The sequence below is a fragment of the Crinia signifera genome, chromosome 11, assembly GCF_055691185.1.
Source record: "Crinia signifera chromosome 11, ASM5569118v1, whole genome shotgun sequence".
Classification (NCBI taxonomy): Eukaryota; Metazoa; Chordata; class Amphibia; order Anura; family Myobatrachidae; genus Crinia; species Crinia signifera.
In genome coordinates, this window is record NC_139227.1 from 98320078 (window position 1) to 98392166 (window position 72089).

Consider the following 72089-nt stretch of genomic DNA (forward strand, 5'->3'; position numbering starts at 1 on the left):
TAACTCATGTATTACCCATTGATACAGTGAGATGCCGCCCCCCTGCAGATAACTCATGTATTACCCATTGGTACAGTCAGCTGCCGCCCCCCTGCAGATAACTCATGTATTACCCATTGGTACAGTCAGCTGCCGCCCCCTGCAGATAACTCATGTATTACCCATTGATACAGTGAGATGCTGCCCCCCAGCAGATAACTCACGTATTACCCATTGATACAGTGAGATGCCGCCCCCCTGCAGATAACTCACAGATTACCCATTGATACAGTGAGATGCCGCCCCCTGCAGATAACTCATGTATTATCCATTGATACAGTGAGATGCCGCCCCCCTGCAGATAACTCACAGATTACCCATTGGTACAGTGAGATGCCTCCCCCTGCAGATAACTCACGTATTACCCATTGGTACAGTCTACTGATATTGGCTGTAAATGACACATACGTGTAGCAGTATCATTAATTTAAAAAAATGCAAGTCCATTTATCGCAGCTATAAATCCTGGTGTAACGGACCAGAGCCACAGACTGTAGCATGGAGCATGTTGTAGCAGTGATACTGCCATGGGAGGGATGGTACCTGCTTGTGGGAGCTTACAGTCAGTGGGTGTGAGGGGTATAATTGGGAGAAGAGGTGAGGAGGTGGAGCTGAGGGTCAGGAGGGTGCATGAGCTGTAGTGCGGGGAGGCAGTCTGATAGGACAGGGAGTGAGTTCCAGATGAAGTGAGCAGCATGGGAGAAGTACCAGATGCAGCATTGAGGGGGGTTATTTGTGTTTGAAATGTTACCACATGTGTACTGGATTCTGGTGGGGAAGGAGAGCCAATTAAAGAGTGGGAGCGAATGCGCCTGCAGTGGAGAGGGAGGGAATGTGACTGCAGTGGAGAGAGAGGGAATGCGACTGCAGTGGAGAGGGAGGGAATGCGCCTGCAGTGGAAAGGGAGGGAATGCCTCTGTAGCAGAGAGGGAGGGAATGCGTCTGCAGTGGGGGTAGAACAATGCATCTGCGGTACAGTAGGGAGGTAGGGCCTGATTCTGGTTCACTTGCAAAAGCAAATTCTCTCTCTAATGGACAATACCATGCTGCACTGCAGGTGGGGCAGAAGTAACAGGTGCAAAGATAGTTTGATTTGGGTGAGTTAATTTGCTTCTGTGCAGAGTAAATTATGGCTGCTTTATTTATACACTGCAATATAGATTTCAGTTTTAAGTACAAACCTCACCCAAATGTAACTCTCTCTGCCCCACCTGCAGTTTTGTCCATTAGAGAGAATGGTACTTGTTTCCTAGCACGGCGCCCATCGCATGGCATTGCGTACCGTTATTAGTGCTGTGCGATGAGATCTCCATGTTAAATGCACAGGAGTGCTTGTACAATGAAATATCGCATAGGATCGCATGCCAGAAAATGGCATGCGATGCGGAAAATGGCATGCGATGCGATATTTCATTGTGCAAGCACCTATGCCATAAGATGTTATGGGTGCTTACAATGAGATGTAACCCCCAGTATCCACGCCATCCCGAAGCGTTGCGAGCGGCGGCGGTACACGTCCTCCGACCTTTTCATGCCCCCACTATCCATGTCGGTGTGGAGTTGATTTTAGATAGTGTGGCGAGCGCGGCGAGCCCGAAGCGCGGTGAGCGCAGTGAACCCCGCGAGGGGACGCGGAATACAAGCCCGAAGCGTGGCCAGTAATCTGTGTCGCTGCGCTCGCCACGCTTCGGGCATGTATTCAGCGTCCCCTCGTGGGGCTCTCTGCCCTCACCACGCGTCGGGCTCGCCACACTATCTAAAATCAACTCCACGCCGACGTGGATAGTGGGGGTATGAAAAGGTCGGAGGACGCGTACTGCAGCGCTCGCCACACTTCGGGTTGGCGTTGATAGTGGGGGTGGCGTGGGAGGGAATGCATTTATTTATATACAGTTTTTTAAATAGCGTAGAATATTCCATTGTGCTTTACAATTGGAATCAACAGTGATAGAACAAACTGGGTGACAGGCAGACACAAGTATACAATCTATAGAAATACAATATACAGTATTGGGAATGCATCTGCAGTGGAGTGGGAGGTAATGCATCTGCAGCGGAGCGGGAGGTAATGCATCTGCAGCGGAGTGGGAGGTAATGCATCTGCAGCGGAGCGGGAGGTAATGCATCTGCAGCGGAGCGGGAGGTAATGCATCTGCAGCGGAGCGGGAGGTAAGGCATCTGCAGCGGAGTGGGAGGTAATGCATCTGCAGTGGAGTGGGAGATAATGCATCTGCAGTGGAATGAGAGGTAATGCATTTACAGTGGAGTCTGTGCATAGATCTCTACCACGTATATCTGTATATGTACCAAAGGCTTAGTATAATTTTTATTATTATTATAATTTAGAGGTTTTATATAGAGCAGCAAATTCCGCTGCAATTTCCAATTGAAAACAGTGATAGAACAAACTGGGTAGTACAGACAGTCATAGCAGTAGGAGGGCCCTGCTCACAAGCTTACACTCTATAGGCGAGCTTAGTATATATACACCAGACTACAATAGCTGAAGCGTTACTTGGTTGCCGCGTGGCTGTTGCCGTGTGCGTGTCACTGACTACCCCGAGAAGCTGCTGCAGCCCTGCTGGCATCACCCCTGCACAACACACAGACGTGAATCTAAATAAAAACACTTCCCCATTGGAAATGAGTCAGGAGCCGCAGCATGAGAGGGGCACTAGCTGGGCACTGTCTGCGCACCTGACAACCTGCATCAGGGGGGGCCGCTAAGCATGGCACAAGCCGTGTGCTAATTACATGATATGAACTCAATATGGTGCGACTCTCGCTAGCGGTCTCTGCCTCGCTAATTACATGTAATCTGTTTTAGCAGCTTCATTTCGTAACACTGGCTGTGAATTGTGCGTCTTTATTCCTGTCATCTGTAAACAAGACTCCATCGGGATGTGTAACGCCGGCCTCAGGCCTGCTCGGCGCTCTCCTCCTCCCACCGTCCCCTCGCTTTCAGGAACTTCATCTCAGAAAATTTCGGGGTCAGAGTCACACAGTCGTAGTCAAAGCTTTGGTCCAGAGAGAAGGGCCGGACCTCATCGCCCAGGTGCTGTGAAGGGGAGATGTGAGACGTGAGGCGGGAGAAGATGGTTAGATGTGTAATAGTAATACAGTGTCAGAGGATTCTTCATTCTATCACAAGCAGTCTCCTGCCGCAGAAGTGATCCGATCTCACTCCTAGATCGCAGCATCCAATCCGTCACCACCGGGTGGCTCGCGGCACATATGGGGCCTTATTTTGGTTCATTCTTTCTGACAAAATCCTTCTTAGATGGACAAAACCATGTGCACTGCAGGGGGGGCAGATGTAACATGTGCAGAGAGAATTAGATTTGGGTGAGTAATTTTGTTTCTGTGCAGGGAAAATACTGACTGCTTTATTTTACACTGCAATATAGATCTCACTTTGAAGTAAAACCCCACCCAAATCTAATTCTCTCTGCACAAGTAACACCTGCCCCACCTGCAGTGCACATGGTTTTGCCCATCTAAGAAGGATTTTGTCAGAAAGAATGAACCAAAATAAGGCCCATGGTGCCCTGCAAACCGGACTTCCCAGAGGGCAGGAAGTCTCTGTTCATCGGCAGAGATCCCTGGCTTCTTCCCACCCCCTAAACGGCAATGACATACCTCCATTTTAACAAATGGAGGACATCACAAGTCTGAGACTGACGCCGGGTCACTTGCTACAATGCAAGGCCCATTCACACATGAGCGGAACACGTTTGGCGCATGTGCAAATGACTGATAATTGGTACTTTGTGCATCCTACAGCAAAGGCTATGGGATCTGAATAATATAGATGCACTCATAGATGCGCCATGACTGGGAGCTGAACGCCACGATGCAGTGATGCCAACTACTGTACTATGCCAACCATGCTGCCCAATGATTGCTTTACGCTCAGAAATATAGACCACTGTCTAGGAAGTAATTACGTGGTAACACAACATCACAACGTGGTAACACAACACAACTACACAGTAACACAACATCAGTACAGCTGCAAACACTGATACCTGCTGAAGATCAATATGCCCATCCCTTTTCAGCTCCAGCAGACTGAGGAACACACACCTGCCACTGCACCCCTCTCAGCACATATCCACCCCCCTCTCTGCACCTGCCACTGGCCCCCTCTCAGCACATATCTGCTCCTCGCTCCGCACCTGCCACTGCCCCCCTCTCAGCACAGATACACCCCCCTCTCCACACCTGCCACCGCCTCCCTCTCAGCACAGGTCCACCCCCCCCCCCCCTCTCCGCACCTGCCACCGTCCGCCTCTCAGCACAGATCCACCCCCTCTCAGCACAGATACACCCCCCTCTTCGTGCCTGCCACCGCCTCCCTCTCAGCACAGATCCACCCCCCTCTCCACACCTGCCACCATCCCCCTCTCAGCACAGATCCACCCCCTCTCTGCACCTGCCACTGCCCCCTCTCAGCACAGATATGCCCCCACTCAGCACCTGCCACTGGCCCCCTCTCAGCACATATCTGCCCCCCTCTCCGCAACTGCCACAGCCTCCCTCTCAGCACAGATCCACCCCCCCTCTCCACACCCCTCTCAGCACATATCCACCCCCTCTCTGCACCTGCCACTGCCCCCTCTCAGCACAGATCCACCCCCGCTCCGCACCTGCCACTGCCCCCTCTCAGCACATATCTGCCCCCCTCTCCGCAACTGCCACAGCCTCCCTCTCAGCACAGATCCACCCCCCCTCTCCACACCCCTCTCAGCACATATCCACCCCCTCTCCGCACCTGCCACTGCCCCCTCTCAGCACAGATCCACCCCCTCTCCGCACCTGCCACTGCCCCCTCTCAGCACAGATACGCCCCCACTCAGCACCTGCCACTGGCCCCCTCTCAGCACAGATCCACCCCCTCTCTGCACCTGCCACTGCCCCCTCTCAGCACAGATACGCCCCCACTCAGCACCTTCCACTGGCCCCCTCTCAGCACATACCTGCCCCTCGCTCCCCACCTGCCACTGCCCCCCTCTCAGCACAGATCCACCCCCCTCTCCTCAATTGCCACAGCCTCCCTCTCAGCACAGATCAATCCCCCCTCTCGGCACATATCCACCCCCTCTCCGCACCTGCCACTGGCCCCCTCTCAGCACATATCTGCCCCTCGCTCCGCACCTGTCACTGTCCCCCTCTCAGCACAGATCCACCCCTATCTCCGCAACTGCCACAGCCTCCTTCTCAGCACAGATCCACCCCCCTCTCCGCACCTGCCACCGCCACCCTCTCAGCACAGACCCACCCCCCCTCCGCATCTGTACCGCCCCCCTCTCAGCACAGATCCACCTCCTCTCCACACCTGCCACTGGCCCCCTCTCAGCACAGATATGCCCCCCTTTCCACATCTGCCACCGCCCCCTCTCAGCACAGATCCACCCCCCACTCAGCACCTGCCACTGCCCCTCTCAGTGTAGATCCGGCACCTCTACAGAATTACACTATTTTGAGGTTTTGTTAACATTTAAAATAAAGACACTGAGAACAATTTAATTTCCAGCGGCTGATACGGAGTAACGAGTTGCTTGAAAGACTTCAATAATTCCCCACAAATGACAGTTTAATATGTTCTGCTGTGTTCAGCCGCTGCTCATATAATATGTTTACATTCCCCACTGAAATGTTAAACCAGTGACAGACATTACAATGTGACTATTGGGGGGGGGGGGGGGGGGGGGGGGATGTGAACTTGCAAGAATCTAATGATATCAGTATAAAGTGTGCCGGTCTGTAAATTGTGCATTATCTGCATCACTGCATGCATTATGCTAACTGAACTACAAGTGTAGGAACCTCTTGGCTTGGCTTGTTGGAACACTCCATCTGTCTGAAAGATGAAGCCGTGAGCCGAGGCAGACGATATAACGGATTAAGTTTGTGTGACAGGAGAGGTTGCTCTGCCGTGAATACTGGGGTTCCGGGGCATTCAGCATGGCACAAAGGTCCCAGAGCATTCAGCTGGACAGGAGGGTCCCAGAGAATTCAGCAGAACAAGAGGGTTCCCGAGCATTCAGCAGAGCTGGGGGGGGTTCCAAAGCGTTCAGCAAGGATGGACAGTTCTAGAGTATTCAACAGGGGAGTAGCGTCCGAGATTATTCAGTAGGGAAGGAAAGTTCTAGAGCATTCAGCAGGACAGGAGGGTCCCAGAGCAATTATTAGATGGGTTCTAGAGCATTTCGCAGGACAGGAGGGTTTCAAAACATTCAGTAGGGTGGAGGGGACCAGAGTATTCAGCGAGCAGGAGGGTCAGTGAGCATACAGGATAGGAGGGTTCCAAATAAAATGTAAGACGATGGTCCCAGAGCATGTGAGACATGAGTGATAAAGAGCACATGGGTACCAGGGAAGGCTGGGCAGGAGAGTTCCAGAGCACTCAGGATAGAAGGGTTTAAGGGTATACTGGAGTGTAGGGTACCAGGGAAGGCTGGGCAGGAGAGTTCCAGAGCACACCAGGATAGAAGGGTTTTAGGGTATACTGGAGTGTAGGGTACCAGGGAAGGCTGGGCAGGAGAGATCCAGAGCACTCCGGACAGGAGGGTTTCAGTGTATACTGGAGTGTAGGGTAGCAGGGAAGGCTGGGCATGGAAGTTACAGAGTACTCAGGATAGAAGGGTTTCAGGGTATACTGGGCAGGAGAGTTCCAGAGCACTCAGGATAGAAGGGTTTCAGTGTATACTGGAGTGTAGGGTACCAGGGAAGGCTGGGCAGGAGAGTTCCAGAGCACTCAGGATAGAAGGGTTTTAGGGTATACTGGAGTGTAGGGTAGCAGGGAAGGCTGGGCAGGAAAGTTACAGAGTACTCAGGATAGAAGGGTTTCAGGGTATACTGGGCAGGAGAGTTCCAGAGCACTCAGGATAGAAGGGTTTCAGGGTATACTGGAGTGTAGGGTACCAGGGAAGGGTGGGCAGGAGAGTTCCAAAACACTCAGGACAATATGGCATCAGGGCATGCAGGTTAGGGCACCAAAGAAGGCTGGGCAGGATATTTTACCAGGCATGCAAGACAGGAGGGTTGCAGAGACGGATGGAAGAAATCTCCACAGACTTTTGGGGTCCCGCGTGGGGTTCTACAACACAGGACCTGAAATACAGATGGCCGGGGCTACTGTGCAAATATATGGCATCCAGCCAGCTTCAGTGATCTGCAGGTGCGTTTGAGGATGCAGCATCACGATCTTCAGCGCCCTATGCATGTACGCCTGAGTCGCTACGTGCGCAGTCACCGTTTTCTTCTACCATGCACCAGACGTTTGCTTAAACCCACAAGACGCATCTGACTCCGGTACCGCCCTATACAGACCGCTTGTGTTTACGCTGAATTAATGGCACCATAATAGGCAGCGGCAAGAACGTCTACAGTACCTCATCTGACGCGGTCTCCGGCGTAGGCGCAGCGCGGGTCTCTAAGCACGTGCTTCTTATGATGGGCGTGTTACCATCAGTCACTGCAGCATCGGCCTCTCCCGGATATAAAACTGATGAGGATAAAAAAACATATTGAAAGGGAAATTGCATATTCGGAAATACAACCTGTATAGATAAACTGTGGTTTATCTATAAAGTTCTGTCACCTAATAAGCTTATACAAAAATGATTCCCTGCCGCAGCTAGCAACAGCGCAGCTGCCTCTACTACTACTTACAGGTATAGCAACGCCACCACTTGGTGGCTACTGTACAAACACCCTTCTTCCCCAGACCGGTAACTGTAAGTGCCGATCCGACCCAATGAGTAGGTAAGGAGCTACTGCCTGTTTACCCTTCAGACATTATCTCATTCTGGCACTCTACATTCACCCGGTGGTAGCGCCAACCCTGAAGTGATTTTGCAAAAATAAAGACCATTGATGTTGAATTGCCAGGTAATGTTTAGAACAGGGATGGGGAACCTTTGGCCCTTCAGCTGTTGTTGAACTATAGATCCCAGCATGCCCTGCTCTAGTTTTGCTCTTTGGCCATGCTAAAACTGCAGCCTGGGATATGTAGTTCAACAGCTGGAGGTTCCGATCCCTGGTTTAGATCAATCTATGAACCAATGCATCTGTTTTTACTGTGCCAGATACAGTTCTATTTGGAGGTGCTCCCTTATTAACGCGGGGGCACCTCAGGGGAAGCGTATTCCAGAAGAGGTAACATTCTAAAACAAAAGACACAAAAACATGTTTACTGCACACTGGCAGAACATCCAGTGCTGCACTAATAATACTCCACCTGTCCTGGATTGATCCCGCAGTGGCTTCAGCGCTGAAACCGGACTGATCCACCAAGATGAGCGACCAAGGGGCTTCCACCACAGAACCAACGGGGGCTATTTTGAAAGTGGAATTAAGCAACGCAGACATGTGCGCGATCATCCCCGAGTCACAGCCACAGGAGCGGAGCAATCAGCGTCTGTTTACCGGGGGATCTGTCAGGGAGAGAGCTCTAAATATAGCCCGTGTGACAGAATGAATGCGTCTGTCTGATGGCAATGGGTAATCAAGCAGCTACTTCACAAGCAGAACATATCTGACAGCAAAAATCAGGAGGGGGAGAAGATGCCCCCCCTGGGGGGACGAGACTAAGGGCAGGGCGGCCGCGGGTCTCAGTGTCCAGGCTGCGGAAGAGTCCGGGGCCAGGGTTGCAGATGCAGAATTACCACCAACAATATGTGTCGATACGGCGTCAGTCAGTGCTTCTCGCTAGTATAAAGGGACTGAGAGGCAGATGCACTAAGCTTGCAAAGTGATAAAGTACCAGCCAATCAGCTCATTGTAAAGGTGGCCATATACCAGCAGTGTATTGGGGCAATCCCTTGTCAGAGAATATGAAGGATAACTCACAAACTTTTCGTTCACTCATGGTTAGTGGTTGGGTGAAGCCATTTATTGTCAAACAACTGTGTTTACTCTTTTTAAATCATAATGACAATAGACCCTGATCACAAGCTTACATACCCTGGAGATTTTGGCCTGATAACATGCACACAAGTTGACACAAACGGGTTTGAATGGCTACTAAAGGTAACCATCCTCACCTGTGATCTGTTTGCTTGTAATCAGTGTGTGTGAGTATAAAAGGTCAGTGAGTTTCTGGTCTCCTGAAAGACCCTTGCATCTTTCATCCAGTGCTGCACTGATGTGTCTGGATTCTGAGTCATGGAGAAAGCAAAAGAATTGTCAAAGGATCTTCGGGAAAAGGTAACTGAACTGTATAAAACAGGAAAGGGATATAAAAAGATATCCAAGCAATTGAAAGTGAGGGAAGTGGGAGTGTGTATTGTGGAGAGTGGTGGAAAGGGGGGGCTGCATAACAGTGAGGGAAGAGGGGGCTGTGTACTGGGGAGAGTGAGGGAAGAGGGGGCTGTGTATTGGAGACAGTGGGGGAAGGGGGTGCTGTGTATTGGGGACAGTGCGGAAAGAGGGGGTTGTGTATTGGGGAGAGTGAGGGAAGGGGGTGCTGTGTATTGGGGACAGTGAGGGAAGAGGGGGTTTTGTATTGGGGACAGTGAGGGAAGAGGGAGCAGTGTATTGGGGACAATGAGTGAGCATGGAGCTGTGTATTGGGGACAGTGAGGGAAGAGGGAGCTGTGTATTGGGGACAGTGAGAGAAGAGGTGGCTGTGTATTGGGGACAGTGAGAGAAGAGGTGGCTGTGTATTGGGGACAGTGAGAGAAGAGGTGGCTGTGTATTGGGGACAGTGAGAGAAGAGGTGGCTGTGTATTGGGGACAGTGGGAGAAGAGGGGGCTGTGTATTAGGGAGAGTGAGGGAACAGGGAGCAGTATATTGGGGACAGTGAGTGAGCAGGGGAGTTGTGTACTGGGGACAGTGAGGGAAGAGGGGGCTGTGTACTGGGGACAGTGAGGAAAGTTGGGGCTGTGTATTGGGGACAATGAGTGAGCATGGAGCTGTGTATTGGGGACAGTGAGGGAAGAGGGAGCTGTGTATTGGGGACAGTGAGAGAAGAGGTGGCTGTGTATTGGGGACAGTGAGAGAAGAGGTGGCTGTGTATTGGGGACAGTGAGAGAAGAGGGGGCTGTGTATTGGGGACAGTGAGAGAAGAGGTGGCTGTGTATTGGGGACAGTGAGAGAAGAGGTGGCTGTGTATTGGGGACAGTGGGAGAAGAGGGGGCTGTGTATTAGGGAGAGTGAGGGAACAGGGAGCAGTATATTGGGGACAGTGAGTGAGCAGGGGAGTTGTGTACTGGGGACAGTGAGGGAAGAGGGGGCTGTGTACTGGGGACAGTGAGGAAAGTTGGGGCTGTGTATTGGGGAGAGTGAGGGAAGAGGGAGCAGTATATTGGGGACAGTGAGTGAGCAGAGGAGCTGTGTACTGGGGCAGTGAGGGAAAAGAGGGCTGTGTACTGGGGACAGTGAGGGAAGAGGGGGCTGTGTACTGGGAACAGTGGGCCTATTCTGGTTAGGTCGGTGAAACGTACGTACAGCCCTTTTTACCGTACGTTTCCAGTACGCGGACGGTGAGCGTAAGTCCGCCCACAGAACAGCCGCATATGGACGGTCACAAACACCGACAATGGGGAGTGGCGTACACTTGAGCGTACGCCACCATATACGGACGGGTCTCCTATTAGACACCGTTAACTGGCGTACAACAGAGCGTACGCCATCATATACGGACGGGTCTCCTATTAGACACCGTTAACTGGCGTACAACAGAGCGTACGCCATCGTATACGGACGGGTCTTGTCCGTTTTCACACCGACATCTTCCGTATATCTGAGTGTACACCACAGTGCACGGACGGGTCTCGCCTTTTTTCAATGGAAAAACTCAGTCTGTCTAACCGATCGTGAGAGTGAGCGTACGTCCGTGCACAGTGGCATACCCTTCACATATATGGCACTGCAAATCTTGCCTTTCAATTATAATTAAGACAATTAATTAATTATTCTAACTGTTATTCAATAATTGTTTTCTATTAACTCAATTGTCTACCTTAATAAACACCCTAATAAAAACAACTTTTTAACCCTCATTACATGTATATTTATTATGTTCTAATGTTGGATTTTAATCACTATCTATGTGTCCCCACATTGGTTTAACTTTTAAATTAAGTTATGTTGGTGTTACAGTGAAAAAGTTGACACATGTCGACTTCTGTGAATTGAGTGTCCTGCTTTTTAAAGTATACAAAAACACTTAATGAATGGGTGTAGATGGTTATAAAATAACTACCTTGACATATATAAGCAGGTCTTAGAATGAATCTTACCTAAAATGAAACCAACCTTTACATGTTGAGAAGTGTAGAAAGATAAGCTTCCAATGTGTTTGAGGGCTGTGTGTGGGTTGCAGGTAGTGAAATAATGGTTTTGACTTAATAGGCTGCAGCATTGCTTATTACATTCAGGTGTAGTAATCAGTGTTAATTAGCAGACTCAGGCGTCCGCTCTCATGCGGTATCTCTAGGGGTGGTCTGGAGCTATCTTTGGCGTCCGCCTGTTTTTGGTGCACACCCCCGTGTACGCCCATGTTTACGCCCAGTTTTCCTCATTATTCCGGCCACTCCCCTAAAAACGCCCCCATGGCGCCTGCAATGACCGTACGTACTCTTGCGGACAGGTTTTTTCGCACGGAGATACCCGTCCGTGAGCGGTGTGAGGTCGCCGCACCTGCGCATTGCGAAAACTACGCATTAGCAGATGAAAAAAAAAAAACAATCCGCCCGTATACGGTCCCACCGTACCAAGCAGACTAAGGCCCTGTGAGTGAGGAGGGAGCTCTGTATTGAGCACAGTGAGTGAGCAGGGGAGCTATGTACTGAGGGAAGAGGGGGCTGTGTACTGGGGAGAGTGAGGGAAGAGGGGGCTGTGTATTGGAGACAGTGGGGGAAGGGGGTGCTGTGTATTGGGGACAGTGCGGAAAGAGGGGGTTGTGTATTGGGGAGAGTGAGGGAAGGGGGTGCTGTGTATTGGGGACAGTGAGGGAAGAGGGGGTTTTGTATTGGGGACAGTGAGGGAAGAGGGAGCAGTGTATTGGGGACAATGAGTGAGCATGGAGCTGTGTATTGGGGACAGTGAGGGAAGAGGGAGCTGTGTATTGGGGACAGTGAGAGAAGAGGTGGCTGTGTATTGGGGACAGTGAGAGAAGAGGTGGCTGTGTATTGGGGACAGTGAGAGAAGAGGTGGCTGTGTATTGGGGACAGTGAGAGAAGAGGTGGCTGTGTATTGGGGACAGTGGGAGAAGAGGGGGCTGTGTATTAGGGAGAGTGAGGGAACAGGGAGCAGTATATTGGGGACAGTGAGTGAGCAGGGGAGTTGTGTACTGGGGACAGTGAGGGAAGAGGGGGCTGTGTACTGGGGACAGTGAGGAAAGTTGGGGCTGTGTATTGGGGACAATGAGTGAGCATGGAGCTGTGTATTGGGGACAGTGAGGGAAGAGGGAGCTGTGTATTGGGGACAGTGAGAGAAGAGGTGGCTGTGTATTGGGGACAGTGAGAGAAGAGGTGGCTGTGTATTGGGGACAGTGAGAGAAGAGGGGGCTGTGTATTGGGGACAGTGAGAGAAGAGGTGGCTGTGTATTGGGGACAGTGAGAGAAGAGGTGGCTGTGTATTGGGGACAGTGGGAGAAGAGGGGGCTGTGTATTAGGGAGAGTGAGGGAACAGGGAGCAGTATATTGGGGACAGTGAGTGAGCAGGGGAGTTGTGTACTGGGGACAGTGAGGGAAGAGGGGGCTGTGTACTGGGGACAGTGAGGAAAGTTGGGGCTGTGTATTGGGGAGAGTGAGGGAAGAGGGAGCAGTATATTGGGGACAGTGAGTGAGCAGAGGAGCTGTGTACTGGGGCAGTGAGGGAAAAGAGGGCTGTGTACTGGGGACAGTGAGGGAAGAGGGGGCTGTGTACTGGGAACAGTGGGCCTATTCTGGTTAGGTCGGTGAAACGTACGTACAGCCCTTTTTACCGTACGTTTCCAGTACGCGGACGGTGAGCGTAAGTCCGCCCACAGAACAGCCGCATATGGACGGTCACAAACACCGACAATGGGGAGTGGCGTACACTTGAGCGTACGCCACCATATACGGACGGGTCTCCTATTAGACACCGTTAACTGGCGTACAACAGAGCGTACGCCATCATATACGGACGGGTCTCCTATTAGACACCGTTAACTGGCGTACAACAGAGCGTACGCCATCGTATACGGACGGGTCTTGTCCGTTTTCACACCGACATCTTCCGTATATCTGAGTGTACACCACAGTGCACGGACGGGTCTCGCCTTTTTTCAATGGAAAAACTCAGTCTGTCTAACCGATCGTGAGAGTGAGCGTACGTCCGTGCACAGTGGCATACCCTTCACATATATGGCACTGCAAATCTTGCCTTTCAATTATAATTAAGACAATTAATTAATTATTCTAACTGTTATTCAATAATTGTTTTCTATTAACTCAATTGTCTACCTTAATAAACACCCTAATAAAAACAACTTTTTAACCCTCATTACATGTATATTTATTATGTTCTAATGTTGGATTTTAATCACTATCTATGTGTCCCCACATTGGTTTAACTTTTAAATTAAGTTATGTTGGTGTTACAGTGAAAAAGTTGACACATGTCGACTTCTGTGAATTGAGTGTCCTGCTTTTTAAAGTATACAAAAACACTTAATGAATGGGTGTAGATGGTTATAAAATAACTACCTTGACATATATAAGCAGGTCTTAGAATGAATCTTACCTAAAATGAAACCAACCTTTACATGTTGAGAAGTGTAGAAAGATAAGCTTCCAATGTGTTTGAGGGCTGTGTGTGGGTTGCAGGTAGTGAAATAATGGTTTTGACTTAATAGGCTGCAGCATTGCTTATTACATTCAGGTGTAGTAATCAGTGTTAATTAGCAGACTCAGGCGTCCGCTCTCATGCGGTATCTCTAGGGGTGGTCTGGAGCTATCTTTGGCGTCCGCCTGTTTTTGGTGCACACCCCCGTGTACGCCCATGTTTACGCCCAGTTTTCCTCATTATTCCGGCCACTCCCCTAAAAACGCCCCCATGGCGCCTGCAATGACCGTACGTACTCTTGCGGACAGGTTTTTTCGCACGGAGATACCCGTCCGTGAGCGGTGTGAGGTCGCCGCACCTGCGCATTGCGAAAACTACGCATTAGCAGATGAAAAAAAAAAAACAATCCGCCCGTATACGGTCCCACCGTACCAAGCAGACTAAGGCCCTGTGAGTGAGGAGGGAGCTCTGTATTGAGCACAGTGAGTGAGCAGGGGAGCTATGTACTGAGGGAAGAGGGGGCTGTGTACTGGGGACAGTGAGCAGGGAGCTGTGTATTGGGGACAGTGAGGGAACAGGGAGCTGTGTATTGGGGACAGTGAGCGAGCAGGGAGCTGTGTATTGGGGACAGTGAGCGAGCAGGGAGCTGTGTATTGGGGACAGTGAGCGAGCAGGGAGCTGTGTATTGGGGACATTGAGCGAGCAGGGAGCTGTGTATTGGGGACAGTGAGCGAGCAGGGAGCTGTGTACTGGGGACAGTGAGTGAGCAGGGAGCTGTGTATTGGGGACAGTGAGCGAGCAGGGAGCTGTGTATTGGGGACAGTGAGCGAGCAGGGAGCTGTGTATTGGGGACAGTGAGCGAGCAGGGAGCTGTGTATTGGGCACAGGGAGCGTTGTACTGGTGACAGTGAGTGAGCAGGGAGCTGTGTATTGGGGACAGTGAGGGAAGCGTGGGCTGTGTACTGGGGACGGTGAGTGAGTAGGGGAGCGGTGTACTGGGGACAGTGAGCGAGCAGGGAGCTGTGTATTGGGTACAGTGAGCGAGCAGGGAGCTGTGTATTGGGGACAGTGAGCGAGCAGGGAGCTGTGTATTGGGGACAGTGAGGGAACAGGGAGCTGTGTACTGGGGACAGTGAGGGAACAGGGAGCTGTGTACTGGGGACAGTGAGTGAGCAGGGAGCTGTGTATTGGGTACAGTGAGCGAGCAGGGAGCTGTGTATTGGGGACAGTGAGCGAGCAGGGAGCTGTGTATTGGGGACAGTGAGCGAGCAGGGAGCTGTGTATTGGGGACAGTGAGCAAGCAGGGAGCTGTGTATTGGGGACAGTGAGGGAAGCGTGGGCTGTGTACTGGGGACAGTGAGTGAGCAGGGGAGCTGTGTACTGGGGACAGTGAGTGAACAGGGAGCTGTGTATTGCGGACAGTGAGGGAAGAGGGGGCTGTGTACTGGGAACAGTGAGTGAACAGGGGAGCTGAACCCTGCCCAGATCATGGGTACGATGCGATGTGACAATGGGCACCTGACCTCCTATCTGAACAACATACACATATAGGTTGTGCTGCTGTTACAGGTCAGGCTGCGAGCACCAGATGTCCCTGTATCACAGACACATGATACGCGTCCATGTATATATCAGCCTCTAGTCACATTGATTACAATCACTTCCTATGGTTTGGCACGGCCACCAATTCTTCCAGCCACATCTACAGTACCTGCTACAGCCCTGATTAATGAACACGTGTTGATTATTTATTGTCTAATACAGAGAGTTTGCTGTGGGTGGATGAGAACCCTACATACTCCAAGCACTTTGTGCATATCGCAGTAAGCAGAGCTTAGAAGTGTGCGGCAGAGGCTCTCTCTTACTGAGATAGTATACAGTACAGCGCACGTATAATGCTGCTTTTACAGTCTCAGCGTCCTTCTCCTAGGAGGCCGGACACTTTACCTGTCACCGGCAACTGGTTACATGCCAGTTAATCATGCAGATGCTAACTAAATTAATTGCTGCTTATTAATTATGCAGCCCAATCACTGTGTGTCAAATAGCTGAAGTTCTACTTAACTCTCCCCAGTCCTCCGATGCCCCCGGCTATTGCAGCCTCTGTGATTAGAACACACGCAGACACCTCTCCTGTCCTGACCTGAATATTTTCCCAGTTACTCCCTTATCCCCCCTGGGAGGCTGCTGCAGTGGGGAGCTTGGCGGGAGGTGGGGGCTTGTTGGCGTTTCAGGGGGACAGGCTCATGGTGATCCTAATTAAGCTGCTAATTACATTCTCGGCAGAGGTGATTAATGTGCACCAGGAGAGCTGTGCCAATGGCGAAAACGAGAGTGCAAGTTAATTGAGTAAATATCGACATCTGATGCTAGAGACAGTCTCCAGACTATGTTACAAGTTCCCTGATTCGGAAGTCTGAGTAGCATTAATGACTAAGAAGGCAAGCTGCTGCAGAACTACAGGTCCCAGCATGCACTGAATGGAACTTGATTTTCCACAGGACTAGAAGAATCCTAAAAAGGCTGCACACAAAGGATCTAATTCAGCATGGATCGCTACTTAATAGATTTACAAATCAAGCGATTATCGGATGACTGCGCAGGTGTTCTGCACACATCGCGCAAGCGCAAGGGGGAATAGTGACAGAACATTCATATGGAAAGTAAAAGCAAAGCTTGACTGACAGGAAGCCGGCGTATGGGGGTGGTAATAGGCCATTTTCTGGGTGTGTCAGAAAAATGCAGATGTGCCCAGGTGTGGGAGGGTCTGTGACATCACCCTGTGACATCAGGCCCGACCTCCAGTCTCCGTCACAGATAAGTGGACTGGTCAGAGCTACATTAGCACAAACTGGTTCTGGAATTGTGTATGGACTTGCAAGTGGATTGCGCTTAGCGATCCATTTGCAGATTTGCGCGAGGCGATTTCTCTTTCTGTGTGGGTGGCGTCTATCTACTCACAGTTAACCAGAAAAGGGCAACACATATGTCAACATCCCCCCCACGTACTGCAGCAAAACATGAAAAAGTCCCAAAAATGGGGGGGGGGGGGGTTGTAAAAAAAACTCATGTCAACCTTTTCATATTTCTATAGATTGTAAAAGTTTGTGAGCAGGGCCCTCCTAGTTTTTTGACCTTTTGACTTAACTGTAACTACACAGTTTGTTTTATCAATGCTTCCAGTTGTATATTCTACATAAGAAACTGTTAATATATTATAACTATTATAATAATAATAATACAAATAATGTTTCGACCACTTCCATGTTTACATCTTGCTTGTGCCAACCATTTGTCAACGTCTGTCTACCTAAACACTGTAAAGCTACAGTATCATCCGGATAGTAGGTCAACCAACTGTCTGAGTGATTGTAGTGTTATGTGTACAGTAAGTGGGTGATTGGCCAGGCTTATGGCCCATATAACAGCATGTATCGGTCAGTAATACTACAGCATTGCTGTAAGTCCTGCAATGGGAGGGATCATCATTGTAACCATGGACTGAAAAGCCCCCTCCACCTGCTGCCGCCACAGATTGAGGGGTGACGCTGGCAGCGGAGATAGGAGATCGATTAGTGAAAGGAAAATGACGGCTAAAGAAATGAGCGATTATAGAGCAAATATTGAGCAAGTGTTGATGTAACACAACAAGAAAATGTTTCTTAAACACAGGTTACGCTGAATCCCTTAATAACAAAATACTAAAAAGCTCTTGTCGGATTCGGATCAATGTTTTCAGAAAAGCGGTAAAATACAATAGCGAGGACGTACCGACGCCTGGGTCCGGCGCCTCTTTGTCTGAAGCTGGGTCAATATCTGAGGCACTGAAAAAATGATCAACCTGGGAAAAAGAAGATTTGATGTAAAAATCGATATTTTAGGAACATAACAACATAGAGCAGAACAAAATATTCTGGATGTTCTGGGAAAAGCCTCTTTCTTATGTTACAAGGTATCGCAATGCTGGGAGATGTGTGCAGCATAAGATTATACAGGTAGATTTCTGGTCGTGGGTTCAAATAATCCATTAGCGGAACACACGGGCGCTCATTTATAGATTTTTAAATCATTCTCATAAACATAAAGGAGCCGATTCTGAGGTTGGGGCAAATAAAAAAAAGTTACGTTAAAGTTTCCACCTGGATAATACAATGCTATGCTGCAGGTTGGGCAGATGTAACCTGTGCACCTGGCTAACACCATGCTGCTCTGCAGGGAGGCAGATGTAACCTGTGCACCTGGGTAACACCATGCTGCACTGCAGGGGGGCAGTGTAACCTGTGCACCTGGGTAACACCATGCTGCACTGCAGGGGGGCAGTGTAACCTGTGTACCAGGTAAACACCATGCTGCTCCGCATGTGGGGCAGATATTCGCCTGGGTTACACCATGCTGGACTGCAAGTGGAGAACATGTAATCTGTGCACCTGGGTAACCTAGGGGGAGGGGCCGTAAACACCATGGTGTTTGGGGCCCCTCTGGTGCTCTGCAGGTGGGGTGGATGTAACGTGCAAGGAGATTAGATTTGGGAGGTGCATGATGAAACTTACACCTAAATTGCAAAGTAAAAACAAAGCTGTCTAACATTTGTGGGCTATGCATGCATAATAATCCAGTATTTACCCTGCACAGATAGAAGTATAAGTGTATTTGCCCCCTTCGCATTTGCACATGGTTACTCCAGGTGCAGGTACCGGCTTTCTCTGTTTTATGTTCATCTCAGAGTCAGCGTCTAAGTGTAGTTACTAAAAACCTTTACTAACAGACCATTATTTAATAACACCACAATAAGCCCCTTTTACTCCGGAGAACAGACCTGCATATTAGCCCGGAGGTTAATTCTGAGAATGGTTTGTACTTACACAAGAGCCACCTAGAGGCAGCCTGTTTTGCCAGGTTTGGATCATTAAGTCACCAGCATGGTCGACAGTCATTAGGTCGACATGAGCCTAGGCCGACATGCAGGAAGATCAACATGAGTCGAGGTCGACAGTCAACAGGTTGACATGGGGTTTTTCACAATTTTTTACCAGAATGTCGACACAGTCGACATGGACACTGAAACGTAGCGCTGCGCTCGCCATGCTACGCTTGGCACACTATTTTATAATCCCACCACACCCTAGTGGATGGTAGGGCATGAAATACCGCCTGTCGGCACATGTCGGCTCAAAAAAAATATGAAAAACCCCATGTCGATCTTTTGACAGTCGACCTAACCCATGTCGACCCAATGACCCTGTCAACCTAATGACCCTGTTGACCTAGACTCATGTCGACCTAAATGACTGTCGACCCAATGACCGTATACCGTTTGCCCCTGTTAGGACTCCTCAGGGCAGAATGTTATTTTGGTCAGTATGCACACATCCTAATTGTTTCAGTGTAACCAGGAGAAACCAGTACAAGTAAACCGTAACCCACAGCAACCAACTGGTATTGGCATTCCTGATGCTGCAGCACAAATCTGTTACTGGGGCCTATATACCATCATTAATAGGTGCGATATACATGCCCTGGGCCCCTTCATTATTCAGGCTACCCGTCCCCCAGTGATGAATAAGCCCCACCGTCTCACAGTGATCAAATAGAAATGTCAGCAACTGCTTCATTACATCTGTATCCCCCTCCCCAAACATGTGACAGAGACTCACCTGGACCCTCCCGGTACATGTATGGCGGTGACAGCGGCCTACTGAGACTCCTTCACCAAACGACAACTACAAGATGATAACATAGAGATTAACATAGAGACCATCCAAAATAATGTCAGAGAGCGGAGCTGGGAATATCTCCTGTGTCTGACATCACTAGCTCAGAGGCACGAGGCACAAAGTACATTGATTGGTTGGATTTATATGGACATTGGTTCACCTGACAGCTGCTTACAAGGGTAGGGGGTATCTGATTCATAGGTCGGCACCGACAAAATGTTGACATGCACAAATTTGACTTTGAAAAAAAGATCGACACGAGGAAAGGGTCAATGTGGCAATGATCAATGCACTCAAAACATAATTTTTTGAGAAGTTTTAAAATACTCAATTCTGGTTTGGGATTGCTTCAACCAACACTAACTGGAAAATGGGTACTTGTGTAATATCTGGGCGCCCGATTTTTTTCATTGTATTGCATCGCATCGCATGCAATATAGTGGCATACAATTCATGCAATGCGATTTTTCATTGTAAAGACCCGATTTATATTTGTATAGTCACCCATGGGTGATTTCATACCCCCACTATCCAACTACGCATGGAGTTGACTTTGTATAGTGTGGCGAGCGCAGCGAGCCACCGAGCCCGAAGCGTGGTGAGCACAGCGAGCCCCGCGAGGGGACGCAGAATACATAACCGCGTCCCCTCGTGGGGCTCACCACGCTTCAGGCTCGGTGGCTCGCCACACTATATAAAATCAACTCCATGCGTAGATGGATAGTGGGGGTATGAAATCACCCATGGGTGACTATACAATTAAAAATCGGGTCTTTACAATGAATGGGTCCGATGGTCCCAGTACATTGTAAGCTCATGGCCCCTTTACCGTACTGTAAGAGTGAGAATAACCTACAAGCAATGGACTTAATGGAAAATAAAGAAAATGCAAGGTCCAGTGCAGTACTGCTAATATCAGGGGCCTTTATGCTTGCCGAAAATGCATCCTAATCAATACAAATAAATCACACAAGCAGACTGCGCTGAGTAATGTGATACGTGACACTCATATCTGTGTGTGCGACTGAGTCTGTGTGCGGGCAGAACAAAAGTTGCGTTGGAAAAAAAACTACGGCTGCTACATTGTACAGATCAGAGACTCAGCTGCACAGACAAATGCGGGTGGCATATATCATTACTCAGTGCAGTCCCCTTGTGCGTCTTTGTTGCTGTCTCACCAAACAGCTCCTCATGGCGCGCCTGGTCACGCAAGTATCTATCAGCATTGGAAAATCTTTGCTTTTTTTCCTGAAAATGCATCTGAGTTGAAATGCAGACTCAGAGACTCAGACGTCTCTGAGTCTGCATTTCAACTCAGACGCATTTTCAGGAAAAAAAGAAAAGATTTTCCAATGCTGATAGATACTTGCGTGACCAGGCGCGCCATGAGGAGCTGTTTGGTCAGACAGCAACAAAGATGTATGACCGCGCATCTGTACAAATGTCACATATCACATGAATCACCACAGTCTCCTGGTGCCTCACACTGAGTGCATTTTTTAACAAGATGCAAAAAAAAAATGCAGACAATAAGAGGGGCTGTTTAGTGTGACTCTGGCGACACTGTGCAGTATGAGGACACGTCTGTATGCTGTCCACAAAAGTCACCTTCCCTGTATAGAGCAGATGTCCAGGGCAGGAGACTGTAGAACACATGTGTCAGAGGGGACAGTGCAGTAATCCCAAGTGCTTTACCTGTTCGGGCTGATCCAGTTCCTGCGCTCGCTCTGCGATTCCCATCTCCGGGGACGTGGCACGCTGGTCATCTGGGACCTGGCCTCCTGGTCCATCTGTCATGATATTAGGGCCAGTACAGTAATGCTTTATATAGTACACAGTCACACAATGCAGAGACTTGTCATAGGTATAACATGTACAGGTGACAAGAATATTCCTCATACAGCTGAAATATACCTTCCCATAACTCCAGCGAGCAATAACGCTCGGACGCAGGACACATGCCGAGCGCCATCCCTACGGTGGTTTATCTAAAACAAGGCACACGTTTCGCTTTTATGCTCATGTTCAGTGAAGTGCTTGATCAAAAGTCCTCTGGAATTAAACAGCGGAGGGATGATGCCAGACAGGGCACAAAAAGGAATGATAAATGTTTTATACTCCTGTAAGATTCATCTGCCCCCCAATCCCTATTCCTAGCCCCCCCACCACCACCACCACCACCACACACACTTCCCTCGCTGCTTGTAACCAATGCTAAACCCCTCATGAAAGTTTAATCTTTGCTCAAGTTTCTATCCGTCAAGACAAAGAGACATCTGTTTCGAGCCGGCCCTTTCCAGCCGGATGTATCTCAGGTATGAAAATAATATTCCTCTGAAGATTATGGGGGGGGGGGGGGATAAAAAAAAAACCTGCAGACTTTTAAATTTAGCTTCACATCAAACATTAAAGTGAATCCTTCATTCAAATGAGGTGGTGATGATTCCAAGCTTACTGCCCATGTCGCAGGGCCCCATGCCAACATCAATGACTAATCACCGCCTGGGCTCATTACGGCGTTGGCTTCGTGTGATCTGACGCTTCTGTATTACTGGGTGCCCTTCTCACCTGTCTTTCATGCACAGCCTGCTCCGGTTCTAAGTGCACAAAGAGGGATACAATACCTTTCGGTAATCTCCCTATGTGGCGTTCCAGAGGGGCGAAGAAAGAAGAACCCCGGGGACAAGCTGATCCTTAAAACAAAAGGTTTGTTAAGGATCTTACGATAGACATTTTATTCCACAATGAAAGAAATCTTGTTCCTTTTAATAATATTTCTATATTTCTTTCTAGCCGCCATGGGGTCTTTGTAACAAAAAATATCTTCACGTTGGCAGCAAAAAAAAAGTTAAGACAGAAAAAAAAATAATCGTTTCCCGAGCCCGCTGTGAATGAGACAGCATCACGGATCTCAGGACCTGGCGGTTGTGGAAGGTTTGCCGGGGCCCAGCGGGAAAGGTGAATATTTAACTCTTACCTGGTTGATGGATAAAGAAAAAGATAGAGCAAAGTAGGATAAAAGTTCTGTGAAGGTTTCCCCCGGGTGCATCAATAACCATAGATGTCATGGCTGGGGATGCAGTTAAAATCCCGGCGGTCGGGATCCCGGCGTTCAGAATCCCGACCGCCGAAATCCCAACACTTTCTCCCTCCGTGGGTGTCCACGACACCCCTGGAGGGAGAATAAATTAGCGTGGCGAGCGTAGCGAGGCACCGGGCCCGCTGCGTGGCGAGCGCAGCGAGCCCGCAAGGGGGGGGCGATCCACGTCCCCCCCTTGTCGGGATTTCGGCGGTCGGGATTCCGGCGTCGGGATTTTGAACGCCGGGATCCCGACCACCGGGATTTCATACTGAGTCCCATGGCTGAGCAACCTGCAGCCTAAATGAGGATGGTGAGGATGCGCCTGAGCTGTGGCCTCAATATCTCCTAGATCTTCTGGAGTATAAACTATTATTTTTTACCTGATAACATTCTAGTTCTTTGCTCTTCAGCTGAACAAACCTGCACTCGCCTATATCTTGTCTCTGAATATTTCCCCTCCAAGTCGGTGACTTTCTAGGAACCTGTGTCAAACTGCCCAATATCTACTTGCTCAACCTGAGCTGCTGCCCCCATGTTGCCTTTGGGCCTTCGGGACGCAGTCTACTGAGCTTATCCCAAAAAAAATTTTTTAGTGTGTATGCACCTGAACATTGTCATTGCATGCAACTCGGACTAAGGCCCCAATCTGCTGGGTATCAAAGTCGATAGTTTCCCCACACACCTATCGATGTCTCCATATACACCAATCCGCAAGAAGCCTCAATAAGCCATGTTTGGTGCACCACAGAATTTTGCAACTAACGGTAAACCAAATATAATGTCTTAGTTTCAATAGTAATCTGCTAAAAGTACGATGCACACTGGACACTGCATACAGCGACGGTGCGCAACTCGGATGCCATGCGAAGGCATCTGTGGATGTAGAAACACTGGGAGCGGCAGCAACCCCGTTGTGTGTGACTACGCAGCACCGGCCTGTTAGGGACCATAAAGCACAAATTGTATAAATATAAGAAAGCGGATAAAAAAAATCATTTTAATCCCATTAACATTTTGGAGATTTTGTTGAAAAATTTTGCAGCAATTGAAAGATTTGCTTTGACCCTCGCTCAGCGCTGCTTATTACAGAGCACGTGCTGGATCTCATGCTTGATTCAAATAGGTTTAATAATAATTAATAATAATTTTAGTAGAATTCTTTTAATTATAACAACATCAAATATCCAAATAGATGTATTGCCATTAGAGAGGTAGGACGGGCGAGTTTAAAAAAAAAAAATTATTGTATGGAGTCGATCCGATTACACCCGAAGGGTGCGGATGTGCCTGGTGTTCGAGAATGATCACGACACCGGGCCGAATTCGCTGAAAAGTGCTCACACGTCCACAGGGGTGCGAATTCGGCCCAGCAAAGGGTGCGAGTTAGTATTAATTTGAGAACGGCAACTCGCACCCTTCGGGGTTAATAAGATTGACCCCTTTACTTCCATGGGGTCAATTCAATTAACCCCGAAGGCTGTGAGTTGCCGTTCGGGTGCCATTTTAACGCTTAAACCGGCACTCTATCCCTATCTCGCACCCTTCGCGGGTGGGAGCACTTTCCAGTGAACTCGAACCGCGAATCGACCTCGCAACTCGCGAATCATCCGTACACTTCGGGGTTAATAGGACCGACCCCCCCATGCTGGAAACAGGGAATTGAAGAATGAACTATATTATTGCTGAGGTTTAGGACACTACTATAATCATCATTGCTATCTTATTGTTGTAGAAATGAGATGTATTTTCAATAACAGAAGGAAGTTCCGTTATACGGATGTGTTTGCTCCCGGATTAGTGGCGACACGCTCCCTGGTATAGATCTGTAGTGTGGTCCCTGCACGGGCGTTAGGCGGACACTTGTGAAGATGTTTTCATACTTTGGGCAGCGCAGGTTCCAGTTATGTTCTGCCTCGTTAACAGAACAATAATACCACAAACACACGAGGAGCAGATGTTGCCAAGTAGGCTGTGAACTAAAAACAACTTTAAATATCCACAGGGGACTCTGCAAGTGCAGGTAGCAAAACCACAAACTTCCCACCCACCCTCTCTACAGGAGGAATCGTTCTTAGAAGACGTGCCCCAGAGAGTACACACGGGGAATGGGATATAGTAAGAAATCAATGTAGACAGTTATATTGATATTTTCAAAATGTCGACTGGCAATATTAGGAATAAATTGAGAACTGGAGGGATAGCATTAGGCAGCAGGGATGGGGGAGGTTAGGCAGCAGGGATGGGGGAGGTTAGGGTTATGCTGTGGGCAGGAGGGTAAAGCTGGGTACACATATATACAATCGTAGGGCCGTTCTTCCGTTCTGGGTCGGACGGCCGTTTAATTGTATAGGTGTGTACGCTGTCCCGACTCCCTCTGTACGATCAATGAACGGCCAAAAACGGTCTTTTCCGTCCATACTCAGTCGGTCGAAGGTTCTTTGCGGTTTAAATTTCATCCGACAGGACGGGCCCATATCGGAACAAAAGTGCAGTGTGTACGCACGTTCGATCGATATGCTGGTCGTTCTTGCGACTATACTGGCAAAGCTGGAACGCCCATGTGGGCGTTCCATAGCTGCATGATCTCTCCTGCAGCACAAGAAGCGTTCACCTCTCCCCATGTATATTTAAAGAAATAATAATAATAATATACATGCACCCCAAGACGGGGGAAAGCATTCTACAGTCAGCCGGCAAACTGACTGTAGACGCTTTCTCCCGTCTTTATAGCAGTTTGTATATCTGTCCATAGTCACCCTGCTATAAAGACGGGGGAAAGTGTCTACAGTCAGTTTGCGGTATCTGTCCATATTCACCCTGCTGGCTGACTGTCGAATGCTTTACCCCGTCTTTATAGCAGTTTGCCGTATCTGTCCATAGTCACCCTGCCAGGTGCGTACCCTGACTTTTGTTTAGGTTCTGTACTCACGCCTCTTTGTTTTGGTATGCCCTTAACCTAGCCCATTATGATCATTTTGTTTATATATATATTGTGTCAATATCCCAAATCGAGAGAATGTGTACGGTGGTACAATCTTTTTCTTGCGACTGTTTGGACGGGAGTACATCGGACGTCGCAAGTAAAATTGTACAGGTGTGTACGCGTTATCGGCTGTTGTTTGTGGATGGTCCGTCGCGTCTATGGTCAGTCAAACGGTCGCAAGAAAACAGGGAATGTATATATGTGTACCCAGCTTTAGGCTGCATGTGTGGGGGAGGTTAGGCAGCAGGGATGGGGGATGTTAGGGTTAGGCAGCAGGGATGGGGGAGGTTATAGTTAGGCAGCAGGGATGGGGGAGGTTAGGCAGCAGGGATGGGGAAGGTTAGGGTTAGGCAGCAGGGATGGGGGAGGTTATAGTTAGGCAGCAAGGATGGGGGAGGTTATAGTTAGGCAGCAAGGATGGGGGAGGTTATAATTAGGCAGCAGGGATGGGGGAGGTTATAGTTAGGCAGCAGGGATGGGGGAGGTTATAGTTAGGCAGCAGGGATGGGGGAGGTTAGTCAGCAGGGATGGGGGAGGTTAGTCAGCAGGGATGGGGGAGGTTAGAGTTATGCTGTGGGCAGGAGGGTTAGGCAGCAGGGATGGGGGAGGTTAGGGTTAGGCAGCAGGGATTGGGGAGGTTATAGTTAGGCAGCAAGGATGGGGGAGGTTATAATTAGGCAGCAAGGATGGGGGAGGTTATAATTAGGCAGCAGGGATAGGGGAGGTTATAGTTAGGCAGCAGGGATGGGGGTGGTTATAGTTAGGCAGCAGGGATAGGGGAGGTTAGGCAGCAGGGATGGGGGAGGTTAGTCAGCAGGGATGGGGGAGGTTAGAGTTATGCTGTGGGCAGGAGGGTTAGGCAGCAGGGATGTGGGAGGTTATAGTTAGGCAGCAGGGATGGGGGATGTTAGGGTTAGGCAGCAGGGATGGGGGGGTTAGGGTAAGGTGATTGACTGCAGGGATGGCTGTGGGCCGGAGAGATAGGCAGCAGGAATGGGGGGGGGGGCTAGGGATGTGGGCTTGACGGTTATGCAGCAGGGATGGGGGAGGTTAGGGTTAGGCAGCAGAGATGGGGGAGGTCAGGGTGAGCCTGTGGGGTTGAGGGTTAGGCAGCAGGCATTGCAGGGAGGTTAAGGTTAGGCAGCAGTGATGGGGAGGATTAGGGCTAAACTGTGAGCTCGAGGGTCAGGGTTGTGTGAGCTCAAGGGTCAGGGTTGAGTGAGCTTGAGGGTCAGGGTTGTGTGAGCTCAAGGGTCAGGGTTGTGTGAGCTCGAGGGTCAGGGTTGAGTGAGCTTGAGGGTCAGGGTTGTGTGAGCTCAAGGGTCAGGGTTGTGTGAGCTTGAGGGTCAGGGTTGAGCAGCAACACTGGCGCCATATTTTCTGCATGCATGATCACAACTGTAGGTAGATACTCGCCCCCAAATCATTGGGACATCCCCCCGGATTGCACGGTTCGCCTGTCCCTAACAATGTCTCCGACTATAGGATGATAATATGTAATAATAACTGTATATGAATCTCTATCTACACAAGTAGATGGAGATTCATATACTGAACAGTACCGCCACCTGGCCAATAGTAGCCGCCAGATAACCAGACTTACCGCGTGGAAGACCGGTGAACATAGATAGGAATTCCTCATACGTCTGTTCTGGGATGCTGATGAAGTCATGTAATACGCTGCTAGCCGCCTCTTCTGCCTCACCGGTAGAGCCCCCCGAAGACCCCGGCATGATGCTGGCTCCGGCCTGGAGAAGAGATTATAGGTAGTTTGAAACACATTCTTATTGACAGTGTCTTATATAGCGCAGCAGGTTCTGTTCCGCTTTTACAATAGGAGACACATCACAATAGGTATTTACAGACAAAAGGTATGAGCGACCTGCTGTGTACATGCACCTGTATAACTATTGGGGTAATTCAGACCAGATCGTACAGTCAGCGTTCAGTTAAGCTGCCCCCCGCTAGAGTGAAATGTCACCTTGCGTAGTAATGTGACCTCTGTATGAATGGATGCGTACAGCTACATCTATTCGCAGACGAACCAATATGTCTAAAGCCACCGTAACAGGCGCAGCAAACGATATTTACACTGGACACTGGCCGCATAGCTCTGGACTTACTCCAGATGAATACCGGCACATCCGACCAGAAGCTGACCTCACACACCCTCCCCTAAAACACTTGGTCACACCTAGCGGTTTCGCCGGACACTCCCAGCCGTTTCCCCGGACACTCCCAGCCGTTTCCCCGGACACTCCCAGCCGTTTCCCCGGACACTCCCAGCCGTTTCCCCGGACACTCCCAGCCGTGTCCCCGGACACTCCCAGCCGTGTCCCCGGACACTCCCAGCCGTTTCCCCGGACACTCCCAGCCGTTTCCCCGGACACTCCCAGCCGTTTCCCCGGACACTCCCAGCCGTTTCCCCGGACACTCCCAGCCTTTTCCCCGGACACTCCCAGCCGTTTCCCCGGACACTCCCAGCCTTTTCCCCGGACACTCCCAGCCGTTTCCCCGGACACTCCCAGCCGTTTCCCCGGACACTCCCAGCCGTTTCCCCGGACACTCCCAGCGTTTCTTTCTGGCTCGTCTGCATTTTTCTTAGCACTCCCACTAAATAGTGGGTTACCACCCCCAGACACCTACTTCCTTTCAAACACCTTGCTAATGGCGTGCATATAGAAATAGCAGCAGGATTTCATTGCAGGATGGCTTCCCGCATGACTACTGCGAGCCATACGCATGCGCGATGTATCGATAATCAGGCACGTGCAAGGCCGCAGCCATGCAAACCGGTCTGAATTGCCCCCCCTATAGTAGGAAAGTGAGCACATGCACCCCAAACCCTTACTCTACATCGCGGAAGAGTAACATCGGTCTTCTGGACATTCTCATTCCAATGACACCAAACGAGGCCCGGAAGCTTATCATATCTTTTGCAAAATACATGTAACTAAGATCTCTGAATTACCTTCTATTATGTTGTTACTAATGCCCTTTTGCTGTGCTGGGGGTTAAATCCCCTCCCTTGTAGCACCTGAGGGGCATTACTAGTTTCATTGAGCAGCTCCACATTGTTTTGATACCAAACATTACCCGAAAACCAAGAAACAAGGCAAATTTACTAAAGCTTCTACAAATGTAAAATGGTGTTGTTGCCTATAGCAACCAATCAGATTCTCTTTGCTATGGGAAATAAATGTACTCCACTATATCAGAAAACTTTCACTTTATCTTGCAAAAAGACCCCCCACAAAACGAAACACTAAAATGCTTGGAAAACTTCTCCAGGGTCTCCTTAGATGTCAGAGAGTCGCCACTTGCTCCTTAGGTTTGGCGGAGAGCCATGCCAGGCTTACCCCCACCCCAGGGGGCACACAGACTGCTCTAACCACTCTCTCACTGGTTTCTATGCAAATTGTGGTTTCCTTAGGAAGGAAATAAGGTTTTTATTGTCCTCTTGTTTTCCAGCCTTCGTGTCGCGGCGGTTTGTATGTGACCTCGCGGCGCAGACAAATATTATGCAGTATTTGTCTGTGTGGAAAGTTTGTGATAAACATCTCATTGATTTCCAGGATTACTATGAAACATACGGGCAAATTCAACAAGCCCTGCAGAAATGCAAAAATCGGTATCAGGCGATATTACGCAGGGCACAGGCATGAAGGTCAAACTACAGTTGCACCCCCACAAGGTTGCAATCACATTATCGGGGGTGATTCTAGTTGACTCACTAAAGTGTGTGTGTGTGGGGCGGGGGGGGGGGGGGGACAGGAACCCAGTTCTGATATATCTGGCCAGCAGAACTTGTTGACACAATGGACCTTATTCTGTTTCGTTCGCAGCGGACGTTTGTTCCGGTACCGATGTTTGGCGTATGCGCATCCGCATTTCTGCGCATGTGCATATGCCAGGTGCGTGTGGTCAAGACTGCGGGCAGGGGGCGTAGGGCAGCGGCACCTAATCGCACCCATGGGAACACCCAGAGTTTCAATGAGCGGCTGGACGTTCCCATGAAAATCGCCGGGTGACGTGGGCACCGGGGGGCTGGCAGCTGACATCGCCGGATGTAAACGCTGGGCGTTCCCATGGAGATAGCCAGGTGATGTGGGTGCCGAGGGCGGGCAGCCGACATCACCGGATGTAAACGCTGGGCATTCACATGGAAATAGCCGGGTGATGTGGGTGCCGAGGGCGGGCAGCTGGCATCACTGGATGTACACGCTGGGCGTTCCCATGGAGATAGCCAGGTGACATGGGTGCCAAAGGCGGGCAGCCGACATCACTGGATGTACAGGCTGGGCATTCCCATGGAAATAGCCAGGTGATGTGGGTGCCGGGGGCGGGCAGCTGACATCACCGGATGTACACGCTGGGCGTTCCCATGGAGATAGCCAGGTGATGTGGGTGCCGGCAGCTGACATCACCAGACGTCAGCTGCCTGTCCATTTCCTCCCGAATGTGCACACATATATAAGAGACCTGAAAGTCACTTTATATATGCGTGCACGCACCACATCTTTCAATGGTTGTCGACCATCGAAAAATATGGGAGGTTCCCCCTGGCGAGCGAATGGATGTTTATGTGAAACATCCATTTGCAGCCCGTGCGAACGTATGCGGCGTTCGAGGGTGGCGGGCGTACCGCCATTCGCAGGGCAGGTTCTGGTTGATTCGCAAGGGTGCAAATTCGCATCCGAGCGAATGAACCAGAATAACTCCCAATATATGTCTGAACAACGTGGCTCACAGATATATCGGATGTACACACCAGCCAATGGTCCAGCCGATATATCGTTCCTCAGCTGTACAAATGATGTATCGGCAAGTATGTACCCAGCTAAAGTCTCCCTACAAAAACATGGCCGTGTGAGATGCCTGTGGGCCTGATTCAGACCGGTGGGCTGGCTGCGTATGTTCGCAGCCTAGCGATCAGGTAAACGCTGCCTGCCGCCAGGTCGAACACCCCTCTCCCCCACTCCCTAACATGCGAGGGGATGGGTTCGCTAACAAATCAGCCATACAAAAGTATATAGGGAAGATGTTTGTCTGAAGAGCTTACACTCTATTTAGAAACTCTGGGAACGGACATATAAGTAAAAGCCCAATTTCTGGTAGAACGTCTGTAATATAACAATCTCTGGAGCATGAAGGGTTAATGGAGCCTCTGAGGGCAAGCGGCAGGAACAGCCGTCACAGACGGTTACCCACATTGGGGTTAGTGGCACATCTGCATTGTGTGGCTGTGGCTGCTGCAGTATTACACCAGCAGTACAGTGCCGGGACACAATACAGGCAGGAGCCCCGACCAGCCAGGTAAGTCCCATCTGCTTTATCTATGGTATTCATACTAGAATCCTAGGCACTGAAATGTAGGAAGCCACCGGCAGCCATCAGGTGTATGTAGCTGATCCCCTGCAGGCGAGACCACCAGAGGTACTCCCAGCGATGATAGCCAGAAAGGTGACTAATATGGTTATGGTATGTTAGATCTACAATGTATAGGTCGACAGTCAAAAAGGTCGACCTTCAAAAGGTCAATATGAGTTTCTCGTGTGTCTATGTTGACACAGGTCGGTATGGACACCGTCTAAGTGTACCGCGTTCCCTCGCATGGCTCACTACGCTTGCCATGCTTCGGGCACGGTGCCTCGATGCACTTGGCACACTATAAGATTCTCCCTCCACGCCGTAATGGATGGTAGAGCATGAATACCGCCTGTCGGCACATGTCGGCTCAAAATGTAAAAAAAATTTAAAAAACTCATGTTGACCTTTTCCATGCCAACCTTTTGACCAATAGTGGTCGACTTTATGACTGTCGACCTAGAGTCACACATAGCAGCAAATTACCGGTATTAAAACCGGTCAACCTGGCAATTTGCTGAAAACACGTGTAATTTGTGTAGTGTGAAAGGGTCACAAATCCCAGGTCACAAATCCCGGGTAAAAAGCAGGGTCAGTGACCCGAGATGACCCTTTCACACTACACAAATTGCCGGGTAGAACTGCTTCACCCAGTAATTTGCAGTTATGTCTGAAAGGGGTATTAATGGATCACTGAGGGACCTGCTATTATTCAGCCAGACCTATCTAATACACACTTACCAATCATCCGCCCTGACGTCAGAAATGGTCCGGGCATATAAATGTGCCCGCCCCTTTTGTGATGTTAGTCACCGACTGTCCCTACAAAATGTCTATGAACGAGGTCATTCAAGGACATATCGGGGTATACACACATCGATATATTGGCCGTTCAATCCAATAATACCGTGTTCTCACTGCCAGTGAGAAATACACGGCTTTACCCCCGTTCTTACTGCAAGGCAAATTCTTGAGTGAAGAAGTTCTACCTGGTAATTTGATTTTTGTCATTTTAACACAGGTTTTTATGCAGTGAGAACGGGTCAACCCGTGTCTGCATACCCGGATCTCCAACACAGGTAAAAAGAAGGGTTTTACCCGTGTATGAGATCCGGGTATACGACCCGTTCACACTGCAAAATAACCTGTGTTAAATGGCAAATTTCCGGGTCGACATGCAAGACCCGGGAATGTACCTGCAGTGAGAACGGGGTATAAATGAGAATAGAAATTTCAGAGATCTTAGTTGCATATATTTGCATAGATATGGTTAGGTCACTTCCCAGAAATTCCCTGCCACATTCCCAGTATAGATGAAAGGGACCGCATTACCCTAGGACCTAAAGCACCAACGCTATGAGTCTTTAGCAGCAGAGAGCTCAGAAAAGAGACACTTACCTACCAGGTGTAGGATCCGCCTGACCTCTCTGCTGTATTTTCATTACAACGTAGCATTTATTTCACTAGTAAATTGGGCTGATAAATTATTCATCACTTAACATTTCACACAAAGCATTCGCTCTGCTGTTTACGGTCTGCTTAATGCGCGGCTATTCCAGGCCACGAGCAGAGATGGCGCAAACATGTCATTAGCAAGAAATACATCAAATTAGCCGGTATAATGCGCCTCTAGTCGGTTCGGTAAATAGCTATTTTACAGATTTAACGATCACCTGTAACGTTTTTAACAAGGTCAGCGCTGGTTGAAACATTCGTGTGATAATTTGAGTACATGGGGAAAGAGATGTTACATTTGCAGGAGAGTATAATGGCAATCAGCACTAAGCGATTTATGCACCTACAGTATGTATTCTGGGGGGAATTCTGTAGTTCTGCAGCAGAACGGCCGGCGAGGTGCAGAGCTCTGGTGAGTTGGAGTGTGAAGTCTGTGTATAACCAGGGTCGGGGTCTCTGTATCACACGGTGGCTGGCGGCAGTCAGAGTCTCTGTATAACCAGGTGGCTGACGGCAGTCGGGGTCTCTGTATAACATGGTGGCTGGCGGCAGTCAGGGTTTCTGTATAACCAGATGGCTGGCGGCAGTCAGGGTTTCTGTATAACCAGGTGGCTGGTGGCAGTCCGGGTCTCTGTATGACACAGTGGCTGGAGGCAGTCGGGGTCTCTGTATAACCATGTGGCTGGCGGCAGTCAGGGTTTATGTATAACACAGTGGCTGGCGGCAGTCAGGGTCTCTGTATAACACAGTCGCTGGGAGAAGTCCGGGTCTCTGTATAACACAGTGGCTGGGAGCAGTCCGGGTCTCTGTATAACCAGGTGGCTGGCGGCAGTTGGGGTCTCTGTATAACCAGGTGGCTGGCAGCAGTTGGGGTCTCTGTATAACACAGTGCGTGGCGCCAGTCGGGGTCTCTGTATAACACAGTACGTGGCACCAGTCGGGGTCTCTGTATAACATGTGGCTGGTGACAGTCAGGATCCTGTATAACACGGTGGCTGGCAGCAGTCGGGGTCCCTGTATAACACGGTGGCTGGCGGCAGTCCAGGTCTCTGTATGACAGGGTGGCTGGAGGCAGTCGGGGTCTTTGTATAACCAGGTGGCTGGCGGCAGTCGGGGTCTCTGTATAACACGGTGGCTGGCGGCAGTCGGGGTCTCTGTATAACACGGTGGCTGACGGCAGTCGGGGTCTCTGTATAACACGGTGGCTGGCGGCAGTCGGGGTCTCTGTATAACACAGTATGTGGCACCAGTCGGGGTCTCTGTATAAAATGTGGCTGGTGACAGTCAGGGTCCCTTTATAACACGGTGGCTTGCGGCAGTCAGGGTCCCTGTATAACACGGTGGCTGGCGGCAGTCCAGGTCTCTGTATGACAAGGTGGCTGGAGGCAGTCGGGGTCTCTGTATAACACGGTGGCTGGCGGCAGTCGGGGTCTCTGTATAACACAGTATGTGGCACCAGTCGGGGTCTCTGTATAAAATGTGGCTGGTGACAGTCAGGGTCCCTTTATAACACGGTGGCTTGCGGCAGTCAGGGTCCCTGTATAACACGGTGGCTGGCGGCAGTCCAGGTCTCTGTATGACAAGGTGGCTGGAGGCAGTCGGGGTCTCTGTATAACACGGTGGCTGGAGGCAGTCGGGGTCTCTGTATAACATGGGGGCTGGAGGCAGTCGGGGTCTCTGTATAACACGGTGGCTGGCGGCAGTCCAGGTCTCTGTATGACAGGGTGGCTGGAGGCAGTCGGGGTCTTTGTATAACCAGGTGGCTGGCGGCAGTCGGGGTCTCTGTATAACACGGTGGCTGGCGGCAGTCGGGGTCTCTGTATAACACGGTGGCTGACGGCAGTCGGGGTCTCTGTATAACACGGTGGCTGGCGGCAGTCGGGGTCTCTGTATAACACAGTATGTGGCACCAGTCGGGGTCTCTGTATAAAATGTGGCTGGTGACAGTCAGGGTCCCTTTATAACACGGTGGCTTGCGGCAGTCAGGGTCCCTGTATAACACGGTGGCTGGCGGCAGTCCAGGTCTCTGTATGACAAGGTGGCTGGAGGCAGTCGGGGTCTCTGTATAACACGGTGGCTGGCGGCAGTCGGGGTCTCTGTATAACACAGTACGTGGCACCAGTCGGGGTCTCTGTATAACATGTGGCTGGTGACAGTCAGGATCCTGTATAACACGGTGGCTGGCAGCAGTCGGGGTCCCTGTATAACACGGTGGCTGGCGGCAGTCCAGGTCTCTGTATGACAGGGTGGCTGGAGGCAGTCGGGGTCTTTGTATAACCAGGTGGCTGGCGGCAGTCGGGGTCTCTGTATAACACGGTGGCTGGCGGCAGTCGGGGTCTCTGTATAACACGGTGGCTGACGGCAGTCGGGGTCTCTGTATAACACGGTGGCTGGCGGCAGTCGGGGTCTCTGTATAACACAGTGTGTGGCACCAGTCGGGGTCTCTGTATAAAATGTGGCTGGTGACAGTCAGGGTCCCTTTATAACACGGTGGCTTGCGGCAGTCGGGGTCCCTGTATAACACGGTGGCTGGCGGCAGTCCAGGTCTCTGTATGACAGGGTGGCTGGCGGCAGTCGGGTCTCTGTATAACACAGTACGTGGCACCAGTCGGGGTCTCTGTATAACATGTGGCTGGTGACAGTCAGGATCCTGTATAACACGGTGGCTGGCAGCAGTCGGGGTCCCTGTATAACACGGTGGCTGGCGGCAGTCCAGGTCTCTGTATGACAGGGTGGCTGGAGGCAGTCGGGGTCTCTGTATAACACGGTGGCTGGCGGCAGTCGGGGTCTCTGTATAACACGGTGGCTGGCGGGAGTCGGGGTCTTTGTATAACACGGTGGCTGGCGGGAGTCGGGGTCTCTGTATAACACGGTGTCTGGCGGCAGTCAGGGTCTCTCTTTAACACGGTGTCTGGTGGCAGTCGGGGGTCTCTGTATAACACGGTGGCTGGCGGCAGTCGGGGTCTCTGTATAACACGGTGGCTGGCGGCAGTTGGGGTCTCTGTATAACATGGTGGCTGGCAGCAGTCGGGGTCTCTGTGTAACCAGGTGGCTGGCGCCAGTCGGGGTCCCTGTATAACACTTGGCTGGCAGCAGTCGGGGTCTCGGTATGACACAATGGCTGGAGGCAGTCGGGGTTTCTGTATAACATGGGGGCTGGAGGCAGACGGGGTCTCTGTATAACACGGTGGCTGGAGGCAGTGGGTCTCTGTGTAACCAGGTGGCTGGAGGCAGTCGGGGTCTCTGTATAACATGGGGGCTGGAGGCAGTCGGGGTCTCTGTATAACACGGTGGCTGGAGGCAGTCGGAGTCTCTGTATAACACGGTGGCTGGAGGCAGTGGGTCTCTGTGTAACCAGGTGGCTGGAGGCAGTCGGGGTCTCTGTATAACATGGGGGCTGGAGGCAGTGGGAGTCTCTGTATAACACGGTGGCTGGAGGCAGTGGGTCTCTGTGTAACCAGGGGGCTGGAGGCAGTCGGGGTCTCTGTATAACACGGTGGCTGGAGGCAGTCGGAGTCTCTGTATAACACGGTGGCTGGAGGCAGTCGGGGTCTCTGTATAACACTTGGCTGGCAGCAGTCGGGGTCTCGGTATGACACGATGGCTGGAGGCAGTCGGGGTTTCTGTATAACATGGGGGCTGGAGGCAGTCGGGGTCTCTGTATAACACGGTGGCTGCAGGCAGTCGGGGTCTCTGTATAACACGGTGGCTGGCGGCAGTCGGGGTCTCTGTATAACACGGTGGCTGGCGGCAGTCGGGGTCTCTGTATAACACGGTGGCTGGCGGCAGTCGGGGTCTCTGTATAACATGGTGGCTGGCGGCAGTCGGGGTCTCTGTGTAACCAGGTGGCTGGCGCCAGTCGGGGTCCCTGTATAACACTTGGCTGGCAGCAGTCGGGGTCTCGGTATGACACGATGTCTGGAGGCAGTCAGGGTTTCTGTATAACATGGGGGCTGGAGGCAGTCGGTCTCTGTATAACACGGTGGCTGGAGGCAGTCGGGGTCTCTGTATAACACGGTGGCTGGAGGCAGTTCGGGGTCTCTGTATAACACGGTTGCTGGAGGCAGTTCGGGGTCTCTGTATAACACGGTGGCTGGAGGCAGTCGGGGTCTCTGTATGACATGAGCCTGGTGCTTTAGACCCTATAAATGAGGTTGCCTGTTTGGGACTGTATATAATGTATATGTGTGACCCAGCCCATGCACTGCACCATGCACGCAGGTATCTCTGTGAACTAACGGGCTACACCAAATTCTGATCACATGGTGCAATGTATAACACTAGTCTAGTGTGTCCTATTGCAATCCTGTGATGCAGTATGTGCCGGGTTGCAATGAGGTCTATCTACTAAGCGTTGGAGAGATAAAGGTGAGAAAGTACAAGCCAACCAGCTCCTGACATTTTTCAATCACAGCCTGTTAACTGATTGGCTGATACATTGGGGGAAATTTACTAAAGAAAATTTGTAAAAAATAGGTGTATTTGTATCCAGAAATACACTTATTTTTGACATTTACAATTCCAAAAATACGGCAATTCGTATTCGTATTGATAGCACATCAATACGAATACGAATTGCCGTATTTTCGGGATAGTAAATGTCAAAAATAAGTGTATTTCTGGATACAAATACACCTATTTTTTTACAAATTTTCTTTAGTAAATTTCCCCCATTATCTCTCTCCACTTTAACACTCTCCAAGGCTTAGTACATAGACCCCGCATTAAGCACAACCTCACCATACTGTGCCCCTGGAGTAGACTATGCATGGACATGGAGTAATCTTGGTTACACAGGACCCTGCAGCAGATATGCACTATTATATCACAGCTAGGTATCCTGTGCTCTAGCAGCCTCTGCAGCACTACAAGTCCCAGCATGATATAGGCGGCCACGAGCTGCCTGTACTCTTCATAGGGATGCACAATGAACACAGACAATCTGTACCTGAACTTCCTCCTCTCCCGGGCACAGCAGAAGAGCACACAGCAAGGAAACTGCTGGGAAATATAGTCCTTTCTTTAATGGAATGTTGGACTGGGGCGGTAAAAGGAACTACATTTCCCGAGAGGCACTGCGCGCAGAGCAGCCGCTTTGCATTGTCTTAGCAACCGTTACTAAGCAAAGCTCAGCCTTAACCCTGTGTGTGCTCCCCTCAGTGTGTGTGCAGGTGTGCAGAGATGCGATTGGGTTATTGCTCTGGCGGCGCATAGCCACACATAAGGCATGGCCATTTACCATTGATGATTTAAAACCATCGATGCTTTATGACCGATGTTTAATAATTTTGCCATCGATGGTGAGAACCAGACGGTTTCCCTCCATCAATGGCAAAGCATAACTGAAATGTTTTTCTTAATCAAGTGGCAGGGACAGGGAGCAAAACTCCTCCCCCGACACCCGTAAAGCACCCGCCTCTAGGTTTTGATTGGGCCACAGGCTTGTCAGTTAAATAAAAAGAATGGCCATCGATAGTTAAATCCTTTTGCACTATCAATGGCAACCATCGATGATGATTGCATCAATGGCCATCTCTACCACACATTGAAGCAGATCTCTTTGCATCGGGCCACAAATAACAAGGTTTAACTCAATAAGAAGGCGCAAATTTATGTATTTATGTCACTAGGTTTGGCCTCACACAGTGCGCTAAATGCATCCCATGCACACCCAAAAAGGGTCACGGACACGGACTCAGCTCTGTGAGCTGCTGGCCATGCCCCCAGACCCCCTGTCTCCAGGAATAGACGCTGTGTGCATTAGCGCACAACGTCTATTCATCGCTGCTCTGCCCAGGGCCAGGCAGGGGGCACTCCCCACTTCTCCCCCCACCGCGGGATACTGCCGGCCCGTAACAAAAAAAGGGACAATTGGGTGGTATGCCAGGGCCCACTGCTGCCCATGTCAACCTCTACCTCTCACCCACTGTTTTTCCCTGTCTCCCTCTGCCCACACTTGCCAACTTTTATTGTTGCCTCTCCGGGAGAAGCCAGAAGAGGAAACGTTGGGGGAGGGGGGGTGCTGACGAGGCTGACGTCACCAAGCCTCACCCCCATGCCTCACAACGCTGTGATTTGCGGTTCAAGATGAGGTGACAGGGCTTAATGATGCAAAATTACACTATTTGCAACATTTTAGCCCCGCACCCTCTCCGTGGACCCACAAATTCGGTGAAGGGGGATGCAGGGGCAAGCGGAAGACTTGCCTACCTTCCCGAGGGGCCGGGAGGGGGACCTGATTTTTGCACTTAGGCCCCCAATCCACAAGTTCGGCCACTGTGCACAGTGCTGCCGGCTCCAGCTTACTGACTGGGATCCATGTACTGCCCCATAACATTATCCTGCGGCATTCATTCCAGGTTTATTGTAATATTGGTCTCACCCCCTTGGCAGAAAGGCAGAGGATCCATGAGCAGCCTCTGCCTGAGCCCCTTCTTTTGTAGCCGGCAGCACAGTTGTTGTCAGCAATAGTAGACACTAGCACTGTGCTAGTAGACTCTGTTGCGCATGCCTAGGATTTTGGGAGAGACTGGGGCCATGCCAGCACCCCTTACCCCAGAGCAGTCACACTCCTGCACCCGGCTCTTCCGCATCTCTCCCGCTTCCCTGATGAGTGTCGATAACACCCACAGTCTTGATGATGCCTGACCGACAGATGTGCTGAATTGAACAGGGGGAATTGGCCAAATCACTCACAGGGGTGATTCCTGCTAGGCCGATGCACCTGTCCAGAGAAGGGACAGGAATGGATGTTATCTGGGGATGTAACAATTCCTGGGGTGTTTCTAGGCTCCACTGGGTGGCGATCAAACAACGCAATTCGCGGATCCGCGAATTGAGGGAGGGGCTATAATTATGACATTTGCGTCATTTTAGTCCCGCCCCTCGCCGATGGACCTGCGAAAACTGCATTTTGTGCAGCATGGAAGGGGGTAGTGGGGGGGCTTCCTGGCCAATGCGGGAGGATTGCCCACCTTCCCGGGATGCCGGGAGGTGGACCCAATTTTTGGGAGCCTCCCGGCAATTCCGGGAGGGTAGGCAAGCCTGGTATTATGGGATATGTGGATTTTTGCGGTTTGTCACAGCAGCTTTAAGAACTGGGGGCCACAAACAAGTGTAGTGATGTATTAATCCCGCCTATTTTGTGTTGGTTCCGCCTACATTTGATTTGGTGCCCCCGATATGGGTGACGGTCACTAGGTCGACTCCATTAAGGTCAACATACATTGAGTCGACCACTGAAGGTCAACAGGCTTTAGGTCGACACAGACAAAAGGTCGACATGCCTAAGGTCAACAAAGTCAAAAGGTCAACACAAGCATTAGGTCGATATTGGGAAGGTCCACAGTCAAAAACGTTGACATGGGTTGTTCACGTTTTTTTATAGCGACCAGGGGCGTAACTAAAGCACCGCAGCCCCCGCCACCGCGGGGGGGCGCTGTGCATGTGGGGGCGCCGGGGGCTGCGGTGCTATAGTTACCCCCCCAATCCCCCGCAGACTTACGTATCTTGCTGGTCCCGGCGGCTCCGTTCTTCTGATGAGGATCACAACAAAATGGCCGCCCCCATATAGCAAACAGTTCTCTGAAACTGTCTACTGTATGGGGGCGGCCATTTTGTGGTGGTCCTCAGCAGAAGAACGGAGCCACCGGGACCAGCGCGATAGGTAAGACTGTGGGGGAGGGGGTTAGCATAGGCGACGGGGCGACCAGGGGGGGTGCTTGATGGGGCGGCGGCGGGGGGTGGGTATGGGAGCCCCCCCCCCCTAACGGCGGGGGGGCGCCCAAAACGTAGCTACGCCACTGATAGCGACATGTGCCAATAGGCGGTATTTCATGCTCTACCATCCACTAGGGTGTGGGGGGAAATATGATAATGTGACGAGCGCAGCAAGGAGACATGGTGCACCGATACAGTGTCCATGTCAACTATGTCAACATTTGGGTCAAAACATGCGAAAAACCCATTTCGACCTTCCCCATGTTGACCTAATGCTTGTGTCCAAGTTTTGACCCTGTCGACCTTAGGCATGTTGACCTTTTGTCTGTGTCAACTCAATGTATGTCAACCTTAATTTGACTTGGTCAACCCAAATGATCCACACCCCTACCTGAAGCCACATTTTTCATGGCCACTTTTAGTTGCCATTCTGTCCCTGCCTGGATCCTACACACAGCGCTACATGACTGATCTGTAGAACAGACAGACAGGAGCGCAGAGCAATTCTCTCTCTGGAAGAAGTAATGACTTTGGAGGAAACCATCAGAAGCTTAAGGACGCCAGCAGCACAAAATGTTCTGAAATCTGTGGATTTTCTTCCCGTCAGTCTGTAATATTCTGACTTTTAAAAAAACTCATGTTTGTCCAGAGATTAGTTTACCTGGGGCAATGCAACAGTGCATAAATGTACAGTGTGTCTGCGCGGGAATTTGTACAGAGATTGTAGGCATTTATTATTTAGCATCTGTTATGGAGATGGATAGACTGGGAAAGAGGTGATATAAGGACAGACAAGAAAATTACATGTTCCGTACGGATAAAATAATTCCTGGGCATGGCCACACAATGGGGATTCGGAGAATGTCATCATCAGAGATTCTGTGTAATATCGATGGATGATTCATTACAGTCTAGGCAAGTTCCCGACATTATTATCATTATGTATTATACGGTAGATTTGTGTCGGCACAGGAGACAGGGCCTGTGCGGAATGTGTGGAGCACATGGCCCAACATTGCCCTCCCTGCACCCACTGTACTTACCTTCTGGACATCCTCTGCCTGTTCCTGGAAATATGGAGCTAGTGTCGTATTTTGGAAAAAAATTGCCAGATATATGGCGCCATCGTGCCAGAGTCTTCAGCATAGCCACCAGTACAACTTATCCTGGAGTGGGCACAGAGATTGTAAAAGGCCCCTTAATCAGATCAAATGCACCTGGCCAGCATGCATGTCCTAAAACAGCCCCCTGTAGGTGCCCTATTCAAGTGATTGTTACCTTGCGTAGAGACAGTAGTAGGGCTTCATATCCATTACTAGGGCTTCCAACCCATTACCAAATAATACGGCTTCCAACACATTACTAGGAGTCCCAACCTATAACCCCTTACTGGGGCTTCCAACCCATTACCCAATAATAGGGCTTCCAACCTATTACTAGGAGTTCCAACCTATTACCCATTACTGTGGCTTCCAACCCATTACTAGGAGCCCCAACTCATTACCCATTACTGTGGCTTCCGACCCATTACCCATTACAGTGGCTTCCAACTCATTACTAGGAGTCCCAGCCTATTACCCATTACTGTGGTTTCTGACCCATTACTAGGAGCCTCAACCCATTACCCATTACTGTGGTGGCTTCCAAACCATTACTAGGAGTCCCAACCAATTACCAATTACTAGGGCTTCCAATCCAACCCATAACTAGGAGTCCCAACCTATTACCCATTACTGTGGCTTCCAACCCATTACTAGGGATCCCAACTTATTACCCATTACTATTGCTTCCAACCCATTACTAGGAGTCCCAACCTGTTACCCATTACTGTGGCTTCCGACCCATTACTAGGAGTCCCAACCTATTACCTATTACTGTGGCTTCCAACCCATTACTAGGGGTCCCAACCTATTACCCATTACTTTTGCTTCCAACCCATTACTAGGAGTCCCAACCAATTACCCATTACTAGGGCTTCCAACCCATAACTAGGAGTCCCAACCTATTACCCATTACTAGGGCTTCCAATCCATAACTAGGAATCCCAACCTATTACCCATTACTAGGTTTTCCAATCCATAACTAGGAGTCCCAACCTATTACCCATTACTGTGGCTTCCAACCCATTACTAGGAGTCCCAACCTATTACCCATTACTAGGGCTTCCAACCCATAACTAGGAGTCCCAACCTATTACCCATTACTTTTGCTTCCAACCCATAACTAGGAGTCCCAACCTATTACCCATTACTGTGGCTTCCAACCCATTACTAGGAGTTCCAACCTATTACCCATTACTATTGATTCGAAGCCATTACTAGGAGTCCCAACCTCATACCAATTACTAGTGCTTCCAACCTATTACCTATTACTACTGTTTCTAATCTTTTACTAGGGCTTTCAACCCATTACCCATTACTGGAGCTTTAAACCCATTACCCAATAATAGGGCTTCCAACCCATTACCATTCACTTGGACTGGGATTAAGAATGGTAAAGTGTGCACAGCTGTAGTGGAGCGAGGCATCTGGCCGGAAGCATAACAAGCAAAGCGAGTAATCCTTTTTATTGTTTATTATGGGGCTATATGGTATCATCAAAAAACACTAGATTGGTAGACAATATCTGCATATATGGTTACCCATACACTGGAGATTGGCAAGAGCGATAGTGATAACAAATATGATGATGGTGACAATGATGCTGGTTATAGTGTTGGGAAGGATGATGATTATGATGATGTGTACTGACACTCCCGATTCTGTTATCCGCAGGTACGATGACCCTTCAGACAATTGAAGCTTTGAGTAATACATCTCTCATCCAGCCAGGATTTTCACTGTTTCGGTTTGGCCGCCATGTCATTTTCTTTGGGCAGAAAGGCTGGCCAAAGCGCTCATGCCCCACAGGCGTGTTCCTTGTGGATTTGAAAAACAATGAGATGAAGCTTCGTCCCACCACATTTACCAACGATTCTTGCTACCTACCACCACTGAGATACCCAGCTGTCACCGGCATCTCAGATACCATGGGAGGTGAAGTCAACCAGTACCTCATCCATGGAGGGAAGACTCCAAACAATGAGATATCTCAGAAGCTATACATCATGTCCATGGCATCTTCGGCCAACAAGAGGATACTCTGCTGCATAGAAAAAGATCTGGTGGGGGACATTCCAGAAGCAAGATATGGTCATTCAATGAACATGGTTCACAGCAGGGGAAAAACTGCTGTGGTGTTATTTGGTGGCCGTTGCTATTTGCCACTGAACCAAAGGACTACAGAAAAATGGAATAGCGTCATTGATAGTCAACCATACATCTATCTTATTGATCTTCAGTTTGGCTGCTCTAGCATGTACTCCATCAAGGAGATCCAGGATGGGCTTTCCTTTCATGTGTCAATATCCAGAAATGATACCGTCTATGTGATGGGTGGCCACTCAATTGAAAATAACTTTAGGCCCCCAAATATCTACAAGATTAAAGTGGAACTCCCACTTGGAAGTCCAGCCATAACTTGCACAGTTCTAGAAAGCAACTTATCTTTCTCGAGTGCAATTGTAACTCATACTTGCCCAGATGAGTTCATGATTGTTGGTGGATATGAGTCTGACAGTCAGAAGAGGATGCTCTGTAATAAAGTTTCCATAAGTAACGACAACATTGACATCCAAAACCTGGAGACTCCTGACTGGACCGGGGAAATTAAGCACAGCAAGACATGGTTTGGAGCAGATATGGGTCATGGTGCCATACTCATTGGAATCCCAGGGGACAATAAGAACCATAATTCAGAGAGCGGCTTCTTTTTTTATATACTAAATCTTGGAGAAGAGGAGAGCCTGATTCAGTCATGCAGCCAAGGTTCCCTTGAAGAGGACTCCGTGCCTCTTGAAGACTCAGAAGAGCTCACGTTCAACGAAGATGGGAACTTTTTTGATGAGGACACTTATAATGAAGATGACGAAGAGGACGAGTCAGAAACTGGATACTGGATCACATGTTGCGTTAGCTGCGATCTGGATGTGAACACTTGGGTACCTTATTATTCCACAGAGCTAAACAAACCAGCCATGATCTACTGCTCCAGTGAAGCAGGACACTGGGTCCATGCCCAATGTATGGACCTGTCAGAAAGCATGCTGATATACCTGTCTGAAAACAATGTCAAATATTTCTGCAATGACCATGTTGAATTGGAGAGAGGTCTGCAAACTCCTAAAAATGTGACCCCCGTTAAGAAACCATCAACAAAGCGTGTAGGTCGAAAATCATTTGTCAGCCGAATGTCACCGGCGAAGAAGTCTTTCCTAAGACGCCTGTTTCAGTAAAGTCTTTTTAGGCAGAAGTTTTAAGCCTGGGAGAGTGATAAGGTAGAGAGAGATATGTTTCCTGGGTAAAATAAGTGTGATCCAGTGTAACTCATTCAAGCAATCGTCATGAGACATCGAGCCACTAGGTGTCACTTTCCCTTCGAAAAACTTTGAATGATGCATACCTCCCATCTGTCCCGCTTATCGCGGGAACGTCCTGTTTTATTGGGACGTTCCCGCGTCCCTCCTGGGGCCGGAAGTATCGCGATTCGGGTGGGGGGGGGGGGGAGTTTAATAGAAAGTAAACCTGATTAATAATTTTGGTATATTAACCAGTCTAACAGTATATTATAAAATGTCTTTAAAAAAATAAAAAGCAAACCTGACTCTCTGTTGCATTCTACACATTTTGCGGCATTTATTTACCAAATGACTGAATGGGAAGAGCAGTTTTGCTTAAAAGCATGTTCTGCATGAGAGCAGTAATAATATACTTTTATTAGGGGGTGCACCATTGGAGGGGCGTGTCTATGACCGCCTACTGGGCATGTCTATCACTGCCTACTAGGCGTGTCTATCACATCCTACTGGGCGTGTCCATCACAGCCAACTGGTTGTGTCCATCACAGCCTACTAGGCGTATCCATCAACACTTATTGGGCATCAATGCAAACTAAATAGAAGGTGACTTATTTATATATATGCACTTCAGAATGAATCATTCCCCTCCCCCCACACACCAGAAACAGGGACAGTGCACACCGAAGGCGCGCTGCAAAAATTTACATTGTAAAGCCCATTCCACATAATGCCACACACCGTAATGCTCTTTATACATAATGCCATGCACAGAAATGCCCATTACAATAATAATGCCACACACACCATAGTGCCCATCGCACATTATGCCCATTCCACATAATGCCTCACAATATAATGCCCATTACACATAATGCCACACACCATAATGCCATTCACACAAAATGCCCATCACACATAATGCCACATACTATAATGCCCATTACACATTATGCATAATTTTTCTAAAATATGGACATTAGGAACAGTGCGCACCGAAGGCGTGCGCCAAAAATTTACACCGTAATGCCTATTGCATGTCACACACCCAATACATAGTATACCACATGCCATAATGCCCCTTACATGTTATGCCACACCGTAATGCCCATTACATATTATACCAAACACCGTCATGCCCATTACACATTATGCCTCACACTATGATGCCCATTACACATTGCGTCTCACACTGTGATGCCCTTTACACATTATGCCTCACACCATGATGCCCATTACACATTATGCCTCACACTGTGATGCCCATTACAAATTGCATCTCACACTGTGATGCCCTTTACAAATTATGCCTCACACCGTGATGCCCATTACACAATTCTTCTAACACCATGATGGCCCTTACACGTTACGCCTCAGACCATGATACCCATTATGCTTTACACTGTGATGTCCATTACACATTATGCCACACCCAGTGATGCCCATTACACATTATGCCACACACTGTGATGCCCATTACACATTATTTGGAACCCACGTGCGCACGCCTATGATTATATGTGCAAAGGTTAAGCTGACATATTTCTGTAGCATAACCTACCTCACTGTTAACCATTTCATTACCAGACTGCAGAGACCTCTAGTGTTAGCAGAGGGAGATGACTTGTTAAACAGCCAATCATTTTTCTTTCTTTTCAATTTTATAGGACCCCACAGATAACAATACAGGAGCCCTCATCCAGCCAACATTTTCGGTGTATTGAGCATGCAGGAACTTTCCCAAAACTCTTTCTGTCAACGGATTCTACCTGAAAAATAAAAATAAACATATTGTATTGAAACATCTTCATCTGTGCCGTCCTCCCTGCTGTGTCCTCTTCTCACAGCTGTCCGGTGGGCATTTATGAAACGCTTCAGGTCAGCAGGAAGTAGATTATTGGGCATGGGTGACAGGCACAGGATTGGGGGTTTGAAGACAAGGTTAAGCTGGTGGATGGACTGTTAGTAGACCAAGGGCTGGAATTAGTATTAGAACTCAGGGACATTAGGACTTCTCCTGGTATTATGCTTATGAATGGTAGGAAGGTTATCCTGATGGCCCTAGTCTGGCTAAAGACATACAGCGGTATGGCACTGAGACATTTTTGTTTGACTAGTTATTTATGAGTGGCATGCTTTGGTGGATCCATGGGTGGGGCTGAACTGCTGAAGCACAATGTAAATTTCAAATAGCGGAGCCACCCCAAATGCTGCCAACCATCGCCGTCTATGACAGACTGGCAGTTGGTGCGGCTGCCCTATTTAAAATTTGGACTATGAGGCAGCCGCCACTATTCGCATGTCATGCCCACAACATCCTATGCAACTATCCGCACCTAACGTACATATCTATGCAATGCAATCGCACCACCCCCTGCTCCCCAGCCACCAGACTGTATGTGAGAGTTAAAATGGACAGAGAAAAAGTGCCAACCAACCAGCTCCAACTGTCATTTTTATTAACCCAGCCTGTACCATGACAGTTAAGAACTGATACTTTATCTCTCTCTGAGGCTTAGTACAGAGTAAAGGTGTCCATACACACGCAGATTTATCTGCAGATCTGTCTGGTTGGAACAAAAACAAGGTTATGGATGAGAGCAAATGACAGTTGAGCATTTGCTTGGAAATGCTGGAAAACTGACAAACTGTCACTCATCCATAACCATGTTTTTGTTCCAACCAGCCAGATCTGCAGATAAATCTTACTAGTGTATGGCTGGTTTCACACACTCCGGCTCCTGCCGGACGGTGAAATCCCGCACGGCCAGGGAGCCGTGCCGCACACAGTAGATTATCATGGAGGGGATGGCCAGAGGCGGGATCCGGCTGCAACCGTGCGGCCGGGCCGTGGCCGTCCCCTGTGAGTGGACACAATAGCGTCCATTCACAACTAATGTGTGCGGAGCGGCTCCCTGGCCGTGCGGGATTTCGCCGTCCGGCAGGAGCCGGAATGTGTGAAACCGCCCTATGGGCACATTAAGACTGTGAGTAAGCAGGACTGGCACCACCACTAGGCAGCTTTAGGCATTTGGGGTAGGGTTTTGAGCCGCACTGACGTGGATTGATTGGTTATTTATTAATTAAGGTGACCAACATGAAGACTATATTACGTAAATTCTAATAGTCATAGATTGGTGGTGCGCCCACGATTTCAGTATAACAACTGAGGGTGGGTTTTCGTTTGCTCAAGAGGGGGCAAACGTGAGACAGAAAAAGAGCTTTGTGGGCGCACTCTTGTATTTGTAAATGTGAAATTGATTTAAAACTTAACATTTATTTCGATCTTTTAATATGGAGTCACCAAAGAATAGGAGAAGGAGAGATTCAGAAAAGGGTACCAATGTTATGAAACATCTAGTACATAAAATGTAGTGTGATGGCACTTTTCACTTCTCACACCTTACTCTCCATTCTGCGCACTACGTCCTTATCATCATTGACATGTGGACAATGTGATTATGGGCGAAAATGAATGGTTTAAATCACCTACAGGTTCGAATCACCCGTAGGGATATAGATTACCCCAGCAACGGTAATTTTTGGTATTTTCACAGCTTATATTGCTCATGCAGTAGGCGTGTCCAGTGCAATTATCTTAGGGATACCTCTATATTAATACCACACCAGATGTTCTTCAGGGGTCCCCCACAAGAATACTATTCTGGCCCGTCACTGCTTAGCTTCCAAGTTCGGGAAGTGTTTGGGCAGTTCCAGTGAGGTATGGTGGTATTTTTTGAGGTTTTACTTCCCAAAATTAGAATTGCCTGGTTAACTGCGGTTTAGAGCATTGATAGCTGACTGGATACCCAGGTTGTGTGGCCACCAACGGACTTACAGCTAAATATCTATCTTTGAAAATTGCTGCAGTGCTGACATAACAAAGGGAGAAAGCAACATGAAAGGAGGGAAGGGGGGGGGGGGGAACAAGGATGGGAAGGGGGGGATTGGAAAAGGGTTAAGTGGAAGCAATTGGTAATGAATGAGGCAAAGTTGCCTGATCACTATAGATATTAGAATTAATTATAGCTGATGGTCAGGCCTGTGATGTTTGGTACACATATGGTTAAATACCCAGGTGATTGGTTTAGCCTGCCTGCTTATTTCTGGTGGTCAATTGCAATTTGGCAAAAAATGGGTTTTATCCAGTATCCACAGTTTGGGACTATCACACTGCTGCCCCACTCAATAGCTCAGCTCCAATGCTGGCTACTGTAAGAACTTGCTGACAATGTTAGTTATCCACTGGTTATTAAGTATGTATGACAATTTGTAGCAGTTCCTATTACAGCTGCCCCACTCAATAGCTCAGCTCTGATGCTGGCTACTGCAAGCACTGGCTAACGGTGTTAATTAACCACTGGTTACTGTGTATATATGAAAGTTTGTAGCAGTTCCTTTATATAAACAGAAGTGTCACTCCTCTGCCAGACGCAGCTGCTGCTGCTGTCGCTGGGGTGTCCGTTTAGACACGTGTTTCGCCGGGATCGGCTTCATCAGATGGCGCATACTGATGAAGCCGATCCCGGCGAAACACGTGTCTAAACGGACACCCCAGCGACAGCAGCAGCAGCGTTACCCGCAAGGAGACCTTCTACACCGCGACCCCCAACCAGCCGCACTTCCACCCTGCCTGGACTCTATGCCCTGACGCCCGGCGGCGTCCCAGGTACCAGTGTCCTCCATCTGCGTCTGGCAGAGGAGTGACACTTCTGTTTATATAAAGGAACTGCTACAAACTTTCATATATACACAGTAACCAGTGGTTAATTAACACCGTTAGCCAGTGCTTGCAGTAGCCAGCATCAGAGCTGAGCTATTGAGTGGGGCAGCTGTAATAGGAACTGCTACAAATTGTCATACATACTTAATAACCAGTGGATAACTAACATTGTCAGCAAGTTCTTACAGTAGCCAGCATTGGAGCTGAGCTATTGAGTGGGGCAGCAGTGTGATAGTCCCAAACTGTGGATACTGGATAAAACCCATTTTTTGCCAAATTGCAATTGACCACCAGAAATAAGCAGGCAGGCTAAACCAATCACCTGGGTATTTAACCATATGTGTACCAAACATCACAGGCCTGACCATCAGCTATAATTAATTCTAATATCTATAGTGATCAGGCAACTTTGCCTCATTCATTACCAATTGCTTCCACTTAACCCTTTTCCAATCCCCCCCTTCCCATCCTTGTTCCCCCCCCCCCCTCCCTCCTTTCATGTTGCTTTCTCCCTTTGTTATGTCAGCACTGCAGCAATTTTCAAAGATAGATATTTAGCTGTAAGTCCGTTGGTGGCCACACAACCTGGGTATCCAGTCAGCTATCAATGCTCTAAACCGCAGTTAACCAGGCAATTCTAATTTTGGGAAGTAAAACCTCAAAAAATACCACCATACCTCACTGGAACTGCCCAAACACTTCCCGAACTTGGAAGCTAAGCAGTGACGGGCCAGAATAGTATTCTTGTGGGGGACCCCTGAAGAACATCTGGTGTGGTATTAATATAGAGGTATCCCTAAGATAATTGCACTGGACACGCCTACTGCATGAGCAATATAAGCTGTGAAAATACCAAAAATTACCGTTGCTGGGGTAATCTATATCCCTACGGGTGATTCGAACCTGTAGGTGATTTAAACCATTCATTTTCGCCCATAATCACATTGTCCACATGTCAATGATGATAAGGACGTAGTGCGCAGAATGGAGAGTAAGGTGTGAGAAGTGAAAAGTGCCATCACACTACATTTTATGTACTAGATGTTTCATAACATTGGTACCCTTTTCTGAATCTCTCCTCCTATTCTTTGGTGACTCCATATTAAAAGATCGAAATAAATGTTAAGTTTTAAATCAATTTCACATTTACAAATACAAGAGTGCGCCCACAAAGCTCTTTTTCTGTCTCACGTTTGCCCCCTCTTGAGCAAACGAAAACCCACCCTCAGCTTTAGGCATTTGCCTAGGTCGCCGGCCACTGGAGGGCAGTACTGAGCTGCCTGCAGGCACCCATCACGCCAGCAGCAGCGCCGCTCCCAGAAGGAAATGACCAGGCCAGCAGGGAGCAGGTGAGCCCTCCCCCGCCGTCAGTGGCAGCTCCTGTTCGCCCACATAACAATTGCATTGCCCAGTCTGCTGAAGTCCTAAGGGCCTGATTCAGGTTTTATCGGTCTCCTGCGATTCGGGTTCTGCACATGCGTATCGGCTAATATACATATGCGCAGATCCAATGTGCGAATGTCTCCGGCGACTATAACAGTCACAGAAGCATTCACACACAGCGGGCAGGGGGCGCTATCGCATGGGGGCACCCAGCCTTTCCTGGGTGTGACCACAAAAACGGCGGTGTGCGCCCACAAAAAACGGGCTTCCCCATGCGAACACAAGCGTGGCGAAGTTTGCACGGAACGGGCATCTGACGCCATGCGATGTCAGCACCCGTCCTGTTCCCGGCCATCTCCGGCCCAGATAAAAGTCAGGTCATTCAATGGTCGGCGCCCATTGAGTGATTTTTCGCCCGCATTCGAATGGATGTGTCAGCGTACACCAGTTACTGGCTGCGGGCCGCGTTGCATTAATGTCCACCTCCTCCAGCGCTGGCCGTGGCTTCCACAACACGGCCGTGGCTACAGGAAGATGGCCACCGGCTCCCTGCACTGAGGACGGCCATCTTCCTGTAGCCACGTCTGTGTTCTGGAAGCCGCGGTCAGCGCAGGAGGGCTGGAGCCTGAGGATGGAAAGGATGTGTTGGGAGACTGGTTCCAGTGCAGGAGCCCTGCACTGAGGACATGACATTGTATAGGGGTGTTGAAATGCGCACTCTGTGAAGGTGACCCACTGTGAGGAGGTCCCTCCTGTCAGTACCCAAAATATGATAATGACACTTGTGTATGTGAAGCACACAAATACATTTATTGCACACAGGGATATACAATAGTGCTCAGCGAGACAGAGGTGCACTGCGGTGGGGACGGGACGCCAACCCCCCCGCACCACCCATCTGTGCCTCCTGCTACAGACCGCCCCGATCTCGACTATCAGGTACTGTTCCATTGGTACAGTCACCACGGTGACTACACCAACCCTTGTCTCCCCCTGCACCAGCCCTGCACAGACCCCCGACAGCCAGGCCGCAACACCATGACCCACAAAACACCCCCCACCACCACCATATCCCCGCCCACCCTCCAGCAATACAGGACTTTGCTGGCAAAGCACTATTGTATATCCTTGTGTGCAATAAATGTATTTGTGTGCATCACATACACAAGTGTCATTATCATATTTTGGGTACTGACAGGGTTCTGACAGGTGGGACCTCCTCACAGTGGGTCACCTTCACAGAGTGCGCATTTCACCCCCCTATACAATATCGTAACCAACCGGGTTTTGGACAAAACCCAGAAATTGCAGCACCACTCTTACAAATCCAGGTAGAGCGCGATACTGAAAACCAATCCCAATTTAACTGGACATGACGCCAACTCTATCCACCCCTGTCTGACGTGTGGGGATCAGTCGGGCGGGCACCATATACAGCATGTGGTGTCCTCCTGTTAATATGCAGGGGGAGCACCCTGTGGTGTCCTCCTGATGTTATGCAGGGGGAGCAGCTTGTAGTGTCCTCCTGTTATTATGCAGGGGGAGCAGCCTGTGGTGTCCTGGTATTATGCCAGGGGAGCAGCCTGTGGTGTCCTGGTATTATGCCAGGGGAGCAGCCTGTGGTGTCCTGGTATTATGCAGGAAGAGCACCCTGTGGTGTCCTGGTATTATGCCAGGGGAGCAGCCTGTGGTGTCCTGGTATTATGCAGGAGGAGCACCCTGTGGTGTCCTGGTATTATGCGAGATGAGCAGTCTGTGGTGTCCTGGTATTATGCCAGGGGAGCAGCCTGTGGTGTCCTGGTATTATGCAGGAAGAGCACCCTGTGGTGTCCTGGTATTATGCCAGGGGAGCAGCCTGTGGTGTCCTGGTATTATGCAGGAGGAGCACCCTGTGGTGTCCTGGTATTATGCCAGGGGAGCAGCCTGTGGTGTCCTGGTATTATGCAGGAGGAGCACCCTGTGGTGTCCTGGTATTATGCGAGATGAGCAGTCTGTGGTGTCCTGGTATTATGCCAGACGAGCAGTCTGTGGTGTCCTGGTATTATGCCAGATGAGCAGTCTGTGGTGTCCTGTTATTATGCAGGAGGAGCACCCTGTGGTGTCCTATTATCATTATTATTTTTATACAGAGAGAGCGGGGAGTTTTCCCAGCCCTTAGCAGCCCCCGCCCTCCCTCACCTCTGATGGAGCAAATGTTTGAATTTTATTTTTTTGTCTGATCATGCATTGCGATCGTAGCTCCGCCCTCGCCCTCTTACTGAATTATTCTCTGCCCACATGCGGCAGTATTCTAAATTTCCTTGGGGGGGGGTTATGGGCCAGTGCTTTTGCCCCTAGGCTAAAAGTTGCCAGCCAGCCCCTGGCCGTACACATCCATCCACATACAGGCAAGGGCATTCAGTCAGCAAAGGTGGGTGGGCATGTCAAAATCAGATTTACTTTGCTCAGGATGGTGTGTGAAAATTGTTCAGTGTAAACAATGTATTACTTATTACTAGAGATGAGCGGGTCCGGATCCCCGAGATCCGACAGATCCGAATATCGGGGATCCGGGCCAGATCCGAGCCGGCTCGGGTGTTCCTGCCTGAATTCCGGACCAATAACGAGGCCGAACGTCATCATCGCGCTGTCGGATTCTCGCGGGAGCGGGATCTTATAAAAGACGCACGCGCGCCCGCCATCTTCACTCCAATCTTGGAGAGGGAAGAGGGTGGTTGGGAAGCTCTGTGTGCTCCGTGCTGTGCTCTGTGCCATGTGCTCCGTGACCTGACCTGTGCCCTCACTGCCCTGTGCTGTGCTCCGTGCCATGCTCCGTGACCTGCCCTCACTGCCCTGTGGTGTGCTCCGTGCCATGTGCTCCGTGCTGTGCTGTGCCCTGTGTTGTAGACTTGTGGCCTGAGCCCTGTAGTGTGATTTAACTAACTAGGTGCTGCAGTGCTCACACGCAGGGGCTGCAGTGTCCACTGTCCAGGGGCTGTCCTGTGGCCCGTGCCCTGATGTGATTTATTTATCCCTAAGCCCTGTGTTGTGATTTATTTTATTTAGCCCTGAACCCTGTGTTTTTTTTTGTGATTTAACTAACTCAGTGCTGCAGTGCTCACACACAGGGGCTGCAGTGCTGCTGAGTAGTACACTGTGTACAGGGGCAGCATTAATACAAGGGGCTGTGTCCAGTGTGACGGCCTATATCTTATCCATTGTCCAGTGTCACAAGTCACTCACGACATATATCCTGTGTCCTGTCCTGTGTGACGACTGACGACATATCCTGTGTCCAGTGTGACGACATATATCCTGTGTCGTGCTGCAGTGCTCACACGCAGGGGCTGCAGTGCTGCTGAGTAGTACACTGTGTACAGGGGCAGCATTAATACAAGGGGCTGTGTCCAGTGTGACGGCCTATATCTTATCCAGTGTCACAAGTCACTCACGACATATATCCTGTGTCCTGTCCTGTGTGACGACTGACGACATATCCTGTGTCCAGTGTGACGACATATATCCTGTGTCCAGTGTGAAGACATATATCCTGTGTCGTGCTGCAGTGCTCACACGCAGGGGCTGCAGTGTCCACTGTCCAGGGGCTGTCCTGTGGCCCGTGCCCTGATGTGATTTATTTAGCCCTAAGCCCTGTGTTGTGATTTATTTTATTTAGCCCTGAACCCTGTGTTTTTTTTTGTGATTTAACTAACTCAGTGCTGCAGTGCTCACACACAGGGGCTGCAGTGCTGCTGAGTAGTACACTGTGTACAGGGGCAGCATTAATACAAGGGGCTGTGTCCAGTGTGACGGCCTATATCTTATCCATTGTCCAGTGTCACAAGTCACTCACGACATATATCCTGTGTCCTGTCCTGTGTGACGACTGACGACATATCCTGTGTCCAGTGTGACGACATATATCCTGTGTCGTGCTGCAGTGCTCACACGCAGGGGCTGCAGTGCTGCTGAGTAGTACACTGTGTACAGGGGCAGCATTAATACAAGGGGCTGTGTCCAGTGTGACGGCCTATATCTTATCCAGTGTCACAAGTCACTCACGACATATATCCTGTGTCCTGTCCTGTGTGACGACTGACGACATATCCTGTGTCCAGTGTGACGACATATATCCTGTGTCCAGTGTGAAGACATATATCCTGTGTCGTGCTGCAGTGCTCACACGCAGGGGCTGCAGTGTCCACTGTCCAGGGGCTGTCCTGTGGCCCGTGCCCTGATGTGATTTATTTAGCCCTAAGCCCTGTGTTTAGCCCTGAACCCTTTGTTTTTTTTGTGATTTAACTAACTAACTCAGTGCTGCAGTGCTCACACACAGGGGCTGCAGTGCTGCTGAGTAGTACACTGTGTACAGGGGCAGCATTAATACAAGGGGCTGTGTCCAGTGTGACGGCCTATATCTTATCCATTGTCCAGTGTCACAAGTCACTCACGACATATATCCTGTGTCCTGTCCTGTGTGACGACTGACGACATATCCTGTGTCCAGTGTGACGACATATATCCTGTGTCCAGTGTGAAGACATATATCCTGTGTCGTGCTGCAGTGCTCACACGCAGGGGCTGCAGTGTCCACTGTCCAGGGGCTGTCCTGTGGCCCGTGCCCTGATGTGATTTATTTAGCCCTAAGCCCTGTGTTTAGCCCTGAACCCTTTGTTTTTTTTGTGATTTAACTAACTAACTCAGTGCTGCAATGCTCACACACAGGGGCTGCAGTGCTGCTGAGTAGTACACTGTGTACAGGGGCAGCATTAATACAAGGGGCTGTGTCCAGTGTGACGGCCTATATCTTATCCATTGTCCAGTGTCACAAGTCACTCACGACATATATCCTGTGTCCTGTCCTGTGTGACGACTGACGACATATCCTGTGTCCAGTGTGACGACATATATCCTGTGTCCACTGTGACGACATATATCCATTGTCCAGTGTGACGACATATATCCTGTGTCCAGTGTGACGACATATATCCTGTGTCCAGTGTGACGACATATATCCTGTGTCCAGCGTGACATATATCCATTGTCCAGTGTGACGACATATATCCAGTGTCCAGTGTGACGACATATATCCAGTGTCCAGTGTGACGACATATATCCAGTTTTCAGTGTGACGACATATATCCTGTGTCCAGTGTGACGACATATATCCTGTGTCCAGTGTGACGACATATATCCTGTGTCCAGTGTGACGACATATATCCTGTGTCCAGCGTGACATATATCCATTGTCCAGTGTGACGACATATATCCTGTGTCCAGTGTGACGACATATATCCAGTGTCCAGTGTGACGACATATATCCAGTGTCCAGTGTGACGACATATATCCTGTGTCCAGTGTGACGACATATATCCTGTGTCCAGTGTGACGACATATATCCTGTGTCCAGTGTGACGACATATATCCTGTGTCCAGCGTGACATATATCCATTGTCCAGTGTGACGACATATATCCTGTGTCCAGTGTGACGACATATATCCTGTGTCCAGTGTGACGACATATATCCTGTGTCCAGTGTGACGACATATATCCTGTGTCCAGCGTGACATATATCCATTGTCCAGTGTGACGACATATATCCTGTATCCAGTGTGACGACATATATCCAGTGTCCAGTGTGACGACATATATCCTGTGTCCAGTGTGACGACATATATCCTGTGTCGTGCTGCAGTGCTCACACGCAGGGGCTGCAGTGCTGCTGAGTAGTACACTGTGTACAGGGGCAGCATTAATACAAGGGGCTGTGTCCAGTGTGACGGCCTATATCTTATCCAGTGTCACAAGTCACTCACGACATATATCCTGTGTCCTGTCCTGTGTGACGACTGACGACATATCCTGTGTCCAGTGTGACAACATATCCTGTGTCCAGTGTGACGACATATATCCTGTGTCCAGTGTGACGACATATATCCTGTGTCCAGTGTGACGACATATATCCTGTGTCCAGTGTGACGACATATATCCAGTGTCCAGTGTGACGACATAAATCCAGTGTCCAGTGTGACGACATATATCCTGTGTAACGGGCTGTGTCGTGCTGCAGTGTCCAGTGACCAGGGGCAGTGTCCAGTGTCACAGGCTGTGTCCAGTGTAAAAAATCAGAAAAATAAAAAAAAGTATTAAAAAATGTATCCTGTGTCCAGTGTGACGACATATATCCAGTGTCCAGTGTGACGACATATATCCAGTGTCCAGTGTGACGACATATATCCTGTGTCCAGTGTGACGACATATATCCTGTGTCCAGTGTGACGACATATATCCTGTGTCCAGCATGACATATATCCATTGTCCAGTGTGACGACATATATCCTGTGTCCAGTGTGACGACATATATCCTGTGTCCAGTGTGACGACATATATCCTGTGTCCAGTGTGACGACATATATCCTGTGTCCAGCGTGACATATATCCATTGTCCAGTGTGACGACATATATCCTGTATCCAGTGTGACGACATATATCCAGTGTCCAGTGTGACGACATATATCCTGTGTCCAGTGTGACGACATATATCCTGTGTCGTGCTGCAGTGCTCACACGCAGGGGCTGCAGTGCTGCTGAGTAGTACACTGTGTACAGGGGCAGCATTAATACAAGGGGCTGTGTCCAGTGTGACGGCCTATATCTTATCCAGTGTCACAAGTCACTCACGACATATATCCTGTGTCCTGTCCTGTGTGACGACTGACGACATATCCTGTGTCCAGTGTGACGACATATCCTGTGTCCAGTGTGACGACATATATCCTGTGTCCAGTGTGACGACATATATCCTGTGTCCAGTGTGACGACATATATCCTGTGTCCAGTGTGACGACATATATCCAGTGTCCAGTGTGACGACATAAATCCAGTGTCCAGTGTGACGACATATATCCTGTGTAACGGGCTGTGTCGTGCTGCAGTGTCCAGTGACCAGGGGCAGTGTCCAGTGTCACAGGCTGTGTCCAGTGTAAAAAATCAGAAAAATAAAAAAAAGTATTAAAAAATTTTTTTGGGGGGAGGATGATGGAGGAGGAAATAGTGGGAGATCAGCAACCTGATAGAACTTCTGAAGCTGCTACCACCAGTCAGATTCATGATGGCAAGGCCGATGGTCAAAGGCCTAGAGGCCATGTAAAAGCAAAGCAGAAATCAAATTTTACAATGGTCCATAAAAAAAAAATTAAGTCACGTGCGGAGAAAAATAAAATTGGCAATATGCCGTTCACCACACGCAGTGGGAAGGAAAGGCTACGGCCTTGGCCTTTGTTTCTGACTGATGGTACAGCGTCTCAGAAGAATGATGGTAGCCCTTCTGCTACTACAAAAAAAGAATGAAAGTTTTTAAGACAAAGGCGAGTTCACAAATGTCACAAATCCCAGAGGAGAGTCTAAGTGTGTCCGTGGATGCCATATGTGAGCCGGACCTTTCAAATACTGTTTGTGAAGAGGAGGTTCATTCCACCATTTGCATGCCCTCTGCAAGTGTGTGCAAGAGCATCCCCAGTCAAGATTTTGACCTGGTTATTGAGGATGCTTCTGAGGAATTGGATGTGGATTCTGTTGGTGAAGCTGGCACACAGAGGGATGCGGATGATGACGATGTTGGGGATGATGTTGTTTGTTTTAAGGCACCGACGGAGACAGTTGTTGTCCGGGGTGTGGAAAAGCCCATTGTCATGCCAGGGCAAAAGACCAAAAAATCCACCTCGTATGTATGGAATTATTTCTACCCAAATCCGGACAACAACTGTCAAGCCGTGTGTAGCGTTTGCAAAGCTATTGTAAGTAGAGGTAAGGACGTGCAGCACCTTGGGACCTCCTCACTGTTACGGCATTTGCAGCGCATCCATCAGAAGTTTTTGTCAAAAGAAACTGTGAACAAACATGTAGCAGCCCGCCCAGCGTCACCGTCCTGCTCCCCTTTCTCTGTTAAATCCAAGGTCCTGCAATCTCCTCAAACAACTGCATCATCCCCATCCTCAGAGATTATGGGATTGGGAAGTAGTCCTGCACCCAATGTCATGATCCTGACTGAATCCTCTCCTATCCTGGATTCCTCAGAAGCATCCTTATCAGGTACACCTGTTGCTTCTGCTGCTGCTGCTGCTGGTGCTGCTGCTGCTGCTTCAAGGAAAGGGACCAGGAATGCTAGTCCTGATCACTTAGCCAAGCAACTGACTGTAAGTCAATCCTTTAAAAGGGGGATGAAGTATGCCAGCAGTCACCCCGTTGCACAGCGTATTACTGACGCCATAACAACTATTGCTAGAGATCCTGTGTCCCCGTTACCAAATTCCATCTAGGTTCCACTTCTCCAGGAAGGCAATACCCAGGCTGTACACGGACATTAAAAAAAGCGTTGTTACTGTCCTTAAAAATGCCTCTGTACCCACTGTCCACTTAACCACAGATATGTGGACAAGCGGAACAGGGCAAACAAAAGACTACATGTCTGTGACTGCTCACTGGGTGGATGTATTGCCTTCAGCAGCAGCACCAACAGCAGCAGCAGCAACATCATCTCCCATTGCTATTCAGAGGCAGGCTACACTGTGTATCACCGGTTTCAGTAAAAGGCACACAGCGGAAAACCTCCTAGAAAAACTACGGGAAGTCATTGCGCAATGGCTTACCCCACTTGGACTCTCCTCGGATTTGTGGTATCCGACAATGCCACCAATATTGTGAGTGCATTACATGTGGGCGAATTCCAACATGTCCCATGTTTTGCTCACACAGTAAATTTGGTGGTGCACCATTTCTTGAAAAAGGACAGGGGTGTTCAAGAGATGTTGTCCGTTGTTCGGAAAATTTGTGGACATTTTCGCCATTCTGCAAGTGCGTGCAGGAGATTGCAAGACTTGCAAGAAAAGCTAAATTTGCCCTGCCATCATCTGAAGCAAGAGGTGGTCACGAGGTGGAATTCCACCCTCTATATGCTTCAGCGGATGGAGGAGCAGCAAAAGGCCATCCAAAGCTACACCTCGACCTATGACATAGGGAGAGGAACGGGAATGCACCTGAGCCAAGCTCAGTGGAGAATAATTTCCGTGGTGTGCAAGATCCTGCAGCCCTTTGAGGCTGCTACACGCGAAGTTAGTTCTGACACTGCCAGCTTGAGCCAGGTCATTCCCTTGATAGGTCTTTTGCAGAAGCAGTTGGAGAAATTGAAGGAGGAGTTGAAGTACACTGATTCTGCTAGATATGTTGGGCTAGTGGATCACGCCATTAGTTCCCTTTGCAACGATCCAAGGGTCGCGGATGTCTTACAATCAGATCTTTACATTTTGGGGACAATGCTGGATCCTAGGTTTAAGTCTTACATCGTGTCTTTGTTACCAATGGGAACAAATCTGCAGAGGTGCAAAGACCTCTTGGTCCAAAAATTGTCAGCTGAAGCGGAACGTGGCAGGCGCACAACTTCTCCTTCAATTTCTACCACAGGGGTTGCGAGGAAAAAGCTCAATTTTCCTAGAAGACCGACTGCTATTCAGTCCGGAAATCTATTTGACATCTGGTCCGGACTGAAGGAGCTTCCTAGCATCATGGACACGTCGACTGCCACAGACTATGATGCTATCACCATTGAAAGAATGGTGGATGACTACTTTGCTGATAGCATCAATATAGGTATGTCAGACTGTCCATTCCATTACTGGCAGGAAAAAAAGGCAATGTGGCATCCTTTGCACAAACTGGCTTTGCTTTATTTAAGTTGTCCACCCTCCAGTGTCTATTCTGAGAGAGTCTTCAGCGCAGCTGGGAACCTTGTTAGCGATCGGCGTAGGAGGTTACTTCCACAAAACGTGGAGAAGATGCTCTTCATAAAAATTTATTTCAAATTCCACGAACTGGACCTCCTTCGCCAACACTTTTGTCCTCCTACTGCACACAGTCCTCCTGTATTGGTTGATTCCAGCGACGACGAATTAATTGTGTGTCAAGAAGAGGATGAGGCTGAGGAATCTGACGCTGAGGATGACCTCTTGTAAAGCCAGTTTGTGCAATGCCCATTGCCTTTTATTTTTCGTGGGGGCCCAAACAAACCAATCATTTCAGCCACAGTTGACAGTCCCTCCCGCTGCAGTCCCTGTCGCTGAAATGATTGGTTTGTTAAACTGTGCATGTCCTGTATTCAACATAAGGGTGGGTGGGAGGGCCCAAGGACAATGTCATCTTGCACCTCTTTCTGCGTCGTTTTGTTGGCTGTTGTAGCGTCCTAATTTTTTTACCTCTTTGGTGGATGAATGTCGGAGGGGGGATATGGGTGATTTCTCTCTCCACATCATCTATTATGGATGAAAATATGTCCTCATGGACATCCATGGTCTCATCCATTCCTATCGTACTTCTTTTTTGGATGGGATGTCCCAGATGGATGGCTGGGTGGCAGGGCCCCAGCAAATCTTTTTCTTGCACCTCTTTCTGCGTCATTTGTTGGCTCTTTGTAGCGTCCTAAATTTTTAAATCTTTGATGGATGAATGGTGGGGAGATGGGTGGTGTCTTTCTCCACATCATCTATTATGGATGAAAATATGTCCTCATGGACATCCATGGTCTTATCCCTTCCTATCGTACTTCTTTTTGGATAGGATGTCCCGGATGGATGGATGGCTGGGTGGGTGGCAGGGCCCCAGCAAATCTTTTTCTTGCACCTCTTTCTGCGTCATTTGTTGGCTCTTTGTAGCGTCCTAAATTTTTAAATCTTTGATGGATGAATGGTGGGGAGATGGGTGGTGTCTTTCTCCACATCATCTATTATGGATGAAAATATGTCCTCATGGACATCCATGGTCTTATCCCTTCCTATCGTACTTTTTGGATAGGATGTCCCGGATGGATGGATTTCTGGGTGGCAGGGCCCCAGCAAATCTTTTTCTTGCACCTCTTTCTGCGTCATTTGTTGGCTCTTTGTAGCATCATAAATTTTTAAATCTTTGATGGATGAATGGTGGGGAGATGGGTGATTCGCTCTCCACCCCATCCATAATGGATGAAAACATGTCCTCAGGGACATCCATGGTCTTATTCATTCCTAGACCGAGTGCGTGGCTTCGGGAGGAACACACGTGATTTGGTAAAGTGGTGAGGGAGGTAAGGGAAAACACACCTAGCCAGCCAGCTCAAACAAATTAACCTTAGCGGTGAATTGGGTGACAGATGTAGCAGACTAATTGACCCTACTACATAGATAGCGGTCTATAAGGGTAGACCTATATAGGGATCTCCTAACCTGGGGTCCTAGAGAGGTGGAGGCCACCAATTACCCAACCCCTGCCACCAATTACCCCACCCCCCTCCACCCATTAGGTGATGGATGAGGAGGCAACTGGTAATGCTCCCAGCGTTCAGAAACCACGTGACCTCACGCCAGATAGGGGTCTTGTTAGATATTAAACTGATATAATCAGATACTACCTTGCAGACTAAATAAGTGCTGCACGAAACGCCCACTGCTCCTTGGCTGAACATGAGGAAGAGTGCTCAATCAAGCCAAACAGGGGTTTTGGTACTTGATTGGATCTTCTACCAGAGGAGCGCAGCTACTAGTATAGCTTTGAACGAAGATCGGTCCTTCTCTATTGGGGAAGAATAGATGTCATCAGTGACATCCAGAGTATATCCTCCTTTTGGGATAGTATGGATGGATTGATAAATGTTTGGGAAGAAGTAGTCCCAACAGCTGCTGATGGTCAGTGTACTAGACCAAGTGCGTGCCTTCGGGAGGAACACATGTAATGTGGTGAAGTGGTGAGGGAGGAAATGGAAAACGTACGCCTAGCCTGTCTGATCAAGTTTGATAAGGAGGTATCTTCACAAACCACGTGACCTCACGCCAGATAGGGGTCTTGTTAGATATTAAACTGATAAAATCAGATACTACCTTGCAGACTAAATAAGTGCTGCACGAAACGCCCACTGCTCCTTGGCTGAACATGAGGAAGAGTGCTCAATCAAGCCAAACAGGGGTTTTGGTACTTGATTGGATCTTCTACCAGAGGAGCGCAGCTACTAGTATAGCTTTGAACGAAGATCGGTCCTTCTCTATTGGGGAAGAATAGATGTCATCAGTGACATCCAGAGTATATCCTCCTTTTGGGATAGTATGGATGGATTGATAAATGTTTGGGAAGAAGTAGTCCCAACAGCTGCTGATGGTCAGTGTACTAGACCAAGTGCGTGCCTTCGGGAGGAACACATGTAATGTGGTGAAGTGGTGAGGGAGGAAATGGAAAACGTACGCCTAGCCTGTCTGATCAAGTTTGATAAGGAGGTATCTTCACAAACCACGTGACCTCACGCCAGATAGGGGTCTTGTTAGATATTAAACTAATCAAATGTTCTCTTCTCTTGCTAATGGTGTGGAGGTTCTAAAAGAGGAGTGCAGCTACAAGGGGGGGGGGGGTTATTAAACTGCCACAATGTCTGCCCCTGTAGTGCTGCTCTGCTTCCGACATGTGCCAGGTTGGAAGTGTAAGGTCCACATGTATGTGATGCCCACTGCTGTCGCCTAGCTTAGTCATCCAGCTACATCGGGATAACCTTATGGCCCTACTACAGTAAATGAAAACGATTTTGTGAGCTGTGAAGTGATCAAAATTGTCTAGAAATGAGTGGAAACTAATGTTATTGAGCTCAATAACACTTTAGGGGCAAAAACAGGCCTGAAAACTATTATTTTAGCAATTTTTAGCATTTTTCCAAATAAATCCAGATCCAAAACCAAAACCAAAACCCGCAAGGGTGGTTTTGCCAAAACCAATCCAGATCCAAAACACGAAGGGAGATCCAGATCCAAAACCAAAACCCGAAAAAGTGGCCGCCGCACATCTCTACTTATTACAAACCTAGGCCTCATGGAAGCCAACCAGTCCAGGTTTTAAGGATATCTATGATTAGTCACACAAGATTTAATTAGTACCTAAGTTAGTTTGATTTAAACATCTGGGTTTGAGCATGGATATCCAAAAAACCTTGGATGTTTACTTGGGTACACACCTAAAGATTTATCTCTCCAATCTATCTGGTGGGAACAAAATCCAGGAAAGATTTGGGAGCAAATGACAATCAAATGACTTTGCTTCCAAACCCTGTAAAACGGACAATGGTTGGTCAGACAGATTGGTAAAATCAATTTAACATATGTATCCAATAAATAGTTTTCGCCCATTTTCCAGCATTTGGGAGCACGTAGTTGATTGTTATATGCTCCCATACATTTCCAGGATTTTGATTGGATAGATGACTCTATAGGTGTGTACCCAGCGTAGGGTGGTTTGAGGACAGAATTAGAAAATGTTTTGTGAGTGTGACACTTATACAAAAGTTACTTAAAAGTATTGTGTACAAAAATATCAATAAATCATTGTTTCACAAACTTGGCCCTCAAATCACTTTAACAGTACAGGCTTTAAGGATATCCATGTTTGAGAAGTAAAGCAGGCAGGAGTTGCTCATTGCAACCAATGAACTAATGTCATTTTAAGATTAATGTAATGACTGCAATATGCATGGAGTGGGTTAAACATCCAAGGCTGTTGTGTGACCTAGGGAAGCATGTGACTCGGGGGTCCAATAAGGACTCAGGGAAGGGCAGTGTTAGCTGGGATATCGGTGCAGGAAAAGGAGGAGTCTTTCTCTCTTTCCTGAAAGTTTTCCCACCCTCCCTCCCTTGTGTTATTATGGTTGGGTGTGTGTTTAATTGCGTTGGCTGATAGGTGGGAAAGAACGGCAGGTTAATAGAATTAGTTCTTATTCAAATGATGATGCTACCTATATGTTTGCTTTTCGGTGCGCTCGCCTCTCATTGGCTTATGCCTTCGCTGGATCACCCGATCGGGGGCAGCGACCCCACCCAGATGGGTGGGTAGTCAATGCAGTAGGTCGAGCGGATACTGCTTGTTAGGGTTGGCTTGACTACTTATGCAGATTGTGTGGGTGGAGCTTAGTTAATTAGCCGTTCTTTCTGGCCCACCATTAATTAATTATTAATAAATTAATCTAGCTTAAAAGTGGTAAAATAAATCAGCTAACAATTTCTGCCAAATCTAAGTCTCTGAGTCTTTATTTCAGGTTTAGTTTGTAAGTTTTGAAGTGTGATATATATACATGCTAGAGGTCACACACATCAGATGCTAGGATGTTTAAGACTCTAGGCCTTATTTTGGTTCATTCTTTCTGACAAAATCCTTCTTAGATGGGCAAAACCATGTGCACTGCAGGTGGGGCAGATGTAACATGTGCAGAGAGAATTAGATTTGGGTGGGGTTTTACTTCAAAGTGAGATCTATATTGCAGTGTAAAAATAAAGCAGTCAGTATTTTCCCTGCACAGAAACAAAATTACTCACCCAAATCTAATTCTCTCTGCACATGTTACATCTGCCCCCCTGCAGTGCACATGGTTTTGTCCATCTAAGAAGGATTTTGTCAGAAAGAATGAACCAAAATAAGGCCCTCTGCTATATAAATGACAGTTATGCTGGGCATACAGTATACGTCATTGGTTACCCCCAGTGGCGTAACTATGAATTGGGCGCCCATCCGCCGTTAATGGGGGGGCACCCCCTGACGCACCCCCCGCCCGCAGCCTTACCTGTCTTGCTGTTCCCATCCCGGCTCCCTTGCTGGCTTCATTCTTCTGCTAGTGAGACAGACCAACACAAAATGTCCGCCCCCATACAGCAGACAGTTTTAGAGAACTGTCTGCTATATGGGGTGGACATTTTATTGTGGTCCGTCTCACTAGCAGAAGAATGAAGCCAGCAAGGGAGCCGGGACGGGACCAGTGAAGTCAGGTAAGGCTGCGGGCGGCGGATTGGCGGGCGGCAGATGGGCGGACGGGAGTGGGCTAACTATAACACCACAGCCCCCCGGTGCTCACACATGCACAGCCCCCCCCCCCCCCCCCCCCGCGGCCGCGGGGGCTGCGGTGCTATAGTTACGCCTCTGGTTACCCCAAAAGTGTGTTGGATAAGACAATGTGCCCTCACTATGGCATGGGTTGCCCCCAGGGTGTGCTGGACCAGAGAGTGGAATTTAACCTTTGCCAATATAAGTATACCATATATACTCGAGTATAAGCCTACTTTTTCAAAACATTTTTTATGCTGAAAAAGCCCTCCTCGGCTTATACTCGAGTGAGGGTCCCACTTGAGTCAATAGGTTTTCCCAGTTTTTTGTTGTAAAATTAGGTGCCTCGGCTTATATTCGGGTCGACTTATACTCGAGTATATACGGTATGTGTGCCTACATACTGCTGTGGGGTTGTTACATAAGATTAATGCACTCAGGAGTCTTCAAGGTTCAAGTCTTTATTAAAAATCAAATAATCATACAAAATAAAACAAGCATGTGAGCAAAACATATAATCACCGACATTTCATTAATTTATTTCAATATTTTACATTTACATGATAAAATAATACACACCGCACTTCTGCTGCACCTCCGAGGCTTCTCAGTCCTTCTTAGATAATTAACTCCATAACACATACAGAGGTAATAAAATACGCCAAAGAAACTTGAAATTACTGCTTGCAAAAGTTACATATGTACTAAGCTTCAAAAAGTGATAAAGTGGAGAGTGTAACGTACAAACCAATAAGCTCATAACTGTCATGTTACAGAATGTGTTGCTTAAATGACAGTTGGGGGCTGGTTGGCTGGTAGTTTTATCACTTTTTCAAGCTTAGTTCATCTGGCCCAGTGTGAGGTAAAAATGTTTCTAGGACCTCAGTGGCCCCATTCTCTGAATTGGCAAATAATTCCCGTTTTAGGGCTAATCAACGTCTAACACAAAGTATAACTCTGTGGTGCCAGGGATAGACGCAGCCGGTTTCTTCAGCCCTTTTACATAAAAAGAAAAATATCAAGAAAAATATCAAGACGTTCAATACAAAAAGACTTTAAAGTAACTGCAGATGCTGCTTGTCAGGATTTAATGATTGCACCTTTGTAAATGAGGAAAATACATAACACAACACATTACAGAAATAAAGTGACCACTTGAGGTAAATTGTACTTATCAAAATGAAGTAAAATATCTATAAACCTATATATAGCTTACAACTGCCATAAATATACTGCAGGCCACATACAGTATCGCTCCTCTTCCTTAGGTAAAGCCTAACAGACCACACGTGGTTCTGTTGCCAGCACAACTTTCTGCCCAGTACGGGGTGATGTGAGGTAGAAATAACATCTAATAAGTATTTACTTATACCGCTTTCAGACCGCACTCTAGACCCGGGTTATTGCCGTGTCCACGGGTCTAGGTGCGGTCTGAAAGAGCCACCACGGGTCGAGCAACACGGGAGTTCAACCCTGGTAATGACCAGGGTTGAACACGGTTCTTACTCGTGTCAAGTGCAGTGTCAACGGGTGCCTGGGTTGAGCGACCCGGGTCCCGTTCACAGTATGGAGGAGGCAGCACTGTCAGCTCCAAGTGCTGCCTCCTACCAAGCCCCGGGTGACTCACCGCCACTCAGCTCCACCCCGCGTGATGTCACAGACACGGCAATAAGCCGGGTCGGTGTCGGAGCTTTCAGACCGCATGATGGCTGCCCTGGCCGCAAAATGGCTGCCCCGTGGCACGACTTTTATAGTAACTGTCTGCACACTTCATGGTACATGTGTTGCTATTGGCACAGGGAGGATATTAAAGGCCTGTGCAAAATATGCTGACCACTGCACAAGTGGCGCTATACCACTGTTTGTCGCCATTATGAGGACGGAGTGCCTGAAAAGCGACCATTAGGGCTCCATGGCTAACATTACAACTAGACACAATATGGCTGCCTCACTGACCCCCAGTGCCTTGAACTTAGCAACAGGTAGATAATGGTCGACATGCTGTGTGGACACTGCGTTTTTGAAAAATATGTACATTTTTCCAACTTTTTCAAACTTTACCATCCACTTGGACTATGGGCCTTATTCTTGTCCATGTCGACCATTTTGCATCAACCTATTGACTTCAACCCAGACACTGTCGACCCTATCTAAGACTTTAGCCATCATTACCCACTGTACAGAGGCCCTTATTCTGATTGACTCACAACAATGCTACATTCGCAGCCTTGTGAGTCCCCCAGACGCCGCTTGCAGATACACCCCCCCGGCCTTCGGCGAACACTCTGTTCCCCAAGACCACATGCACCCAGTGCATAAATGCGCATGCGCACAAAGGAAACTTCGGTCCTCGGTGCATGAAGCAGAATAACCCCCAGAGTCCCTGCACTGCAGCTGCCCATTCACCTGAAATACACTTGCGTGCTGGAACAGAGCAGCAGGCACCTTATACTTCAACCTAACACACATATTGTGTAATAATGTTTTCTTATAAACTCAAATATCAATAGAAATGTCCTAACCTTGTGTATACTACTAATCTGACAATCACAAGACACATGTAACCTGTCTGGTGCATGCTGCATTCAGTTATAGCAGTAACGCTCCTAATGTAGGAATAAAAACAAAATAATTACACAAAGCGAAGCAGATAAATGGAGTCAGGCATCTCCCCGGGCCGGGCATAAATGTTATTTATGTAATTGGATGAACTGTCGGAATGTGAGAGACCCCAACCCATTACTACTGAAAACTGCCGCTGATTGTTCTAAATTAAATTCTCCCTGAAAATGACATTAGCAGCTAATAAAGAGAATTCTATCAATCACACAGAAGCCAAATGCAATGCGATTTACTCTAATTATTACTATACATGAATACTTGTGATCAGACGTGAGCACTGTGCAGGAACGCTAACAGGTGACTAAGTAAAAACCGGACTCGGACTAGACCCTGGAACGCAGGACCGGACATCAAACTGTACAGCCTCCCCGTGTGGTCCGAACCATTCTGGATTTTTCTACATGCCCGGACCATACAGGGAGGCTTTATTCTCCCCCTCCTCCTCTCCCTGGAGGCAGCCCCCCAAACAGGACACTACACGTTCCGGAATGTCCGGTCCGGCGTCCAGGTCAGGTTTTTACCCATACACCGCTAACAGTCCTGTTATGGACAGAAAAGTCAGAGCGGAGGTCAAGTCCTTTTTTGGGGTTCAAAAGTGCCCTCCTGTAAGACCTTCCCTCTGGATGCTGCAACTGCACCCCTTAATATCATTTCAGCAATTATTTTTAAATAGGGGCACAATGTACATACACTTAGGGGTGCAATCCACACTCATTACCTAATTCCACGATCAGCTCGGTTCCTCCTATTAGACAGTGCAAACCCTGCTGACAATTGTGGAATGTACAGTCTGGGTATATGCACCAGGAGATGTATGAAGCCACAGGAAAGCATTCACACTGCTAGATTGCACTTTTGCCCAGCCGCAAGAAAGTGTTTATGGCAGGAAAAACACAATGGGCCAGATGCACTGACTTTCGAAAGTGATAAAATGGAGAATGATAAACAGCCAGCCAATCAGCTCCTACCTGCCATGTCACAGGCAGGAGCTGATTGGTTGGTTGTTTATCACTCTCCATTTTATCACTTTTGAAGCTTAGTGCATCTGGCCCAATGAGGGACAGATGTAAGTAATTATATTTATAAATGCAACCTTGGAAGTCAGAGGCATAAGTTCATCCTAGTTGCCTGGAGGGAAGTTGGACTTTGATGCCCCCCCACATTTTTTGTGTTGATGTAATCAATGATAATTATTGATTCCGTGTTGTGATCAGACAGATATTACCATTTCTTTCAGAAGTAATATTAACAAGAATAAGACAGCATTAGAACTTATATGACCGGCTATACCCAGAATTACTGTAGAAACAATTAGCATTTTCTATACAAATTGATACATTTGCTTTTCAGAGACTATTCATACAGATCTCATTGTAATCGTTTGTTCTCCATTCCACAACACTAGATAGCTGCATCTTTGTGCCCTCATAAACCTGTACCGATCATCATACTCCTTGTACAACTGGGAGTTTGCTTTTTATCCGAACATCGGTTGGGTGCTAGATGTTGGATGCTGAGGAATTCCAACTGGATTCAATGCATAGAATTCAAAACCGTGGACTCAGAATTCCATTGATTCTAAAGAGTCTATTGGACATGATAGTCTTTCATCTTGCTCCGGATATGATTCTAGATCTAGAGGGATTCCTTGGTTCTTCAAGTACATATGGGCATTCATAAACTTCTGGAGGTATTTAGATGTGTAAAGCCAGTGATGTTTCAACACGTCTTCCATTTCATAGAATTTAGACTGCCTGGCGTTCATCTTACGGAAACGCCGGAATAATTTGTTACCAGACTCATTGCCCTCACTGGCCCAAGCCCCAATAGAACCGTCACGTTCGATGATCTCCGGAACATGAGCTAGAGTCTTGTGGAAGTAATTGGTTATTTTGCCCTCATACCTATACTTAAACTTGGTGGAGAGCAGCTCTGCAAAGCGCTGAGAGTGGTAACTGTATTGGCAGAGCAGCTCTGGGCATTCTTTGGCTGGGCAAGAAGAGCGCCATACCGGTTTCATTTTGAGATACATGTCCATAAGCTCTTTGACAGCGACTTTCCTTTCCTCGCAATGTATCAGTTCGCAGACTGCCTCCGCTGTTTCCTTGGTCATGAGTTTCCGAGCAAAGTTTCCATTCATTCTCATAATGGGCTTAAGGTTCATTTTTTTCCGTAGGTGTTTATCTAGTGTCACTTGCCATTTCTTTCTCTCTTCTTTGGTGGCATGGGGATTTTTGTAGACTTCGCCAATTTCTAACTGGAATATCCTGTAGAACTCGGCGGCATTTCCAATGTCACAGTGCAAAGCATCAATGGATGGGATGGTTTCAATGAATGCCTTTGCGGAAACTCCTTTCACTCTGTCTCGAAGCTCATCGGCAGACTCATTGTAGGGATTAGCTCTCCAAGTCTCATAGCGCTGTAAGTTCTCATTGTGGCTTCTAGTGATGGAATGGAACACCAGGTTCTGAGAAGCTTCCAGGCGGGTGGCATCACAGAGGGTACAAATAAAGACTGAGCCTGAGGCCTCGAGGCCTTCCACTTCCCGCACCAGCTTTTCATCATACCCTGTGCCGCGGAATATAAATTTGAAATTTCTGAGTATCCCCCCGATCTCAAGCATGAGGTCACTGGACTTCATGGCCTCTCTCTCCGCTATCAAAGGGCTAAGGATGGCTGTCAGAGTTTCGTGATCTGATTCATCAGCGAGCATTAGGCACAGAGGTTTACAACAAAGTTCAGAGTTTGGTTTGCTCTCTTCAAAAATCCGAATTGTTCCATTGTTGTTGTTGGGAACACCAATGGTCATGATAGTAAATGAGAAGCGGACTGCCTTCTCAGGCACTGCCGGGCCACAACCATGTTTCTCACTAACGTCTCCCATTCCATCACAGGATTCTTTTACCACCACAGTAAAAGGACCAGTCATATATTCTTCTAAGTCTTGAGATTTTAAACCTTCAAGGATGTCCTCTTCCATATCTTTCAAAGCTGAAACCAAAGCTACATCATATCTAAACCTTTTGGAGATAGTTTCCACAGGATATTCATCCACAGAGTGGTTCAATCCTGAAAGGCCATCAATTATCCCAACATCTGTGTTGGAAGAAACGTTCTTCAAAGGTGGTTTCCATTCAAAAGAATGATACCCTGGCAGCAGGGCTTTCTCCGCATTTCTCAGGGCATGGAGAGGCTGAAAGATCTGGCGCCTAGTGGTGGCTTTGACTGTCCTGTACATTTTGTGGTACTGGCTGCAGCTCAGAAAGGTGTTTACTCGTATTGCAAGGCAAACGGCAGATGGGAGACCTGCTCCTCGTCCTTCCATGATGGCCTCTAACTCATCCGCCTGACGGTGCTCATTTCCTGCTCTTAGAGCCAGCAGAAACAGGGTCAAGCAAACTGATTTAACATCACCGCCTTCTTCTTTGTCACAAAAAGCTTTCACTTGCATCTTTAGATCTCGGAGCCGGTGCTTTTGGGCTCTCCTTGTCAGAGAGAGCAAATGCTGCCTGGGTCGTCCACCTTTGTTGATATGAGCATAGGCCTCTTTGCCCTTGATCTCTTTGTGTTTTGAGATGTGCTGAGAATATTTTCCCAAGGAGATTTCCTCATCACATCCAGTGACACTGCATTTTAACAGTAAGGAATTAAGAATATTAAGGTAGGACTTCACGGGCGTTGTCAGGTCAGTGGGGAAACAGGTGTACCTACAGGCCGGGCAGTAGCACCCCATGATCTTTATGTATTTAAGAATGCAAATTCTGCAGAATAGGTGTTTGCAAACTGTTTGCACCGGATCAGATAGTATGTGTTCGCACACCTGGCAAGTGACTGATTTGGTAAAGTCAGAAGGATAGTCAACGACAAGTAGACTTGTATCTAGGTGGATTTTCTTGCAGCTAGCCTTTATCTGGGTTATGGTCTTATTCATCTTCCAAGAGTTCTTTCCACCGTTGTTCTTTTTTCCATGCTCAACATTCAATTTTCGTTTTTTGGCTT

General features: G+C 48.6%; 3 protein-coding genes and 2 pseudogenes across 4 annotated transcripts in view; 2 read left to right on the plus strand and 3 right to left on the minus strand.

The window, feature by feature from the left end:
• Positions 1 to 2339: 2339 nt before the first annotated feature.
• Positions 2340 to 37560, minus strand: IFTAP (intraflagellar transport associated protein). 2 transcript variants are annotated; one of them, XM_083163851.1, is made up of 7 exons: positions 37351 to 37560; positions 27184 to 27328; positions 21211 to 21305; positions 19456 to 19521; positions 17573 to 17642; positions 7437 to 7549; positions 2340 to 3097 (listed from the first exon to the last, which is right to left on the minus strand). In XM_083163851.1, exons 2-7 carry the CDS (start codon positions 27311 to 27313, stop codon positions 2957 to 2959), a joined length of 615 nt encoding a protein of 204 aa, XP_083019977.1. In that variant the 5' UTR covers positions 27314 to 27328; positions 37351 to 37560; the 3' UTR covers positions 2340 to 2956. The 2 variants fall into 2 exon arrangements, with proteins under 2 accessions (XP_083019977.1, XP_083019978.1); XM_083163852.1 differs by lacking the exons at positions 27184 to 27328; positions 37351 to 37560 and adding an exon at positions 21430 to 21611.
• Positions 37561 to 42900: 5340 nt separating this feature from the next.
• RAG2 (recombination activating 2) lies at positions 42901 to 44454 on the plus strand. The gene has a single exon (XM_083165170.1). It carries the CDS (start codon positions 42901 to 42903, stop codon positions 44452 to 44454), a length of 1554 nt encoding a protein of 517 aa, XP_083021296.1.
• Positions 44455 to 48129: 3675 nt separating this feature from the next.
• On the minus strand, positions 48130 to 48249 carry LOC146046553 (5S ribosomal RNA; annotated as a pseudogene).
• Positions 48250 to 49900: 1651 nt separating this feature from the next.
• Positions 49901 to 50020, plus strand: LOC146046554 (5S ribosomal RNA; annotated as a pseudogene).
• Positions 50021 to 69651: 19631 nt separating this feature from the next.
• The window catches only part of RAG1 (recombination activating 1), a 3150-nt gene continuing 712 nt past the window's right edge, over positions 69652 to 72089 (minus strand). Inside the window, exon 1 of the mRNA XM_083163788.1 lies at positions 69652 to 72089. This exon is cut by the window's right edge and continues 712 nt beyond it. Within this exon, the coding sequence (XP_083019914.1) occupies positions 69652 to 72089 (2438 nt within the window).

Excerpts from the sequence above, each read along its gene's own strand:
- IFTAP (XM_083163851.1), bottom strand. The coding sequence starts at position 27,313 with ATGCCGGGGTCTTCGGGGGGCTCTACCGGTGAGGCAGAAGAGGCGGCT. Across the intron at positions 21,306-27,183 it reads GTTCACCGGTCTTCCACGCG|ATGGACCAGGAGGCCAGGTC; the intron begins GTAAGTCTGGTT and ends ATATCATGACAG. Across the intron at positions 7,550-17,572 it reads GGCGCCGGACCCAGGCGTCG|TTTTATATCCGGGAGAGGCC; the intron begins GTACGTCCTCGC and ends TATCCTCATCAG.
- RAG2 (XM_083165170.1), top strand. The coding sequence starts at position 42,901 with ATGACCCTTCAGACAATTGAAGCTTTGAGTAATACATCTCTCATCCAG.